The 72,089-nt window shown below is 33.0% G+C and overlaps 5 protein-coding genes and 1 long non-coding RNA gene across 10 annotated transcripts in view; 5 read left to right on the forward strand and 1 right to left on the reverse strand.

Moving 5' to 3' along the window:
- The window catches only part of LOC121206161 (uncharacterized), a 6,129-nt gene extending 875 nt beyond the window's left edge, over positions 1-5,254 (forward strand). Inside the window, exons 2-3 of the long non-coding RNA XR_005901149.1 lie at positions 1-20; positions 5,171-5,254. The exon at positions 1-20 is cut by the window's left edge and continues 92 nt beyond it. This is a non-coding gene — a long non-coding RNA (uncharacterized lncRNA). The remainder of the gene's footprint in view (positions 21-5,170) is intronic.
- Positions 5,255-9,580: 4,326 nt separating this feature from the next.
- On the forward strand, positions 9,581-12,255 carry LOC107889343 (AP2-like ethylene-responsive transcription factor PLT2). Its single transcript, XM_016813726.2, has 9 exons — positions 9,581-9,766; positions 9,861-10,236; positions 10,345-10,427; positions 10,572-10,580; positions 10,677-10,765; positions 10,860-10,933; positions 11,039-11,089; positions 11,175-11,251; positions 11,342-12,255. The coding sequence occupies exons 1-9, from the start codon at positions 9,631-9,633 to the stop codon at positions 12,016-12,018; spliced, it is 1,572 nt and encodes a 523-aa protein (XP_016669215.1). The 5' UTR covers positions 9,581-9,630; the 3' UTR covers positions 12,019-12,255.
- Positions 12,256-16,057: 3,802 nt separating this feature from the next.
- On the reverse strand, positions 16,058-20,485 carry LOC107889344 (uncharacterized). The gene is made up of 4 exons (XM_016813727.2): positions 19,750-20,485; positions 17,498-17,781; positions 17,019-17,246; positions 16,058-16,945 (listed from the first exon to the last, which is right to left on the reverse strand). Exons 1-4 carry the CDS (start codon positions 20,159-20,161, stop codon positions 16,436-16,438), a joined length of 1,434 nt encoding a protein of 477 aa, XP_016669216.2. The 5' UTR covers positions 20,162-20,485; the 3' UTR covers positions 16,058-16,435.
- Positions 20,486-21,851: 1,366 nt separating this feature from the next.
- Positions 21,852-36,601, forward strand: LOC107889345 (uncharacterized). Its single transcript, XM_016813728.2, has 18 exons — positions 21,852-22,039; positions 22,127-22,226; positions 22,326-22,379; positions 22,498-22,541; positions 23,426-23,459; positions 24,289-24,379; positions 26,114-26,205; positions 26,351-26,425; positions 27,824-27,915; positions 29,218-29,347; positions 29,574-29,663; positions 32,510-32,575; positions 32,977-33,068; positions 33,849-33,914; positions 34,045-34,111; positions 34,505-34,593; positions 35,103-35,229; positions 36,052-36,601. Exons 1-18 carry the CDS (start codon positions 21,981-21,983, stop codon positions 36,094-36,096), a joined length of 1,413 nt encoding a protein of 470 aa, XP_016669217.2. The 5' UTR covers positions 21,852-21,980; the 3' UTR covers positions 36,097-36,601.
- An 846-nt stretch (positions 36,602-37,447) lies between these two features.
- Positions 37,448-42,656, forward strand: LOC107889346 (probable E3 ubiquitin-protein ligase RHC1A). Of its 5 annotated transcripts, XM_041076545.1 has the most exons (4): positions 37,503-37,650; positions 37,966-38,000; positions 38,616-38,704; positions 41,325-42,656. In XM_041076545.1, the coding sequence occupies exon 4, from the start codon at positions 41,417-41,419 to the stop codon at positions 42,350-42,352; it is 936 nt and encodes a 311-aa protein (XP_040932479.1). In that variant the 5' UTR covers positions 37,503-37,650; positions 37,966-38,000; positions 38,616-38,704; positions 41,325-41,416; the 3' UTR covers positions 42,353-42,656. The 5 variants fall into 5 exon arrangements, with proteins under 5 accessions (XP_016669218.1, XP_040932479.1, XP_040932480.1 ...); XM_041076546.1 differs by lacking the exon at positions 38,616-38,704; XM_016813731.2 differs by lacking the exon at positions 37,966-38,000.
- Positions 42,657-46,389: 3,733 nt separating this feature from the next.
- On the forward strand, positions 46,390-47,612 carry LOC107889347 (uncharacterized). The gene has a single exon (XM_016813733.2). The coding sequence runs from the start codon at positions 46,719-46,721 to the stop codon at positions 47,406-47,408; it is 690 nt and encodes a 229-aa protein (XP_016669222.1). The 5' UTR covers positions 46,390-46,718; the 3' UTR covers positions 47,409-47,612.
- The last annotated feature ends 24,477 nt before the right edge of the window (positions 47,613-72,089 follow it).

Here is a 72,089-nt window from a genome sequence, read left to right on the forward strand (position 1 = left end):
GGCAAACCTTCCTCAAAAAGGTAAGTCATTTTACAGGAATATTGGTTTATTTTACCTTGATCTATAAGTCATTTTCCGTTGACCAAACTATTTTCAATGAAATAAACACAAGAAAATGCAGAAAACATTTTCTTTAAAACCTTTTACATGTAAACAAACGAACCTAAGTTGCAAATAGCATCCTAAGAACACCAATGAATTCCACGTTACGAGTTGTATTTCTACCACCAATATCGATAAAGAATAAACTCCAACTCCCTATAGAAAGAACTTGACAAAAGAAAGCAATACATAACATATGTTGGAATGGCTTGTAGAATATACTTGATAAAGATCTCTTTACCCCCTACGACAAGCACCTTGTACACCAACCATCAATTTGTCCCAGAACCTATTCCTTAATGTGGCGAAAGGCTAACTTTTTATTGCACCACACTGTAATTGGCATACCAAGATACCTTTTCGGGTCATTCGAACTTCGTACCCCTAATTCCAGCACAATCATTCCCTTGTATTAATACCATCATTCAGGCTGAAACAGATGAGATATTTGTCATAGTTAACAATTTGTCCCAAACATTCCTCATACTCATTGAGAAAAGCCTTAATATTCGCAGCGCCACCCAAAGTAGCCTCCCCAAAGATTAAACTGTCATTAACAAAGAACAAGTGGGAAATCACTAGACCAATTCTGGACACCCTAACACCTTATACCAAACTATCCTGAATAGCCAATTGTAACAAAAACGAGAGCCCTTCACTATAGAAAAAGAACAAAAAATGGCTCAAAGGATCATCTTGTCGAAGACCTTTCATCGAAACTATATGCCCTTGCACTGTTCCATTAATCAAAACTGAATAACTAATTGATCGTACACAACGAATAATAAGATCCATCGACTTGGAGGCAAATCCCAACTTTAAAATAAATGCTTTTATGAAATGTCACTCAACCCTATCTTATGCCTTACCAATATCCAACTTCAAAGCATACAAGCCCAATTGACCTCGTCGACATTTCTAAAAGGAGTGTAACACCTCAAAGGCCACCACAACATTATCGATTATCACTCGACCATGCATAAAAGCACTCTGAGCCTCATCGATTAATGGGGCATGACAACCTACAATCTATTTACAATGGTCTTTGAAATAATCTTAAATAATATGTTTCAAAGGCTTATAGGCTGAAAGTGGGACATAGTTGTAGGTTTGGCATGTTTTGGAGTCAACACTATATTGGCATGGTTATTGCCCGCCATAAACATCTCATCGTTCAAAATACCTGAGCAGAATTGACTAACCTCTTTACCAACAATATGTTAATAAGTTTGGTAAAACAAAGCAGGCATTCTATCTTCACTCGGTTCCTTGGTAGAACCCAAATCATTAAGGGGCAACTACAATTTCCTTTTCACAAAACCTCGAACAAAGAAAAGCATTCATATCCTAAAAAATGTGAGGGTGAATACCCGAGAGAATATGGATCAAATCCCTTCAACCTTGTGAAGTAAAAAGATCCGAGAAGTAACCACACGCCACCTATCTAACACCCTCATCCACATTAGTAATTCAACCAATCATATTTTCAAGCCGTTCAACATGTTTAAGTCTATGCCGAACTGAAGCAAATCAGTGAAAAAATTTCTTTTTGCGGTCCATGTTACAAAGCCAATTGATTCGTACCCTTTGTTCCCAATACATCACACCCTTATCAATTTCCATATTCATCAACAACCTAATAATGACCAAATCCCCTAGCACCCCATCTTTCGAATCTACCTTACTCAACTCTTCAAGACACCATAAAGACATTAGAGATAGTGGAAGTCGAAAACAAGTCACGCCATACTGAGGTAGCCATTCCTCAATCGAACCTTTCTCATATATGTTTGGCCCTACTCCCATGTATACCAACGACCCTCAAAACCCAAATTTGAGAGATTACAATCAGCAAGGATCAATCAAAAAGCCTTTATCCCTCATTCACCACGAAGATGACCACCCTATTTTCCATGAGAAAATGCAATTTCATTGAAATCCTCCATAACAAGCCACAGAGTAGGATCCTTAGAAGAAAGTCTGTGCAATAAATCCCAAGATTGACAGTGATGAGCCTCTTCAAGAAGACCGTAAAAGCTTGTGAATCTCTATCTATTACTGTTCGAATCATCCTCAAATGAAACATCAATATAATTTTTGGAAAAAGACTAAAGTGAAACTAGACTCCCTTATTTCCAACACAAGGATAAACCACCTCTTGAACCATCACTACCCACATCCAAACTATCAATATTCCCCCAACTCATTCGAAGTTTCTCCATACGCGAACTCTGTAAGTTTGTTTCCATGAAAAAAGCTACAGTGGTATTTTCCTCCCTCAGCACCAATCGAAGGCAACGCACAGCCCAGGGACTCCCCAACCCCCGAACGTTCCAAATAAGAATCATTATTACAGTCAGCTTCCCTACCCTACAGGGGTAGCCAAAAATTCTGTAAATTGAACATGAGTTTGCTCAGCAAAAACCCTCTCCAAATTTGTCACAGAAGAAACGAAAAAGAGCAGAGACATACGTGGTTGTTTTTTCCCTTCTCCTAACACCTAGGAAAATCTTCTACCATAACAGGGCCATGTGAATGTGCAACCTTCATCAGTGTCCCCTACTTCCTCGGTACAACCATCCAAATTAATCTTAAGAATTATGCCAACTCTATCATGCGTCCGCACTCCAGTGAAGAAACCCTAGATGACATCTTGTCTAATGGGTTCATCTTGAAGAAGTACCATTTTACTATTGGGAACCCACAAAGTATCCCCATCTTCCCGAAGCCAACAACTTGTAGCCACCCATGCCCGTCGAGGTATCGCCTTAATGGAAAGATCCCACTCAAACAGTATCTCTTTCTTGCCATATACGATCTGAACAGAGCAGAAGCCCTCACCGTGCCCCAAATAACCATATAATAAACAGAAGAGAGACAGTCGTTCATACTAGAATTTGACAAACATAATGATTATGTGACAAGGCAATCTTTTTATTCCTTTTCAAAGGCTCTCGAATGTCAATCTATACCCGAATCCGCCTATACCCTTCAAAACACTTACTAACTGACTTCGTATCATAATCCACAAAAGATCTCAACAAAGCTCCAAACTACCTCGTCATACTTTCAAACATCAACCCCGTCAGAAGATCATTAATCTAATACCAATAATCGACGTAGTACAATGGCACCCTCAATAGATCCTCCCTCGATTTAAGCGTATGAAAAACTAGGGGATGATTATTGAACGTCCATGGACTGCCATCTATCACCCTATCGATATTAATGTCATAGTAGAATTTGAATAGATATTGTTTCTCACCCATATCCGCTATTGGTATTCCCCCCACGAGGATGCCAAAGATTGGCCAAAGTCGTGCGCATAGCTTGAATTGAATAGCATTAGTAGTCAAGAAAGTTGTCAAAGTTTTAGGTTGTCAAATATTATTACTAAATAAATTATTTTTAGTACATATATTTTAGTATTTTATTATGCTTTTTAGATTTTTTAAATCATTTTTATCTTTTTCAACCAAAAATATATATTTTTTAATATTTTTAAAATTTTTTTATTTAAAATTAAATTATTAAATTTTATAAATGTTAAGGAATAAAATTATTGAATTTTTTATAATTAGAATTAATTAATAAAATTTGTACACATTAATAATTAAATTTATTATTAGAGTAATAAAAATAATAAAAATAACGAGCCTAAAATTTTAAAATCTAAAATGATAAATTAAAAAAAATTATATTAGGTCATCAAAATAAAATCTATCCGAAAGCTAAATGTAGCTTAAAAGATATTAGTAAAGATTGGTGACAGTTTGGGCGGTAGAGCATGTTTATTTGTGCAAGCCTGGAAAAACGAATAATTGGTTCATCTGAGACCTGCCTGCTGCCTCAGTCTGAACCTTTTGAAAACAAAAGGCTGCAAAAGCCTAAACAAATTACTCCTAAAAGTTAAAAATTGTCATACTGTTCACAATTTTAATATAATCTTTGTAGCTTTATTTTTTGAAATTTAGTATTTTATTTCTAAATTTTAAAATTTAATCTAATTATTATTGTTATTATTTTATTAAATTTATTGGTGTAATATTTTAAAATAAAAATATTTATTTCATAATCTTGCTATTAAAATTTATAAAATTAAAAATTTTAATTTTTAAAAATAAAAATACAGTAATCGAAAAAGTGGTACATAATTAATTAAAGCATAATAATTTATTTAGCCCTCTAATTTAAAAAAAAAGTTTTTTTAATTTTTTTATTTTTAATTCTTAAATTTGTGTAATTTATCAAATCACCCTAAAATTAATAAAAAAATTAAAATTTTTTAACTTTGCTGACATGGTATACGCGTGAATTGCTATGTGGATAATACGTCAACCTTTAATTAATTTTTTAAAAATTTAAAAAACATATAAGAACTATTTTTTGAATTTAAGAATCATTAAAATTATTAAAAAATTAAAAAAAATATTTTTAAAATTTTAAAAAATTAATTAATTATTAACATATCATCCACGTGACAATCTACGTATATGACACATTATTAATATTAACATTTGTTAACTTTCTTTTTGCTAATACTTATTTTCATCTATTTTTAAGTAATTTGTCAAAAAATATAAATTAAAATATTAAAAGAGGTAAAAAATTAAATCCACAACTAAAATAATTTTGGGTAAATAAGTAATTATACTTTAATTAGTGAGTGAATCAATAAAAAACAGAAACGTGTTGGTGAAATTGGACGCTAATATCTGAAACGACGTGACACTGTCTCCATTTAATTCATTTACCACATGTGGGCGGTGGCTGATCCCAATTCCAACAAATTAAATATCTTTTCGTTTTTTTAATTACAGACTAAATTTAATATTTTATCATATTTAAAATATAAGAAAATTTTGATGTATTAATAAATTTTAAAAAATATTTTTTGAGGATTTGTATTTTTTTTATATGTAAATCTTGATGTATAAATAATTTCATTTATATAAGTTTTTTTTGCTATAATCACTTAAATAATCATGAATCATCATCTTAATTTTCGTATTACATCATAATATTTACTATTTTTTTATTATATTCAAATAATATCTAATGTTATCAGAGACTAGATGAATTGCTGGTCGGCTGTTGTGCGTTGGGTTGACCGTCTTAAAATAGTTACAACATTTTGGCCTCTGGAATGGAATGACAGGTAATTCTTCTTATTTTATCAAGGGTGGAAATTAAATGTTTTTATTGTATTTCATATTAATTATATTAATTTTAGGGTTCACCATATCATACCTTTTAAGTCTACAATAAATAATTATATATATAGAATATAATGGATTAATGGTATGTTTAACGATAAATAATTAAGTATATAATTTAAAACTAATTAATAACAATATATATAATATGTATAATATTAGAGTAAAAAAATTAAATTGTGAGTAAAATAAAATTTAGACATATTAAGAATATTAAATGTACTACAATTGCTTCTTGTAGTGTTGTCATCAATATTGAATTGATGTCGAGTTAACTTGTGACACCAACTCAATTAATAACATTATAAATATATACAACTGATAGAGGTAATAAAGTATGCATAATAAAATTAAAATGTACAAAATATTTTAAGATAAAGTATTGGTTGAGTGATAAAATTAAAGTTATATTGATGTAAATGTCATGGATAAAGCTACCATAAAGGTAAAACATAAGCATGACGTACATCTGGCCTACCACATGTAACAATCTAGTAATTTTGTTAACCACACGAGTTTTTAATAGTAAAAGTAGATGGAAATTTTTAATATAAATGACTAGTTTGCTCTTTGATCTAACATATAGGCACTAACTATTCATTTTAGTAGAGGGGGAAAATACAATTTGACACCTAGTACAAGGGTCTCCATGACAATTTTACCATTAATATCAATGGTTCAAATTTCATCATATGCAACTTATTTATTGTTTCTTTAAATAAAAAGACTAACATGCCTTAGAATAATACAACTTATTTTATATACAAAACGATATTTTTTAATAATTTCTCTAATGAGTTGGTATCCAGTTGACTCGTTACACTAACTCAATCAATGGTTTAAATAATAGTATAGATGATTATTGTTGTTGTTGTTAGGATTAATGTCACAATTCATCCTTAAATTTTCAATCAATTTGCAATATGGTACTTGTACAAAGAAAATATATAATTTAGCACTTGTACTATTCTACCATGTATAATATACCCTAAAGCTTTAACCCCGTTTAATTACATGTTAGCTTAACAACAACGAATAAATGAATGCCACATGTTGTTATATGATTGATTTTGAGTTTTGAATATGATTTTTATAGGTTGATCAAATTGTTTGATATTTATCTTTTATTTCTATTTTTAAACAATAAATAAAAAAAACTAAAACTTTTTCTCTGAAAACTAAAAAAAAAATTATATTTAAAATTTAAAGTTAATCGTCTAATGGCAACCGGCATTCATTTATTCATTGTTGTCTAAGTTAGCATGTAAATTAAATGATATTAAAGCTGAAGGGAATAGAATTGTACTAATACTAAATTAGACATTTTTTCTGTATAAATATCATATTACATATTGAATAAAAGTTGAAGAATCAACTATGACATTAAGTATTATTATTATTTCAGCAATGCATAATTAATTAATTTAAGAAGTTTCTCTCCTCTTGGACACACTCAATAACTTTGATAATTTTTGAGTTTCCAAATGGTAGGGGCATAGATTTACTGACAAATAATTGCTGAACCAACTGACTAAGTATAATCACTTAAATAATGGATCAACCTTTTATAAAGTAATTCAACATGCAGATCATCCATGTGACAATATTATAAATTTCTTTAATATCATCTTTTACAACCTAATCTCCATATATGTATATAATGTAAGAAATATATCCATATGAAAATTATTTAATACATTTTCAAAAAAAATTAAAATTTAAAAATATATTTTACACATCTAATTTGATTATTAGTATAATAACATGAGGAAAAGACATAGATTATAATAATTAGATATAAAATGAAAAATAGTTAATACAAATTTAAATTTAGAATTAGGAATATAAGTAAAAACTATGGTAAAATAATTAAAAAATCCTTCTCTTTTTCAAACAAATCATGTGAGTGGCTAAAAATTATTAATTAATTTATTAGTAACTCATATATTAAAATATAGTGACCAAACATAAAAAGGCAAAGAACCTTTAAGGTGCAGTGAAAAAAAAATAAAAATATTACTTTAAAAAAGAAAATAAAACATGTAATTGAAGTCCATTTTTAACTTCATCAATAATGTATTTATATACCACTTATTGGGGGCAAAAGAAGATAAAATATATATAAATAAAATATTGAAGTCCATTGATATTTAAAAGGAATTTGACCAAAGGCAATTTGTCTTTACATAGTGTGTAAAGCCATCTTAGTTCATTTAAACTAAAATAATGAAATAGTTGATGGAATTGGATTACAGAAGGCAACTATACTCTAATCCACGTTATCATTTTGCTTTTTCACGGGATGCGATAACCAATTACAACATACTTTGATTTGGGAATCTAAACCAAATCTTTTAATTAAATCCTTCTTTATTTATCTTTAATTAATTTAAACCCATAATTTCCAATTTTATATATAAAAAAATCATTTTAACATTTCATTTATTTTTTAATCTTTTTAATTTTTGAATTTGTGTTTTTTCTCTAATCATATTAAAATAGATGGAAAAGTTAATATTGTTAACTTTACTGACACGGAATACACGTGAATGATATGTCAACATTTAATTTAATTTTTTTAAATTTTAAAAAATTGTACTTTTTTATATTTTTAAATGATTTTAAATTTTTAAAAATACTTTTTTGAATTTTTTTCTTTTAAAAATTTAAAAAATGAATTAAATACGGACGTGGCATCCATGTGTATGCCATGTTAGTAAAGTTAAAAAATATTAAATTTTTTTATCTATTTTGGGATGATCTAATAAAAAATAAAATTTAAAAACCAAAAAAACAAAGAAACAAAGAAAATGGAAGACTAAAATAAATTTTTTTTACAAAATTGAAGGGCAAAAAAAAATTCATTTACATTAATAAAAGTAAATTAATTTTAATACTTTCATAATATATTATACAATTAATATTTTAATAATTAAACCTTTAAATTTATTCATGTAATTATAGTTATTATATATGTAAATTTTTAATAAATTTAATATATCTATTATATTAATTTAAAGTATTGTTTATAATTTTTCTACTATAAAAATTTTAATTTTATGCGGATGAAAATAATATTTACTCATAGATCGCATAAATCAACCATATACTAACATATTCATAAACAATCCTTTGCACCTAATTTAAAAATCTTAAAATTAATAATTCAAAACAGCTTAAAATTTTAAAAAATTATTTATTCAGCGTATAAATTTATGCATTAATAGAATATATATGTTTAAATTTTGTAAGAGTATATATTTAAAAATATATATATTTTTTGAAACTTTTTAAATTTAAAAAATAATAATTAATTGCTAACGTGACATTCACCTATACGTCACCTTAGCAAAGTTAACAGACATTAACATTTTTATCTATTTTGGGGCGATTTAACAGACACCACAAATTTAAGAGCTAAAAGAGGCGAAAAACTAAATTGATGGTTAAATTTTTTTTGTAAAATTAGAAGGCCAAACAAGTTATTGTACCTTAAATATAAATCTATGTAATACATATAATTTTTTTATACGAATTAAAGTATTATCCACATTTTACTGTTGACATGAAAATTAATCTTTTCAGGGATAGTAACATAATTTTAATAATAAATAAATCAGATTTTTTGGCATTGATACACATATTTGAGAAAAGATTGATGAGTTTTGATCTCATCTCTTCAAATATTTAGTAGTGATTGTTATGAAAGCAAAGAGAAAGGAGTAGAGAGTAGTCAATGTATTGAAATTAGAGTAAGATCGAGATGATTTGCAGAGTGTGGGAATGCTGGGCTTTTGGGAGTCATGCATTCCTTAGAACGAGGTCCCCGAGAGTTCCAATAAACCCAAGTGGGGGCAATGCAAAGATTAATCTGCATACTTAAGCTTAAAGGGTAAGGGGATTTTCCCACTTGGAAATGTGGGTTTGTCTTGCTACACTAGTAACACTACAAAGACTCAATTATTTTGAATTTCTTATAAAATACCATTAAACAATTATTATTTCATGCTCAAGTGTTGGAAACCATTGTTTCTACACTTGAAATGACCCTTGCAAAACGGGTCTCTTTTAAAATGTGATGTATATAGCAAATACTACACTACATCTTCTATATGATTCTTTTTCTCCCTTCACTCATGTTTGCTTTCTTCTAAAATAGCCAATGCCACCAAGAAAGAGAGAGGGTCAAAGGCTAGTCAGTAATCACTTCGGGAGCCCTTCAATACTCATTCTCTTTGGTGTCTTTTACTTGCACTAGATTTTTGGAGGGGTGCAAAGCACAGTCTTTGATTTGGAACATGATATTGGCTCCATGAATTCCAACAACTGGCTTTCTTTTCCTCTTTCTCCCTCTAATTCTTCATTACACTCCTCTCAATCTCATGATCATCATCAATTCAATGTAGGGTTAGTGAATGATAATATGGAGAATCCATTCCAAACTCAAGGTATACATATCATATTCTATACCACTATTCTTTTATCTCCCTTGTTGTTTTTCAATCTAATTCCTCCTTCTGAAATATAAATATATATTCACAGAATGGAACCTGATAAACACCCACGATAATACAAGTGAAGTTCCAAAGGTTGCAGATTTCCTTGGAGTTTCAAAATCCCAAACTCCATCCTTAGATCTTGTGGCCTTCAACACAATTCATCAATCTAATCATCCTGCTGACTATTCATTTCAACACAACAATATCGTCCAAGTGCAAAACAGTACTACTGTAATAGCTTCCAACAACAACAATGAGTTGCTAGAGAATGCTACCAATTTGCAGTCACTAACATTATCTATGGGTAGTGGCAAGGGTTCAACCAGCGCTGAAAACAGTGCTAATATCGTCGAGGCTCCCCCTAGAAGAACCTTAGACACTTTTGGGCAAAGAACCTCCATATACCGTGGTGTCACAAGGCGAGTTTTTGGATTATTCCATCAACCAAGCAAAAAGAATACTTATATATGTTATTAATTTAGATTTTGAAAGGGATATATGTATATGTATACTTGTTGCAAGTGCAGGCATAGATGGACTGGAAGATATGAAGCTCATCTATGGGATAACAGTTGTAGGAGAGAAGGGCAATCGAGGAAAGGAAGACAAGGTAGAGCCCGGACTTCTTCTAGGGTTCCATTGACATCTTCAGCTATACTATAAGCACCAAGTTTAATGTTTCCTAACCCATTTCTCTATTCTAATTTTTTCATGGTTTACCTTTGATTGATGACTTGCATCATTGATATACCAGTATACTTGGGTGAGTACAGTACTCCTCTCTCTCTCTCTCTCTATATATATATATATTCTTCTTTAAATTTTGGTTTCAAAACTGTTTTAAATCCATGTTGAGCAGGTGGATATGACAAAGAAGAGAAAGCAGCTAGGGCTTATGACCTAGCTGCACTCAAGTATTGGGGAACATCCACCAGCACTAATTTCCCGGTATATAAATACCGCTGCATATATAATTAAGTGAAGTAGTGCAATTAAAGTTAAATCTCTAGTTTTAACAATGAAGTTTCTTGTGTTTTTCAAGATTAGTAATTATGAGAAGGAGATAGAAGAAATGAAGCACATGACTAGACAAGAATTTGTCGCTGCCATTAGAAGGTACATACATATGTTCAGTAAGAAATTTTGTTTCAAACTGAAGGTGAAATCGGTGTTAGACAATATAAATACACATGTTTAATATGTTTGTAATGTTATGATCAGGAAGAGCAGTGGTTTTTCAAGGGGTGCATCCATGTACCGTGGAGTAACGAGGTATATTATATATATACTATCAAAATGAACAGGTAGCGCCTATGCATGGCTCTCCCTCTCTAACAAACTTGGTATCTTTATACAGACATCATCAGCATGGCAGATGGCAAGCCAGGATAGGCAGAGTTGCAGGAAACAAAGATCTTTACCTAGGAACTTTCAGTAAGTATCATTTGCACATCATTATATATAAGTTGATAGGATATATATATATCATTTGCACAGCATTTTGTTACTAATTAAAACAAACAGGTGCCGAAGAGGAAGCAGCGGAAGCTTATGACATTGCAGCGATTAAATTCAGAGGACTTAATGCAGTCACTAACTTCGACATGAATCGGTATGATGTAAAAGCCATTCTAGAGAGCAATACATTGCCAATAGGGGGAGGAGCTGCAAAACGGCTAAAGGAAGCTCAAGCACTTGAATCATCAAGGAAGCGTGAAGAAATGATAGCTTTGGGTTCAAGTTTCCAATATGGAAGCTCAAGCACCAGTAGGTTACCACAAGCTTACCCTCTAATGCAATTTGATCATCAATCGCAACAACAACCATTGCTAACATTACAAAACCACGACATTAATTCTCAATACACTCAAGAAGACACCTCCTCCTCCACCTTTCACCAGAATTACATTCGAACACAGCTGCAATTGCACCAGCAGTTTTACAACAATACCTACATTCAAAACAACCCAGCTTTACTTCATGGTTTGATGAACCTGAGCTGTTCTTCACCATCTGTGGTGGATAATAATGGCGGCTCAGGCTCTAGTGGAAGTTACAGTGGAGGTTATGTGGGCAACTCGACGGAGGAGGAAGGATTGGTGAAGGTTGATTATGATATGCAGTCTGGGGGATATGGCGGCTGGTCTGTGGACTCAGTTCAGGGCTCAAATCCCGGAGTTTACCCAATGTGGAATGAGTGATAGTGACCATGTTTGGGAGGAAATGCGGCTGGAATTATATTATTACACAGATCCATCATTAGTTCTGTTTCAACTAATAACACTTAGAAAATTTTCAATGCAAAACTTGGATAAAAAGGCTTTTAATTTTTGTTTCTGTATTGCTTGTTGTTCTGTGCGTCTTACTAAAAATTTCTTATTCCAAATCCAATTCAATTGGATATATGTTTATGGGTTGAAGTTGGACCCAATTTTGTATTCGGATCTGGAAATATCAAATTAGTCAATTTGGAGAAGACTCACTTCTATTCAATCTAATTACTTATGTTGGATCATGCGTTATCTATTCAAACTTGTTGTCATTAGGTCATTTAATATCAATTTTACTATAAATCTTTTGATGGCAAAGTATTCAACAGCAACAATGGTTGGCGACCCTTGAACCGATTCCAGTCAGTGTGCCTTGCCGAGTTGAAGATTTTCCGTTACAGTTATGACATCCTACTGTGTTCCAATCTATTGGTGATGGATGAGGTGAAGTGATTAAAGTGGAGGATGACACACAGAGTAAATCTTAATAGACTTGTTGGTTGATTGTTTGAGTGCATGGTATTAAATTGAAGGGAGATCAAAACCATGAGGTGGAAGGTGGCAAGTACCTCCCTCCTCATTGGTGGAAAATACGTACTGAAGATGATAGGCAGGAAGAAGTGGGGCTCATTTCTGAAAACATTGCTGATTTTCAGCCCATTTCTTTCGCTTTTAACAATGAGGATAAGCAGTGCACTTTGGGTCCTTGTGTTTAGAAAGAAGAAGGGACGAGAGCTGGCAACTTTAAAGAAAGGCCCACGGTTTAGTAATTCTTTGTTAAATCCGTCTCCGATAGGAAAAGGGTGTGTTAAGAAACAAATGAGATCACATATTTTGAGTGGCATCAAAGGGGGAGTGAATTGGGAGTTTGAAAATTTTTTATCAAATTTTTTTAAATAAAAGAGAAAGGAATAAAGGATTTGGGTACACTATTATATCGGGTTAGGAAATAGTAGGAAATTTTCGAATTAGGCAAAGTAAAAATTTTGAGTGATAATTTAAGAAGTGATTAGAGGTAATAGAAATTAGAAAAATATTTCTTACATAAGGAAAAAAATATTTGAGACAATGATTAAATTGTAATATAATAGAAAAATTGAGACAAAAATAGGAAAATTAAAAGTTAGGAAATTTTATGGAATTAGTAAGAATCAAGGAAAGACCAAGAAGAAACTTTATCAAATAAAATCTGATTCATGCTTGGTATTGGAGGAAAGTTGAAGGATAAAATGGTTATTAATTAGATGAGATATTATGAGACATAATGATTAGGGTCAAAATGTAAAGATGTATAGATAGAGAACTTACTAGCAATTTGATCAATTCTTTTAAATAGTGAGATATTTTTGAGGAACTATGTAGAAATATGGAGAAAAGATTAATAGCTCTCATCCTTTACTTGAGATGCCAAACGTCACTCCCATTTCAACTTTCACTTTTATTCTAAAGAAGTCCTTCCACCATTTTTGAACCTTTTCAAACTTAAACCTTCAAGTTTTTTTAGAAGAACTAATAGAAAAGTCTACTAGTCAGCTTAACTTCACAGGAAGGGACTCCATAATTGCCATAGAGGAGAGAGAGAAATTTTAGTTTCAAGAGATTGAGATAAGAAATGGTGAAATCTCCACGACATACATGTTTATTTCAATAAATAGTATAGAAACGTTATTTAATTGTGATTTTAACATGTGAGTTTTATATGTTTTGATATGGATTGAAGAAAAAGAGAACAAAGTTGAGGACCAAATTGAAGGAAAAGGAACAGAATATGCCAAGGATTGAAAATAGAAGAAAGTATATTATATCAAGTTTTTGTTATAAGTACTACATGTATTTTACGTTATTCTCTTAAGATGTTTAATATAATTGGATATAATTGGATAATTAATTAGATTAATTATGAATTTATTATGTGAATAAGAATGGATTAAATTGTGATAAAATCATGGAATATGTTATGAACATACATGTAAAGAATTTTAAATAGACATAAATGGTGTATGTCTCAATCTTTTGTATTTTGTGTGGGAAAATTGTAGTAAAAATATGTTATTTATGTGTGTTTAACTTAAGGACTAAATTGTAAAGAGAAGAAAAGTGAGTATAATTCTTCACAAGTATATTATTGCCCAAGTAGGCAAAGTTAGAACTATTAGAATATTAGTGGCATGACATTAAGAAATTTTAGCGCGCTCTCTGATTTTAGCATGTTAGTGCTCTTCGTTTAGCACATTCTGCTCTCTGCTCCATTAGTGCATATCGATGCACCTCTATATTTGTTTCGTATATCCTGAATATTCTATATAGTCTACCATGGGTGATTACAATAATGATAGGAAGCAACGCTAAACGTATCATGGTAAGTAATAATATCTTCAATAAAAGATTTAGATTTAATGGGATGAAAGCTTATGTAAGGTTGAGTTCATAAGTGTAATTATGTTATGGTTAAGTTATTTGGATTATTATTTATTGAGTTTTGATTACTTCTACTGCTTACTAAGCCTTCACCGGCTTAACATATTTCTTTTATAGTGTAGGTAAAGTTATATCCGAAGGGATGGAATTGAAGTCAAGGGTTGCTCATCTCATCACATCACCAAGCCCAGGAAGAGTACGAACTAAATTTTGGACTTTAGTTATGACATGTACAACACGATGATGTTAGATCTATTTTGGATGCATGTTTTGAAAACATAGATGTCATGACTTTAAATTGTAAATTTGCATTTTGGATATCTTTGAAGTTTTTTATGGTGATTTGAGTAAGTTTTTATGTTGGTAATTGATATATTTGAATGTGATATTGGAAGGTTATATGGCATATGGAAGTAGTTTTAGGTGTTAAATAGCAAAAATATGCAAGATGTGAAATTGCAGGTTTGACATCGCGACAAGAAACTTTATGTAGTCGCAACGAGCACTAACGTTGTGACGATAGGATGTTGTAGTCACAACGAGCTCAAGACAGTAAATCATGTTGTGATGAGGGATATCTTGGACGTCATGACGAGGAGAAACTGACGTCGTGACGAGCTCTTGAATGCTTGACTTTTCATCATTTTGTTCCGATTTGAGTTTTGTTTTGCCCGAAAGTTTTCTAAAGCTCGTTTTAAGCTCAGCTAAGCTAGAAATCATATTTTTAATCAATATGAATGTTTTATTGATAAGATGTTAACGTAGTTGCTTCAGCAATAAATGTGACATCCTGGTACCTTATCCTGACAATCGGGTCGGATAAAAGATGTTACAAATGTATAATATAGCTTAATCTAATTTTCGTCTTATTTTTATCATAATTAAGGTGTCCGCCACCCGCAATGATTTCTTCAATTAACTATAAAAATTGTTAAGTAAAGAAAAAAATGTTTTAAGTAACAATCGAAGATAATACTAATCTACGAGAAGCTGACAAGTTACAAAGCTAAATTCACATTTAAGCCATTTATTTTTAATGATTTATAAAAATATTTTTATATTATCAATAACATATCACTATATGATGGCATAATGATAAATTTAACTCTTAACATTTATATTTTTTTGTCAATTTAGCCCTTTTTTAGCTAAATTTAACTATTAACCTTTCTAAAAAGTCAAAATTGACCATTAACCTTTAAAAAGTTGAATTGTTGTTATTTAACCAAAACACTAACTAAAGCCTTAAAATTTTTAAACATAACAATTTATATATACTTCGTGTTTTTTTTTATGAACATTTTATAGCTTTTTTTGGATTTTGGACTTTTTTATTTTTTGAATGTTTTTATAAATTTAAAATCATTTGTTGAAGTGTGGTATATACGATAAATAATGTCTTCTCAACATAAAATACATGTAAATTTTTATACAAGTTACCATGCCAATATTATTCAAAAATTAATGTGTAGTCAACATTTTTATTAAAGAAAAATAATTTTATTTATTTTTGAAAGGTTAATAGTCAAATTTAACTAAAAAAGAATAAATGTCATATTAACAAAAGATATGACCATTATGCCAAATATGATTCACCATCCACATATAAATCCATAGCGAGCTTCAAATATAAGAAAATGCTAACAAAAGAGGGGGGGGGGGGAAGGCACTTCAAAAGAACAAACCATACAAAAGACAGGCCATTCAACGCCCCAAAGCTCCTGTATGATGTACACACCGACAGTATAAAAATGCGTCATATACATGTAAAACATGTATCTGTTTCTAACTATGATGTGCGAACTATATCTACGAGTTTATTCGGGATTTTCTAGATCAAGCCTAAGCGTACGTAACTAGCTTCAATCAATGGACTCCTCTACTCCTTAAAACTTTTTGATATATACACACTGAAGCAGGAAATTTAAAATCATACCCAGTTGTTAGGAAGTGAAAAGTTATGAAATCTGAAGGAGACCTCGCCAGCAGTATCTCGCTGTAATCGGCGGTCCGGCTGCTCACTTGTGGTTATGCTTTCATTTGGTTCACCAGGTGGCAGAGGCAGTACTTGATTATCATTAGGTTGGTGGGCTAATCTAACTTCCTGGGGCAATGGTAACACTAATGGAGAGGGATCCCAATTCCTGGCACCGCTAGAACCTCGAGAAACCAACGATTGATCCCAAGAGAAGACGTGCATTAGAATCGGAATGCTGGCATGTCGGTGTAGTGAGAGCTTCTGACTTAGGGAGACAGTATCAAAGCATCGAATAGCTCCGGTTGAAGAAACCATCCATGGAAGCACCTTCTGATTTGATAATCTTGAGACAACCAGCAGCCTAGATGCACTCACTGATTCTTTGTAGAGTGTGCTGAGTCCTGATCTTGTCGAAGGCACGTTTTCATCATCATCGATTACAGATGATATATAGATGAATCCCTGTTATAACAGAGAAAACAATATATAAGCAAATTCTGTAATAGTCACAATTATTGAGAATCAGATGGCAGACCTCTTCTGTGCGGCTAATGGCAAAACCGAGCTTTGTGTCATCCTCTTTTAGTTTGATCTCAATTGCAACTTCTTCCACAAGGGGGGAGTACCATAGCCGAACTGCTCGAACAACTCCAATGTCGATTCCATGGTAGTCCTCAAAACCATATAGGCTTGCATTGGCTAGGTTGGATAAATCAGATAATGAGCCAGCATTTACAGTAGCTGAGGCTGTTTCGCCTGAGATCTGCTTAAAAAAATTAAAGAAAGATTAGTTCCCAATAATCAGATGAACATGAACCGGTTTGCCTAACCGATCAACCTGAGAATCTGCAGTCCTAGGAGTTCAGATAAGAGAATTGCATTGAAGGCTTGAACCTTAGCCTGTCCCTAAGGTCTAAAACCGTTGATTGCAAATGTCGGTGGTGAAACAATTCCAAAATACTTCAATTGAAGATATTTACTTGCTACTGAGGTTTTAAGTCTTTTGCATGGTACCTTAGTGAGCAAGGATTCAGTCTGGATATTCATGAAAACAATAGGGACCCCAGAGGCCTGAGATGCAGAAAGCCAAGCATTTGCTCGAGCAAGGGTATCCTCCAAGTCGTTGTATCGAGAGGCCACTCGGTCTGAAGCCTTTGGAAGGAGGAGAATAGAAAGAAAGCTGCTTGAGTTGGGAACTGCTAGCACCTCCTGCATCCTCCTCTCCCATGCATATGAGACATATCCATCCTGAAGCCTCGTCCTCGATAGTTCACTGACCATCCTGGAGCTCCTTGAAGCTGCAATGTTATTTTGTTTAACATTGAATTAGAAACTAGAAAAAACTAAAGACAAAGATTCAAACATCCGGTTTCAACAAGTTATGGCCCAGTGCATAACATTTATTGATGCTTATAGAGAACCTCTTTGCAGTAATTAAAGATTATCAATTACCATGGGCCAAATGGAGTTAAAAAGAAGGGATCATCAACACTCCGTTCATCTACTCAAATAGACTTACTGAGTTAATTATTCTATTCAAAAGTATACATCCAGCAACGCATATTATTGGATAATCTGAGAACAGTGACCTTTAAGTGGCAATAGGCAAGGACAATGTATGTCTGCTCATTTAAAACTTATAGAAGCATATTTTGTAGATTAACTCGTGTTAGTATACTAGAATTTCGAATATCTTTTTACCCATTGATGCCGTAGAAGTAAGGAATAGTAAAAAAATCAGTAAGGGGGCAAAATGTAGGCTGTTTCTACTGCATAAGTATTGCAGGATATTTAAATAGCCAGACGATTAAACTAACTTGTACAATGGCATCCTGTCCCCTATATCAAGGAATAAGGACAATAAAATGTTAAAAGGAGAGAAAAATATCTTGAAAATAATAACAAATCCTACTGGTGCCATCTAAACCACAACAGTTTGCAGCTTTGCATCAGGAAAAAGAACCATCTAGATGGAAAAGACAAAGGAGCTCTTTACCCTTACAAAAGGTGCTTTTAAATTAAGAATCATAGTATTTGTGGGCTATGTTGCTCTAACTCTTTATTTTTCTTGAATTACATATATCTTCGAACATGATACAAGAACATAACCCTACAAATACACAGATAAGGCTTAGAAAAAAAATTGAGCATACCCGAATTGAACACATATGCATCTGACACTCAAACCCAAGTCCAGTTAACATAGTTTGTGCATACCAATCGTCAGCTTGAGGACATAAGCCATCTTTCAGGTAACATGAACTAAAATGGTCACCAAGGCTGTCCCTACTCACATCCAAAAGGATTTTTCTTTTCAGTTGCGAAGTTAGTCTTTCATTATTTCAAGTTACGAAATTCTAAGCCAAAAAGAGACTAAAAAGATATTGATAAATTCCGTTTTCGAATAAGTCCCAAGAGAGAAAAGATCCAACTAATTATTTGGTGGTGGGAGCAAGCTTTTTCTCAAGTTGCTATACTTTCTAGTCTGAACTCTAAAGCCCACCAATCTAACTCGGGTACGAATAAATAAAAGCTAGGCTTGTCAGTAGTTGAGCATTAACGGGTAGAAATCAAACAAAAACAAAGACTTTTGGTCAATTAACGTAAAAAATATATATAAATATCCTACTTGAGGAAAAACATATCTTTGGGATTACATTATAGACAGATACACCACACCAAAAAATTTAGAATCTTTTTACAATTCTAAAGTTGATTTCTAATATAAAATGATTTTGTTATTTTCAGACATTTCAACTTATATAATTTTATGCATATTCTTTTTCACATTTTAATTTAAAATAACATATGAAACTGCTTTCCCATTATCACCCACAACAAAGCATGGACTTTGAAATATTTCAATTTAACAAGTAGATTCCAAACCTTAATATATATAAAATAAAATAATATATCAACTAATATATCAACTAATTTTATAATATATCAACTAATTTTCTTTAAAATAAAATAAAAAAACATTTTATTTGTAATATATAAATAATGAATATTCTAAAGATTTTGAAAGAAAATAAATTACTATTACACGTGTCCTAAGACAGCATTTGTACGGAACAGGAATCTAAACAGCAAAATCGAAAAATCTAGTCTAAACAGAAATTTTCAGAATTTCTTTTTGATTCTTTTTGATTTTTTAATATAATAAGGAAAGAATAAAGAAAAAAGGAAAACAGAAATCAAGAATCGGGTCGACGGGCCAACTCGGTTGTCGAACAAAATAGTAGTAAAAAGAAAAAAGAACTCACCTTGCAACTCGAAGCACTCGGACTCGGTGCGATCCAAGAATCCAACAGCGTAATTGGGATCCGCTATAGACCTCAACATATATTGCTTTTTCCCGCCAGACTCGTTCGGCACGATACAGGCTTGCAGCTGAGCGAACTCGTCGTTGCCTCGCCGGACTCGGACGAGAATCGAGGTCTCTTTGTTCTTATAGGAGCTATGAAGAACCCTCTGAACTCCGCTCCTGCCGCCTTTAAAAGGTGCCTTATGGGCAAGTCCTGAACCGGATCCAATACGAATCTCTTCAACAATATCGCCAGTCTGGAGCATGTCTGCGGTCCATTCGTCAGCTTTTGAGCTCCCTTTTAGACATTCGATTGAGAGTACAGTCGGCGATCTCATGCTCTCCGATTGTAGGGTTCGGTCCATGGGCATTTTCCGGGTCGGGCAAAACGCTATATAATCCTTACAGAAATCCTGTGGAAGGTCAACACCTCATATTAAAGAGTCAAAGAGAGAGAATTTTGGGAGAGAGAAATGGGAATATGACGATGGAGAGGGGATATTCAATTAGAATTGTTTTAATTTTAAAAGGGTAGATATGGTGCTCGAGAAGTTGAAACCAAAGACGACTAAAAGGGAAAAATGGAAGGGATGGGACAGAGGAAGGCAAAGTCAAGGAGGAGAATGGAGGATTGAAAATGGAATTCAATAATATTAAGCTATCGAACATTGAATAATGCTAAGCACGGAATAGTAATTTCGACGAATTTGTGCAGTGGTTTTTCTATAATTAACCAATTCTTTTATTACTATAATTTTTTTAATTTGTTATTTTAAATAATTTTGAAGTCATAATTGAAGCTTTTATACCTTACTAACAATTGATATACCTTAGTAAGGTTTTCGGGTCAAAAAAGAAATTAGTAAAAACTAAAAAATTAATTTAACCCTAAAAAAATTATATATCCTTAATGACAAAAAAATATAATTAATTAAATTCTTCCGGTTAATTGATCGATTTGATTATTAAATAAATTGACGTGATTAACGATTTGATCATTAAAGAAGTTGATGTTTTAATGATAATCATCAAAAAATGACACGTGATATGTTATATTGAAAGAATTAAAAAAATATTTTTAAAAAATTTATAATAAATAATTAATAAATTTTATATATGTAATATACATGAATATAAAATTGTCTATCTTCATTTGAATTTGGACACTCTTTTATCCATATTTATTTCTAAATGAATTCAAAAGTGTAAAAAGTTTAAAAATTATAAAAAAATTATTAATAATTACTTAAAGGATAAACAATTAAAATGGTCACTTTTATTTATCTCATATTATATTTTAGTCACTTATGTTTGAAATGTTACATTTTAGTCACTTATGTTATATGTTATAATATTTTAATCACTGAGCATTAATTGTTATTAACGGTATAACGGCAAGCTAACGTAGCACGTTAAATCATCATTTCAAATGAAAAATTTAGGTTAAATTATATAATTGGTCAAAACGAAAATGGAAAATAAGAAGAAAAAAGAACATAAAAGAATAAAAAATAAATTACTCAAAACGAAAAAAATACGGGGACCAATTGTATAATTTAACCTAAATTTTTTGTTTGAAATGATGATTTAACATGCCACGCTTACCGTTAATAAAAATTAACTGCTCGGTGACTAATATGTTACAAAACATGAATGTAAGTGACTAAAACTTAACATTTCAAACATAAGTGACTAAAATGTAATCCAAGGTAAACAAAAGTGATCATTTTGATAGTTTACCCTTTATAGAGTATATAAACATATATTTGAATTTGTAATAATTATTTTTTAACACTATATGATTTAAACCTAGAAGAAAATTTTTACAAAGAATTCATAAAAATTGTTTAAAAAATATTTAAAATTTATATTTTATATATGGGCTGACTTATTTTTTATAAACCAAAATTTATTCGGTTAAAGATATTAATATTTAGAATTAATTAATTAATGGGCTGACTTATTTTATAATTGTGTTAGTTTTTATAGGAATCATTGAGCATTGAGTTTGATATTAATATTAGTATTTATTCCATTTATTTAAATTGAATACTCAGAACCGACCATTTATTTATGAAAAAAAAGGTTTTGCTTTAAGCGGTAAACCCCAATGGCGGGAAAAAGAAAATGCAACATAAGTAGCAAATCCTCATTGATTGATTGTTCACAATCATTCATTTGTTCATTGTAATGGATAATTATTTGGTTACTTCCAAACCCTCATCTGAAAACCCTAAATTCAAACCAAGGTAACCAACTCTTTCTTATTTTCTCTTTTCTATTTCTCTGATGCTTTTATAGTGGGTGAATCTCAAAATGTTCTTTCCAATACATAGGCCGCGTCCATGGCGGAGAAGCAATCTCGAATTGAACGGAAAATTCGATCCCAAATACCGCCACAGTATCTCTGATCTCCTCATGCACTCTTATTCTGAGGTCTTTCAAGTCTTCTTCTTCTTCTGCGTTTTTCTATTTTTACTTCTTCTTGACGGTTAGTTTTGTTGAATTACTGAGCTTTGCTTTGCGATGACTTAGATTGGGGCGTTTTCGCATTTTTATCACATTGATGGAAAGCCATGTCAAACTCATGTATGCATCAAATTATTTTGGGTCATTAACAATTTGTTCTTTTGCAATCTATTTTGTTCTCTTTTCTTCCTTTGTTTAATCCGTTGGTTTATGACTCTAAATATCTGTTTTGAATCAGATTAACAATGCTGTGAATTCAGATCGCCAGCTTCAGTTCCGAATGTTTGTGCTTCTTACCTTTTTTTTTTTTTCGTATTTATCTAATGAAGATGTACATATATTTATGATTTTTATATTTGGTATCAAATGTTTACAAAATTTTCATTTAAGATCATTTGTTTTGCTTTCATATTTTACTTTTTCTTTATACTAATTCTTCAAAAAGCGAAATGCATAATGATTATTAATCTTTATTCAAAATCATAATTTCTTGTAGAATCACTCATGGAACATAACCCATCTGCTAGACAGAAGTACAACTAAGAAAAATATTCATCCGGGAAAAATCAGTAATAATGATGCCTATAAATTAAGTCTCAAGCTTTCTTTTTCACCTAATGTTGGTAGAGTTCTAGTGTTATCCATTGTTAGAAAAAGCCAATGTTTCAAGTTGCATTAGGGATAGTTAGGCACAGTGCTGAAGTTTTGAGAAGATATCATTAAGATAGTTAGAAACTCAAATTTGAGAGAATAAAGTTTTAGATATACGAACTTACAACATAGTATTTCAAGTCCCAATGTTTGCTTGGGCTGAGTTTTAAAGTGCAGTTTTTTTTCTCTTTAGATCAGAGGTGCTTGTTAGACATTTTAATTTAATTCCGAATTTATTTTGGTTTAGAATTAAGAACCAGTGATAATTTGATTTGGCCTTTCTTTACTAGGTTTATTTCCATCTACAATTTCTAGTTACTACAAGTCATACTCTAGAGAATTCAATTCATATAATCAATTATTCATCCTTTTGTTTTAACATTCAAAAGTGCATTTTCAAGTTCCTTTAAAAATGAAATATGTTAGTGAAACCTTTTAATATTCTCTCTCAGATTTTAATTTATTCATCCTTCTTGTTTCATTTCAAAAGTTAGCTTACTAAGCTTCTTTTTCAGGCAAGGAATATCTGCAATTGACTTAGACAATAAGGTGAAGCCTACCATTCTAGTCATAAAATTACAGCTTCCAATGTGTATTCATGATAATTTTCCTGCTAATTGTGTTTCTTGATGGTCTTTTGGTTTATACACATTTCTCATGTTCTTGTATAGCTTGCATTTTAAGAATGACATATAAGTCGATTTAGATAGTTAAGAATATTTGGACATAAAATCAAATTTGAAACAGCATATATAGACCTAGTTATATTGTTTAAAGTTTGGCTTGAATACATATTTAGAACTTATCAAGCCATGTTTTGAAGCAGAACTTTGAGTTTAAGGGAAGCCAACATTTCAAGGTAATAATACCTCCCCTCCAAGATTCGAACTTGAGGTTTCCAATTTGGAAATTCAAGTTCTAACTATGGTGGTGTCCAATTGAGGACAAATAGGCATGACCAAATTATAACACGTTTTGAAATAATGTCAATCTGGATCCTGTTGTTTAGGGTCTTGGGGCATGTAGAATCATTATGGATTGTTGTGTCCATTAGTTCAGGTGATATCTTTTTCTGTATTATAAAGTCGCTCTAAGCCTTTATACTGATTAAGGCTTGAAAACTTTGGTTGTGGCTTTTAGAGTCTTGTGTTATGTGTATGAAATGCCTATGCACCCCCTACTGAATAACTCCTCTAATTTTACATGCTATGTTGCACTTTTTGTGACAAATAGTTAATCAAATTAACAAGAGATACTTCTATTTCTTAATTTTATTATCCTATCTACCTTTTTCCTTTTCACTGCATTTTTAGTCTTCCTTTTTTTCTCTTCTTTCTTTTCTGCTCACTCTAATACTTTAATCAATAATTGTATACAGGGAATATACATAGTTTCTGTGACAAAATCAGGGTGCTTAACCATTCATGACTTTGAGACTCTATATTGCCAGAGTACTGGTTCGTTGCCACGTAAGTTTAATAAACTTGCTTTCCACTTTCCCCTTGCACTAACATGTTTGCATAAACGTCTAATGTACATTATATCATGAGTTGTGTACATTAGTCTAATTGAAAATTGAAATCATTAAAATGATTTTGTGGCAATGTACTTAAATTTGTGGGTACAAGGAAGTCATGCATGTAGAAAATGTAAAAGAAATTCTGGTATTTAAAATTGTGGTTTTGCACAAGGAGAGAGACATCTCACTAAGATTGTTCATTTGGTATGCCTCTTTAAACATGGTGCCCATATTCCTAGGTAATTGATGCTGATGATTCAAATTATATATCCAAAAACATAGTTTGAACTTTGACGTCTCCCTTTTTGCATATTGTTGTGTTAGGTACATAAAACATGCCTAGTTTGCAATGTTTAGTGGTTGTTTATTTGTAGTTACACGCCATCAATGGATTGGTTTAGGAGTTAATTCGACGGCCTGTTTTACACTCGTTTTTCGTGGCCCTTCCACGTGGTTACTTTATGCATAAATAATAAATATTTATATCCTTCTAATAGTGTTCTTGACTGCAAAAAAGGCCATATTTCAGGTGTATTGTAGTTTGCATTAAGCATCCAATGTATAACTAATTGATTATGTGCGTGCGCATGTACGTGTGTGTTGGGGGGGGGGGTCCAATAATATAAGACCACAAAAAATCTAATAATTAACAGATGTGGGATAACACCACTTAACACTCCCTACTAGTTCAACAATTACAAAATAAAAAAGAATTTCAGAAAATTTTAAAAAATTCATAAAAATCAGAAAAAGGAAAAAAAGGAAAAAAAATACTGAACACAAATAAATAATAATAATAACATAAACATTTATTTTATAATTTATAATAACAAAATTAATATTTAAACTAACACAAATTTGGTCAAACAGTCATTTAACCCTTTTTTTTTGTTTTGCTAATTTGACCAGTTTTAATATTATGTTAAGCAGCCACCTAAAATCAATTGGTATGAAGGGATTCAACTTTAATACAAGCCCACAAGAAATTTAATAAAATCATGTTAAGCATTCAGTCTAAAATCAGTTGGTTATAGGTTGAAGTGTCCCACTTTAATATAAGATTATACAAAATCTAATATTTAACAGATGCTGGATGACACTGGTTAATACTCCCCTCACATTTAGCTCAAAGAGGCTACTCCTGGACAACCTCATTAGGGCTCACCGATCTCACTTGGATTAGGAAGAACAACATGACAAAATTTGAGCTCTGATATCATATTAAAAGTTCAACCTAAAACCAATTGGTAATAATCGGAAGGGGTTCAACTTCAATATAAGACCACCAGACATTTAATGCTTAATAGGTGTGTGATAAAACCACTTAACAGTTTGCATAATATTCTCAACATCTACAATGGTCATGCGTAGTTGATTAATGGTTTTTGTTTTACAAGGATAACTTTCACTTCCTCTTATTATTCAATAACCTTGAACCAAGGATGACGATAAACTTGGTCGGATTGAAGAATTCTTATTAATTACTCCAAACTCCTTATTTCTTCAATTGCAAGTAAACTGTGCATCGTCTCAGTTCTTTTTGAAGCGTGTAAACATGTTTTACATTTTTTTGCTTGTTTCAAATTTAATTACGATTTCCTATATAAATTCATACTTATGTTTAGTTATGATAATTTATTATGCTTGCACCTTACTTTTGTTTTTAGTTATTTCTTTGGAATAGGCTTACTTGAAGATGAAAGTAAGCATTTAATGCACCTCAATTTGCAACGACAACTTGATGATGTTCGGTGGAATCATGCTAACCAAGATGAGGTTCTATTCACTTACATATCTTCAAACTTTTATGTAGTTAGATGTTGCATATGGTCATCAGACATTTTACTTTTTTTCTTTCTTTTTTGCACTTGCCATATGCAAAAGGTAGTGGCTAGCATAATGTTCTTGTTTACTTTGCTAGGTTGCATGTACTTCTGTGAAAAGTAATGAAGTGCTTATCTTTGATATTGGTTACATCTCTTCTAAACCGGTTGAGGTAAGTTTCTCTCTCATGTTTGATAACTCTCATTATTGGAAGTGATAATTATCAATGTACCATGTGGATTAGCTCCCTGTAGGTTCATCATGTCTGTGTGATTGTTGGCATTTAAATGTAATGGTTGGGTTATTTCCTGAACTTTTTTTATTTTCCCCAGCAAATTGATAATCCAATTTAACATGCAATCAAAGCTTTCAAGTTTGAACTCTGACAATTATTTCCCCCCTTTATACATTTTTACTTTGTGTCTCACCCATCAATCTATGCATTTCTGTTCTAGTTCTTCAGGTTGCACTTTCTCTTTCTACTTGGTTTCACATTTAAACCCATTAATCATTCATCAAGTATGTGAGCGATAAATAAACTAATTGTTTCTTTTTCTTTTTATCAACTTAAAGCTTTTGGAATAAATAATCATTCATGTAACATTGATATGGTTCAAGATAGTTAGAGTATGTCAATTTATTGTTGATGATCAGAATATTATGAAAAATAAAAAGAAATATATGTGAGAAATAATTCACTTGTGCATTGAACTTAACATTTACATTGGTATTTATACAAGTTGTATAAACCTAACTAAGGAAATTGTAAAGATGTAAATCTGGAGAAATCCATTAAAATCAGTGATCTAAGCCCTATGATTCAGACTATAATCATGTTAAGCTTTAAATTTAGTTTGCTGTAATTTCCATCACAAGCTTTCAGTGTTAATTTGGTCAGTTGTAAATTAAGTTGTCAATCCCCCTCTAGTTGTCCTATGGATATCATAAATGCTCAACTTGCAAACCAAATTATGATAGGAAAAATAAAGCATGAAAAAAAAAAAATACAACAAGCAAATTTCCAGGAACAGAAACAAAGCCAATGGTGATCATCAGAAGGCAAAATCTGGTGAGGTGAGCTTTGGAGAAGTACACAGATGCTGTTGTTAACACAGAAGACACACATGCAGGCTGGATTGCTGCTGGACTTGCAGGGTTGTCCAGCAATGGGGCTGTGAGTCCTATGGCGTGGGCAGTGAGACAAGAGAAAAGGCTTAAGTGGATGAGTACCAAATTTCGAATTCTAGGGTTTTGAGAGATTTCGAAAAATTAGAAAAGAAATCCCTAGTTTTGGAATTTCAGCTTTGATACCATGTTAAATGCAAAGGAATGGTGACTGAAAAATGGAGGAATTTTACTATCGTAGATGATTTCATGAGAAAAATATACATAGGTATTTAGATAGAAAAATAGGAAGAAAAAGGGAAATTGAATCCTTAAACATAAGGTAATTGAATCAATTAAATCCCTAGAAGTCAGCTATATACACTGTCAAGGGATTCTTACCGTTTGCTTATCTCTGATTATACCTTTCAATGTATCATGACAATTTTCTTCTTTGTTAACCCAGGTATTAAGAACAAGACGCACTCTGTCTGTTCTTGGTTCTGAAGTCTATAAGGGTCTATGTGAGATAGCCTTTACAACAACTGATAATTCAAGGTTAGTGAAAGGCTTAGAAAACTATAGTAATTGTTCAGGCTTATCTTTAATAAATATGAGCTTGGTTTTTGAAGTTATACTATTGAATTAGTTAAATTGATCCTTTCATATTTGAGAAACCACCTTTGGTTGTAAAGTACAAAAGACATAAAAGCATTATCATTTTGGGAAGCAAATTTGAGTGCCCTGTTATCAATGGATATTATGTTTTATTTATATATACTTTTTCTATGCCATAAATAGTTCATTAGAGGTTTACATGGAACATTCTGTATGCCTTTCCTTTGCAGGTTCCTTCGTATTAAACTTAAGCTTTAATCTTGGGCTAAAAAGAAACTTGATGTTTTTGTTCTCAACAAGAATAACTGAATTTCATCTTTAGGATAAGAACATGAAGGTCAAGACAACATAGTCTAGTTTCCACTAGACTAGAAACATGGAGAGCTATTATTTTGAATAATCTTATTTAGGTCATTTTAAAATTTTCATATTGTTTATATTTTTCTAACAAAAAATCTAAAAAAAAGTTGGCCTTTCTTTTCATATTTGAACTAGGACTAGAATTTTAGGTACAAATACATGTTGGTAACAAATTTCAGGAACTTGTTTAGCCAGCTTTGCTGTGGAAGAGAGTCAAAAGGCTTTGTTGGTGAGAAACAAGCTAGTTACTGCCCCTTTGTTATTAACTTCTTCATCTTTTTGGTGACATGTACACTCATAAATATTTAGAGCTGTGTTGCTTGGGCTCCGATTTTCTTGAAATATCCATTTTCGAAACTCATGTTGGCCTTCAAGGATCCTCTAGATACATGGAAAACTTAGAAAAATCTAACCATATTCATGTTAGATACATATGCATATCCGACACACGCTCAAGTTTGAGCAACATAGCTTTAGATTGCTGAGATCTATAATTCCCTGGGATTCGGGATCCTAACTGACCTAGCAACAAACTAATTTATAATTCAGCTGCTTTGTGACCTGGCATAACTTTGGAATTAGTATCATCAAGGAATTGAACCCACTTTTTGTGTTCTAAAGTCTAGTTAACTAATATATTATTGATTCAAGCAGCACTTATTTTACTTGACACGGTATTTGATTTTTCTGATGATTCATGGATCTGTAATGTTTTAGTTTCACTGCTGATGTTTTTTCTGTTTCCCTTTTTTTTCTTTTAGTTTCCGAAAATGTTTATGAAACACATAATGGCTGTCATCTTTTCAATATGCCAATTTTTGTGTCGAATTGATTTAATTTTTTGTTTCCCTCGTTTTCTTTCCCGATGGCTGGTTGCTATAGGTTAATTGCCTCTGACACGCATGGTGTAGTCAATGTATGGGATAAAAGAAAGAGCCCTCTTCCTTCTCTTGAACTCATTACTGGTTCTCGTAGCACACTCAATACTATCCAACTACATGTGGATAATCAGGTTAATAAAATGAAGAGCTCTCAATCTAGTTTTGTTAAGAAATCTATGTTTGGTTTTGGTTTATTTAAGTTTTATACTATATTTTGTAAATTTCTTCCCATAATGCAGTGCTGGCAATAAATAATGTGGAATTAGCAGAATAGAATAATTTGTGAAGTTATTAAATTACTATACTTTATTTTTTAGCTTTTAAATTATCCTTACGGTTATTAAATGATTTAAGCAGACCATTTTGGGGGCTAGTAAGGATGGAAATATCTATATATGGGATCTTCGTGGAGGAAGAACATCTGCTGCTTTTCAGTGTCATAATGAGGTAAGACAATTGAAGTTCTAACTTTGTTGCATAAGGGAATAGTTTCTTTAGATATTTGAAATTCAGATGACCTAATTGGAAATGCCACAACATGGTTGCACCATATCCTTATTGATACTAGATAGTGAAGTCACACAAATAGTAATGAATTAAGGGTTATATCCTTGTAGATAATAACTGAACCTATATTAGCCACCTTAGTGACCCATCAAAAGTACTTACCATTAGATTATCATGATATGGACTATATTTATGAAACCTAGTAGCATCTCCTTTCATACGATTAGATGCCCTTAAATCCACAATCCGCATGCTGGTTTTCTTGTGTCTTTCTAGTTTTGGAATGGGAATATTTACGGAATCCCCATGAATAGGATCAAACCTTATTCCATGGTATTTACACGAGATTCCTCTTCCTTATTCTTAAGCAAGTCCCCGAGAGGGCTTAGTTGATCCATGATTTATGTTTCAGCTTTCGTTTCCTTTTCGTTTGTTTCGAGAAATATATCGATCAATTCCGATTCTTTATTTTTCTATTGATTCTTTTCCGATCGAGATGTATGGATCTATGAATCTATGTGTCTATATTGATCCTGTTCATGGATTAACGAAAATGTGCAAAAGCTCTATTTGCCTCTGCCATTTTATGAGTCTCTTCCTTTTTGCGTATGACATCGCCACTCCCTTTGGCAGCATCCACTAATTCGGAACTTAATTTGAAAGCCATATTTTGACCCCACTTTAGATTACTCGGATAATTACCTTTTCTTAAGTAGGATGTTACCTTCAAAATTGAGTTTTCTCTACCGCTTGCCATGGCTGATTTGGGAGGTTTCGTATCTCCTTTTTCTCTTTTAGAAATGGTTTAGAACCTGCTGCTTTGATGCCATGTTGGGAAAGATATTCTAGGAGACAGATTCATTGAGAACGAGAATAAAACAAAATTTTTGAGAGAGAAAATCTTTATGCTTTTCTATGCTTCTTGTTAGTTACAACAGCCTCTATTTATACATGATAAAATTCTAAAAATAGAAAGGTATCACAAAGCATGACATTAGGCCCCAATAATGGGCATTATTACAGAATGCAACAATTACACCTAAATTCTCTGTGCCAACCACTATTCAATAAATTATTGCCAAAGTATCTCTACCAAACCTCAATCAACACTGTTACTCCTAAAATATTTGTACCAAATACTAAATCCAGCCCTTTGATAAATATTCATTTAAATAAACCTAGATTTCAAACTTAGAGAAAAGGTTTGGGTTGTACTTTTAGGGTGCATTTGTTTCATGGAAAATGACTTACAGAAAATATCTTCTGCATTTTTTTATGGTGTTTTGTGGAAAACAGTTTGGTCAACAGAAAATAACTTAGTCAACGGAAAGTAAACTCTTTTCCTGACTTATCATTTTGAAAAGTGTAAGTTATTTTCTGGAAAAGAATTTCTTTATGAACATTTTTATTTTTATATAAAAAAACTTAAAATAAGGCCTAAAATTATTATATTAATAATAAATTTTTATTTTAATTTTTAAAATTTTAAATATTTAAACATATTAAAATAATTAATATAAAATGTTATAATGTTTAATATTATTAAACATTCATATTTAATTATTTATATTTAATAATATAATGAATTATTAATATAACTTAATTTTTAATAAATTATTTAATTTTACATTTTGATTTTAATAATAAATTTTAACAATAATAATCTTACATTTTAAATAGTATTCTTAATGTATTATTGAAAATTAATTATATTAATATTTTAATGATAAATATATATTACAATTTATAAATTTTTTATAATAAATTTGTTATAGTATAAAATATGAATATTTTAATTATATAAATATGAGTATTTATTTAAATAATGCTTAGCTTTATTTACCTCTTCCAACTCTAATGTGTCACTATGCATTCTCATATATTTAATATATGTAATTTAAACTTACTAATTAGACATTATTTATTTTTAGGTTTATATATGATATAGTTGGCCAAAAAAGTTTACATATGATATTAAATAATATAAAATATTATTTTATTATAAAATAAATTTTTATTATCAAAAGGAGATGTTACTATAATTTTTTGTAGTAAATATATTTATGTTGTGTTTATTTCACTAGGAACAACTTTTAGAAAATGATTACATGAAAATTTGTCAAACAACGGAAAATATTTTATGTAAAATTATCCAAACACCAAAAAATATCAGCTTTTCCAAAAAATTAGTCCATTTTCCAGAAATCATTTTCCGGAAGTTATTTTTAGTGAAACAATCGCAGCTTTAAAGTTTTCCAAATCAATGTTCCTACTTTTGTAAGTTGTCAGATCTTTTACCTTTTATATGATGTAGTTCAATATAAGTCGAAACCAAACCATGCTATTAGCATGGATGATTGAAATAATACTGAATTCAGAATATTGAACAATTTTAAAACTTAATTATAATAAAGCTCCACAATAGATATTAGTCAGCTTTTAATTTTGCATTTACCTTATGCCAGATCTCCATGATTTTATATATGGAGTAGCTGTTTGTACTTCATCAGCCACCCCTCTATGATTGAATCTTTGTTTGTCACCTGCTTTTAATATGTGGCATATTGGAAAAAGTCTTCCAGACTGTTGCTGGCACTAAGACCCAATCTCAAGAAAAACAGCTCAAGCATACAAAAGCCATCCTAAGCCACCTTTTCTTCACTGCCAGGACCCAGTTATTGATGACATATCTTTATGCATATGGTTAATATAGCTTTGGAAGTTGACAAATTTGTAGTATCTTATTTATTCTTGTAGTGACATTAACAATGTTTTCCATTGTTCAGGCTGGCCTCCCACCTCTAATATCTTTCAAGTTGGCCTCAAAGCTGGCAAAGATTGGATCTTTAAAGGTATGCTGTGATAAATTTCCAGGCCATGTTCTTTTTCGTCAGGAAACACATTTGCTTCTGTTAGATTTTTCTTTCAAAGGCCCCTTAGATAATGCAATCGCCTATGAAGGACCATTTTTATGAATGTCCAATAGCCTGACATGTACCTTGACGGAACACTGAACTGCATTTAACATCTCTAATGAATTGGGATTGCCCTTTTTGATCAGGAACTGCTAGAAATATCAGTAGTTATATGATGTGAAATAAGTTGTTCATGTAACAATTTGTTGACTGAAGAGTTAATAGGTTACATGGAAGCAAACTATCATGTTAAAGTAAAATCAGAATAAACCCAGCTCCTTGTTCCTTTTCATAATGTGAAACAAGTTTTTGAATGATATATTCCCTTGAATTTTCAGGCACAATCAGATATTGTCCCAAAAGAAATACACTCTATTGATCTTGATCCTTCTTGCCCGTACCAACTGGCATTCCATCTAGATGATGGTTGGTAAGTTGTGGAAAGAATGCATAATTAGTTTCCTTAATTAATAATTTAGTTTGTATTGTTGATTATGCTTATGACATTTATTCTTGTGATCTATCAGTTCTGAATAAGCAAATAAAACAAAGTTTTTAGGGTTAATTACATGTGGTACCCGAACTATATTGAAATTTCTGATTTGGTGTCTAAAGAAAAAAAAAACCACAACTAAGTACTCAAACTTTCATTCCTTAAACAAATTGCACCTCTTGCATCCTCTGTTGTCAAATGACAATGATCTGTCTCGGGCCAGCCTCCCCTGCTTTCTCATTCCTTCTCTTTCCTTTCTTTCCTTGATTATTTCTTTATTTTTCTAATCCAGAAATAAAATGTAAAAAAATGACATGGCATTCGTAGACTCATGGAAGATGATTCCGCATACCTATACATCGGTGTTGATCTTGAATCTACTGATTGTGCTCATAACTGGCCAAAGATTTTATTCTCGAGAAAGAAACATTTCTAGGAGTGACTTCTGTTTTAGGTTGAAATACCAAGAAAGCATGAAGAGTTTCTTAAGGTCCTTGCTAGAGTTTCTGTAGGGAACTAAACATGTTCAGAATCCATTGCGTAAACAGCTAAATTGGAAAGTCATAACTAAATTACTGTCGGCCTCAGGAGACAACCTACTCTGTGTTTATGCATAATTCAAATGTCCTTTTGCTTCTATCATGATGCATTGGAGGCAAAGAAAATTCGAAACCCAACTTTGACGTTTTCTTCTTTTCAATTCCTCATGTCATGCAGGTCTGGTGTTTTGGATATTTACAATTTAAGAGTTACGCATGTTCATTGCCCTCCTCCAGCTTGGTTGTAAGTAAAGCTGTATAAACTTACAATTTTGTCCTATTTTTGTGACATGATATTGGGATGGGAACTTGTATATGATTACTGGACGTTTATTTCTTGTTCTTTACTTTGCTTTTTTAATTTGATTTGTTAGGAATGGAGCCAGCATATCAACTGATCTACTGTACTTGAGAAAACCATCATGGCTACCAACATCTTCTGTAAGGATGTTTTATCACTGGTCCAGTTAGCTATTACCACTATGCATAACTGTTCACTGAACTCAAGATAATCATCAAGTTCCTTTAAGGGGAAACAATTTACCTGGCTCATTAAAGGACACCCAACTTTTGAGCATTGTGCAATAATCAGCTAAATCATCTTCATATAAGCTTCAATTTTTTTGATTATTTGTAATAATACTTTCGTACTTTTGGCGACTTATTATGATTGTTTCCTCACATACAGTTTTAAGTAATGCAGTACTATTTTGATTAACAGCATCCTTCAATACTTAGCAGCATATGCATCAAATAGCCTTTTTCTGGATTTCTTAACAATAGGGACCCAAACGATTATATATATTATCTCACACCATTATTTGTTTACTGCAGATTTATGCGGTAGGATCATCATATGATTGTGGCATACATATTTTAGATTTCTATCCTGATACAAGCTCTCCTAGCCATGTGGACTACAGGTAAGGGGCTCCTTAAGGCTTTCTTGCGTGAGTCATCTGATACTCTGGAGGATGGACAATTCATATTTGCTTGTTCAGTCAATGCATGTCAAATCTTTAGTATTGTTCTTGTATAAGATTGAATCAAAACAAGCTGTTCTGCATGTAGTCATAAAATTTTTCTAATATTTTGCGGGTGTACTCCCTGCTGTATTCAATGGTGTTCTTGTTAGGCAATATGTTGTTTTCTCACCATGGTCCAGAGGAAAGGTGCGGGGTGCAATAGGCCTCGCTTTTTTATGCTACATTAGATATTTAATATTAACAGCACTACTTTCATGTAGAAGGCACCACTCATGCAAGGGTGCATATTCATGCTTGTTTTGATGTATGTACTAACATATACACACAAGTCCTTGTATGCCATATTATGTATGTAGTCAAAGAAATAATCTGACTGCTGTCCATGTTGCTTTCAGGAGTTGATTTTCTTTTTCAACATTTTTTTTGTTTATCTTTTCTCGTTCTAGGGAGGATGTGGAGAGTTTGTCTAAGATGAACCACCAAAGAAAGAAAAATATTTTTGTTCCATTGTCTGAAGGTGTTACCACATGTGCAAGTCATCCTCTTAATGGTACCATCATAGCTGGGACAAAGGTTAGTCTTTTATTTTGATCCCCATACCGTAATTATAAGGTGATTGATTTAGCTTCTTTTAACTCTTAGCCTACCTCCTTTCTCTCGTATAAGTTACTGAAAGTAGAGCATATATGCATGAGTTTGATGGGACTAAAATTAGATATTCCCACAATGACATGAACAAGGTCATCCGTTTAAAAAAAAAAAAGGAAAAGATAACTTTTAGGAACTAAAACTTTAAGAGAGAATGGCCTTATGCCGAAATTCTAATCAGAGAGCAAGGTAGACCCTTTAACCTTATGGACTCTTGTTTTGTTATTGATCATGGTTGGTTGTTAGAAAATAAATTAACATTGCATCTTCTTTCTAGTAAGCAAAGCTCTATTCTTTCCATCACCGACTATTGATTTATAAAAACCAAATCATTATATGATCATTTATTCTGTCTGTCGGTACCAGGTCAATTGATCATTTAGATGTTGCATGTAATAAAAACAAACCTTACAAACTCTGATACTAACGAGAACGCAACCTTCAGTTGTTTGAGTTTGTTTCTGAAGCCGTTTTACTCCATGCTTGGGAATTGGGATGCAATATAGTTGGTAACACTTTGTGTGGCAAAAACAAAACATTCAATTTAACGAAATGATTTGTATATGAAGTCCGCTCAAAGCGGTAACATAGTTTACGCCATTTATTATTTGTTGTATTGAAATCTTTGTAGGCTTATATCATCGACTTTAGAGTTTCAATTTCAAAATTCTTATTGAATGTTATCACTCAACCTTCCTGATTTTATCGAAACACGCAAACTGATTTTGGTTGAATGACTGGTTTCAGCATTCATCTTTGCTCGTCGTATCTCAACCACGCTGGGCATTTTGAGGCAAAATTTTGTGTAAGTGACAAAGAAAGCCCTTAAAGTTAGGTAACTGGTCCCTGTTAGATACAGATTTACAGCACATCAAAGGTGGTGAGAAAGCAGAAAAACATTGAAGCGGGTAACTTACAACCGTTAAATGGATAGATCCAAATTTGGATACACATCATCTACCTGCTTGATTGAAATGCATACTAGTTTCATAGACAGAAGTCTTGAATTCGAAGTCCAAAGGAATAATTGGGCCGGGCACTAGTCTCTTCATAAACACTAGTTTTTCTTAAACACAAGCACTACTGTATTATGTGTAAATACTAAATACTCTTTATCAACCATTTCTTTCTTCTCTAGCATTTGATTGGTATAATTATATGGAAACTAAATGAACATGTTGATGCAAGTACCTATTGCTTGGTTGTAGAATATGTTAGATTAACTAAACATTCCTTTATGCTCAGTAATTGTGCCAATATATTGTAAATTAGTTTGGGATTGTCCCATTTTTTTTTATTCCTTTTGCTCGAGTGACTAGTCTTCTACATGTCACTTTTCTCAATTTCTTTCAAAGTAGTTATCTCTTAACCAAAAGGTTAAATTTTGTTAAATGTTGTGGAAATTTCATGATTTTTAGTTTTTATACTTTGAGTTTTAAAATTTTAATCATTTTAATTTTTATTTTTTTTGAATTTTAAAATTTCAATCTCAATCAAATGATAACTATTAAATTTATAAAGCTAAAGTTTTATTGTTTTTAAAATTTAGTACATCAAACATATTAGTGTATATGTAATCTTGCATTGACTTGTTATTATCACATTTTATTTATATTAAAAAAAAAAGCTAGCTAAAACATTTAACGATTGTAACTTACATCAAGATTAAAATTTTGAAATAAAAAATATAGTGATTAAAAATGATTCAATTAGAGAACATGAATAATTTTACATATATTAAAAGATTAATAGTAAAATTTAATCAAATGGATTTAATTATTATTTGGTTTGAATTAAAATTTTAAAATTAAAAAAGTATAGTTTAAAATTGATGAAATTAAAATATAGATGTTGAAAGAGTGTAAGAAAAAAAATTATGAATTGGGAAAGTTAAAAGAATATAGGTAGGTATTCATACCACCACTTGAAATCCTTTGATTTATATCCATATAACATATTTTTAAATTTGTTTTTAAAAATTAAAACAATATTTTGGGGAATTCTAAGTTATTGATTGGGTGTTTATTTATAAAAAATTATATTTTTAAGTAAAATAGAGAATTTACGACCAAATATGCTCGGCTGGACTCCTTTCTCGTATGTCCGGAAACTGTTATATTTTCAACCTTTTTCTAAATAGAATATTAGAATGTAGAATCTAAGATATGACAAGAATTTTAAGTACCAATTTGAGAGAGATGTCAAGTTCAAGGGCTAAATATGCATTTGAGCCCAAATAACAAATGCTATCTTTGTGGAAAAATATTTAGAAGTTAAAAGCACCTCAAATCCCATATCTCAATTTTTATTTATCTCTTGGAAAAATTCATCTCTGATCTCCTCGAGGTATCTGCATATTTCTCTAATGTCTCATCTCTGATCGATTACTCTCATGTTTTCCTTCCTTTATTCTCTCTAATTTTTGTTTCATTTAATACAGATTTTTTTAAATAATAAAAAAGAAAAATCGAGGCCCTTCGTTTTTCAACTTTGTCTTAACCGATCAATTTGAGCTACGGTTTTGTGTTATGATGTGGATATTAAGTGTTGGGTTTAAATGATTGCTTGATCTTAGCTTGGACTCACACTAACTTAGTAACTGTTAGTATTTAAGATGAATTTTTTCCTTAATTTTTCTTTCATTTGCTTTCTTGATCGTAGTTAACCCTTGAAGAAATTATTGCTGAATAAACAAGGTTGGTTTAATTCTAAAGCAAAAAAATAAAAGCAATCCTTTTCTTCGCCTTTATTTACTTTTGTTAGGATTGAGCTCTGATTAGAGATTTTGTTTTGGGTTTAATTGTTGATTCATCTTTTTTCTATTATTTCTTCTTCGCCTTTATTTACTTTGTTAGGATTGAGCTCTGATTAGAGGTTTTGTTTTGGGTTTAATTGTTGATTCATCTTTTTTCTATTATTTCCTGGCAGCTCCTTTGTTAGTGAATCTTGTTTCCATGTCTATTTATTGTACGTTTTAGAAAGATCAGAAATCAGGGAGCATGCGTTGTGTTATTTAATCAAGAATTGAGAAGAGAGGCTAGAAAATAAGAGAAGAAAAGAAGGGAATATGAGTTTGTTCATGTACAGTATCTGATAATAATTCCTTAGCTAACAGCTGAAAGTAATGGCCAATAAGAAATTAAGACTTGGCCAATATATGATCTGTGTGGTTACAAAAAAGAATTTAAGCTAACTTTCATCTCAGCAGGTTGCTATGCCTGATTCTCTCTCCCTTTAGCTCCTTTTGTCAATTTCCTTCTTGTTTATCCAACTCCTAATGGTTCTAATTTCTTTCTATGCTTGACCTCCAGCTATACATTTCTTGCTGTAGCTCCTTTCCTAGCCTCTGCCTCAGCATTCTTACTCCTGTTAGTGGCCTTGGTTGATATTTTCATAAGAGGTTGGTGTTGAGCGTCTTTGGAATGTCTTCTTTCTTGATTCTGGTCTGCCAATAGCTAGATCTTAAATCTGTTTTTGCGAAAAATGTATTACCCTTTAGCTGATCTAGCAAGTATTCCACCTTGGGAATTGGGAATTTATCCTAAATGGTTTTGGGTTGTCTATAATCAATGCATAATCTTCATGTCTCATCTTTTTTCTTCCCCAGCAAGTAAAGATTAGCAAACGGAGCTCTTTTTGGTTTGTATTTTTGAGGACGACATCATGTCTGCAACTTGTTTCTGCTCTTCGACCTTATGGTAGTAAGGAAATCTGTAAGGTCTGAGGTTTACAGGTTTAGGGGTTAGGTAAATAGTAAGGTCATGTGACCGTGCAGGTGGTAATTCTGAAGGTTCCTTGAACTCATCTGAAGATTCCTTGAACTCATCTAAGTAGGAAGGCAAGTACTGGCAGTAGCTCTGCTGGTATTTCTGCTGCATTACATTTAGATGTTAACATATACAATCCTGCCGTTGATTGTGGTTCTTTTCCCATCAGCTTTTGTAATTTCTCCCCAAAAATCAATTTGAAGCAACTCTGACGCTTTTCTCCTCAAAGCTGTGTCTGTTTTCCCTCCTTTTGAAAAGCTAACGAAAGAGATAAAAGATTTATTATCTATACATTTAATCCTTACAAATCTACTCTTTTTATGCTCCTATAAATATGTTAACATTTATGGAAATACAACTATACACAACAAATACTTTCAAGTAGGAGCATAGATATTGATCATACCCAGCATGTTACACAGATAGTCAACTTGATTTCCATCCTATGCTTTTGTAAACAAATTAACAAGTTCTTCTCTTTCTTCACATAGACAATGGAGCTTAAATTTTCTAGAATCTTCTCACGAATGAAGTGACAATTAATCTTGATGTGTTTGGTTCCTTCATAACAGATTGGATTCGAGGTGATATGAAGAACAGTTTGATTTTCACACTATAGTTTTACTTATGATGTTTCCACATGATATCACACGTAGAATGTGTCATTCTTGTACTCAGATTCTACATCATATCAAGATACAACATTTTGCTTTTACATTATACGAACTTTTCACCAGCAAAGACACAATAAACAGTAGTAGTCCTCATATCAATCTTGGATCCAGCCCAAGCAACAGCGCCAGAACTCTCAATGCGATTTTGTCAATGATTGTTTTACAATGTGCCAAGCTTAGGATCCTTTCAAGTAATATAGGATCTGTTATAGAGCTACCCGCTGTTTGACTGTCGGTGTGGACATGGACTAGCTAACAACACACAATAAAATCAATATCCGAATGAGTCACAATGATATAGTTTAGTCTCCCAACTATCCTCTCTTAAGATCATTGAATGGCTCACCATTATCCCTTGTAAGATGTGCATCTGACTGAATCATGATATATTGGTCTCATTGTTCTATAAGCTGGTTTACTGGTTTCAGGTAAAGCATGGTTGTCTAGTAAACCAGAATCATGATGCTTATAGGTATATTTAACTTGTGCATCAGTGACTGTAACTTCTACAGATTTCTTGCCTTCACCTTGACTGAGTAGTTACAGTGGAATCTAAATCAACATAGGTACTGTGCTCCCAGGATTCTGCTTTGCTAGTAGTCCTTTTTTATCCATTAGCTCCAAAATTCTACTGATATGCTCTTGATTTTCTACAAAGTTAGCATCTTTCTGGTTGTTAGATGCGTTAAGTGTGTCCAGTTGAATCTAGAAGGGGTATTGAGTCTAGTTCCTTCTGCCATTTCTTTGTATTTCTTGTGTTTTTCCAGCTTCTATGGCTGAATCTGGACTAGCTCTGAACCAAATTTTTACTTAATCAAGAATTGAGTAGAGAGGCCAGAGAAGAAAAAGGAAAGTTGAGTCTGTTCAGTCATAATCTCTTAATACAGAAACTATACATATATAATATCTAACAATAATTCCTTGCTAAGAGTTGAAAACAATAGCCAATAAGAATTTAGTACTTGAACAGTATATGATTAGTGTGTTTTGAAAACAGAATTTAAGCTGACCATTAAGATCTTTCTGGCTCAGCAGGTTGTTGTACATGATTTTTGCTCCATCCATCTACTTTTGTCAACTTTCTCCTGAGTTCATCCATCTCTATCAGTTCTCCTTTCTTGCAATGCTTGACCACCAGCTGTACATTTCTTGCTGTAGTTCCTTTCCTTACATCCATCTCATCACTCTTGCTTCTGCTAGTAGCCTCAGCTGATACTTTCATGACAGTTTAGTACCGACTGCTGACACTGAAAACTTTTGTCAAAAATAAATAATCAATTTACTTTTTCTGCGTCATTTTTTTTTTTGGTAAGAGTAATTATGTATTATTTAGGAAAGAGAAAGAAAGAATTTTTATTCCATTTTGCATCCAAATCAATGTCGTCTAATTTTGCCAGAATGCTTTGTTTGTACCTGTTGTAGCATGAATCAGATGAAGGGTGTAATGCTAATTCTCTGGAATCTGTGTATCTTCATTTTTGTGGTGAAATAGAAGTAAAGCAAATGCTATTGTTCTTTTTATTCTTTGAAGTGGACATAAGTCAATATGATAATTTCATATTGGTACATCACTTTGCAGGTTGTACTAGGTTATGCTGAAGAAACAGATAAACTGAATGTGTAAGGACATTTGAGGGATTTTCTCTTTCAGACTTTCTCAAAGAGAGGAAAATGTCAACTGGAAGAAATACCCATTGGTGTTATAGATGCAGGCGCCCAGTTATCCTTCAGGGGCATGATTCAGTTTGCTGCTATTGTGGTGGGGGGTTTGTTCAAGAACTGGATGAAATGGTGCCTATCAGTCCCATGGATTTTTTCGGAGTTCCTGGTGATGAAGATCGTGGTCAGAGATTTGGTCTCATGGATGCTTTTTCAGCCTTCATGAGGCAGAGATTGGCTGATAGAAGTTTTAACCATAATATCAGGGGAGGAACAGATTCAATTCTTGAGCATAATCCACCATTTGGTCCTTTGTTGGTGTTTGGTGGCCAAATTCCTTTTAGGTTGTCAGGGAATGGTGGGTTTGAAGCTCTGTTTAATGGGGCTCCTGGAATTGGCTTTACAAGAGGTAATGCTGGAAATTATTTCATAGGTCCAGGATTAGAAGAATTGTTTGAACAGCTGTCAGCTAATGATCGTAGAGGCCCTCCCCCAGCAACTCGATCTTCAATTGATGCAATGCCCACTGTTAAGATTACTCGGAGGCATCTTCATTCCGACTCGCACTGCCCTGTATGCAAAGATAAATTTGAATTGGGGTCTGAAGCAAGACAAATGCCATGTAATCATTTATATCATTCGGATTGCATTATCCCATGGCTGGTGCAGCACAACTCGTGCCCTGTTTGCCGTCAAGAATTGCCACCACAAGGATCAGGTAGCAGCCAGAGTTATAACCCCAGGGGTCAAAGTAGGAGCAGCAATTTTGGAAGTAGTTCCAGTGGAAGGGAGAGCCAAAGCAGCAGACGTAATCCATTTTCATATTTCTGGCCATTCCGTTCATCAAATTCAAGCTCTAGCCATAATGGAGCTGCGGGAAGTAGTTCCCCACGGCATGTGCATGAGAACAATCATTCGATGGGGTATAATGGATGGCCTTTTGACTGAGGTCTGTAGTTGTGTGTACCTGTAGTGTTTGGGCAAAAATTAGTTGCACTGAATGTGGATTGAGGGATCTTAAAAGAGTCTGTCTCTGTAAAAGTGAATGAGGTCAATTTCGTCCTGCAAACTGTGTTTCACTCTTTAGCCAGTACTTGTGGGTTTTCAATCTACTATGAGGACTATAACTCAATAACTGCAGTCTTGATGGCATGCTATGCTATGCTATGCTTCCATGTTTCAATAAACTAAGCATCATGTATGATATGGGTTTACAAGTTTGGTTGAGTTAATACTAACCAAGATTACATCATGAGCTTTATACTCTTTGCTTTAATCTATGAAAACACACTCTCTATCCCACCAATTTATTTAGGGTTTAAACTTGGAATTATAAATTTGAGGGAGTCTGTGGGTGATAGTTGTAATTGGATTGTTCTACTGAATTATTATTATTTTTTTATAATTTTTGATAATTTATTTAATTAAATTTACTGAAAGGCTGTCCAAAATAGTAATATAAGCCCCTAAAAATATAATCCATCTAGAATTTGGTTTAAAAAAGATCCATCTAGAATTTTGACAGGTGAACGATGCGGCATGCATTTAACTTTTAAAATATTTTATATAAATTCTTTTATATATTTGTTTAATTTCACATTTTAATTGGTTTACTTTCTAAAATACAAGCATTCAACCCCTTGATTTAATTATCATTTTAACGGATTCACCTTTAAGTTGGTAATAGTTTAAAATTATGGATTAATTAACGTAATATAGATAAATTGAAAAATTAAATGTTAAAAAAAAATTCAAGGGTTGAATTTAAGTTATAAATTTTGTTAAGTATATTAATTAAAACTAAATACTAAATATAATTAGATTATTTGATAAGATAATATAATCTCAAATGAAATATAATAAAATAAAAAAAAAGAATGGAATTTACTCTCTATTAAATGATAAATAGGTCATTATCTACTTATTATTTTCTACATTTTTAAAAAGAAAATTTTATCTAATAATTTTCATTATAGGTTATCAAACATATTTAAAAATTTAAATTGATGAAAATATTAATTTTTAAAAAAAATTTCAAACACTCTATCATCAAACAAGGCTTTAGTAAAAAAACATTACCTGAAAAGAGTTTTTTTTTTCTTAAGGACTTAAAAATAAAATAAAATAAAATAATACTACAATGTAGACTTACAAGTTACAAATGGTGTGCGAGAAAGTAAGCAGTGGGAGGGGAAATTGTAATATAAATCCCTTTCCCTTTAAAATTATTTCAATAGCATTCAGCTAAGTTATATTTTCACAATAAGTCATTCCAATTTTCTTATATTCAACAAACTTACAATTTTACTTAATAAAGTAGTATAAATTATAAAACCGTTTAAAAAAGGTGTTCTTAAATTTATCACTACTTTTAAAAGTTAAATCCATTATTTAAATTGAAATAGAAATTAAAAAAAGTATAAATAATGATACAATAAGTTAATTATTGGTCATATTATTTAAATTTAATTAACAATTCGTAAATTAGTGAATATATATAAAAATAGAATTTCACACAATTTATTATTATAATTATTGTATTTTAAAAATAATTTCAAAATATTAGTTTTAATTCATTTTAATATCAGTTATATGTTTTTAAAATTAAATTTATATATGTATTATTTTGTTTTAATTTTATAACCATACTATTAATGAAATGTTGTAATTTTTAAAAAAAATAATTAAATATAATTTAATTAATACATACAATTAACCTTGCATAAAACTACCGTTTAATATTATAATATAATATTATAAGATACATATGCGTTTTTTTTTTAACTTTGTGATGTTGAGGCTTTAATTTTTTTTTTTGACAAGTGGCATTTCTTTATAATTTGGGAGTATTACATGATAAGGCATTTTCACTTTTTGAATTACATAAATAAGCGTTTTTATTGTATGATATATTTTATTTTTAGGTTATTGCTATTTAATTTCATTTTTAAGCTTATTTTTATTACATATATCTTTTGTAATTCAATTCTAAAATATTAAATGATTTATTTAAATTTTAAATCTATTTATTTTTAAGTCCTACATAGTTTTCATTTCTTTCAATTTTATCTCTAATTTGAAGTTTTAAATTTTTTGATTTAATACTGAAGTTTAATTTTGATTTTTATAATTAGGTCATTATGATTTAGGTTTTAATTTCTACATGTTGCTTACTAATATTTATTAATATATTTTACATGTTTACTTTTTTTTAAATGATTCATTCGTATTAAATTATAAAGTGTGAAACAATGCTAAAATAAAATGATTTAATTTTTAAATATATTATTTTTCAAATGTTACAATTTTTTAAATATATTTTAAAGAAATATTTTAATGGATAAATACATCTCATCTGTATGCAAATTAGTTATCTATAAATCTGACTAAATCAATATAATGAGATTTCAAAAAAATTTAAGGTTATTATAGTTTTTGAAGAGTGCTTTAGAAAATATTATGAAAAATGTTTTTGAAAATTTTAATTTAAATACTTTTTTAAAATTTTAGTATTACTGTTTGTTTTTATATAATGTCTAGATTAATCATTGAGCTCACTCTAGTGGATATTTTGAGAAAATAAAAAAATATTTAAAAAATAAAATAAAAATTTTATTTTAGGTGTGATGTTGTAATGTAAAAAGCATGCATTTAAAAGATATTTAAATTCGTTATTATTATGATATTTCAATAAAGATATAAAAAAATTTGTAACTCATTATGAGTCAAATCTTGAAATTACACATTAATTTTGATTTAGTGTGCAATTTGATGCATGAAATTTGATTTGATACAATTATACACATGAAACTTTTATTTGAATCAAATATACACATTTAAAGGAATAAATACATCAAACTATATTTATATTGGATAAATATAATTATTTGTGCACGCAATAGATAAGCAAAAAATGATGCTATATTAATAATTGTATTAATAATTTGTCAAAATTTGATCAAATCAAAATTCCATATATAAAATTGCACAAAACCAAAGTTCATGTATAGAATTACACATTAAATCAAAATTTATGTAAGTGTCACGGGTCTAAACTTTAGTGTAGCAAACCATGTGGCCTTACGTAACTTCAAATTGCCTAAGTTAGCATGAACCCTCAAAGTTTAAGAGTACTAAGAATTCTTTAAGGCATTAATGACAAAAGACAACTAAGTGAAACAAGCAGAAATCTCAAGGAAGGAAGCACAAAAAAGCTCTAAGTAAACGATTTCAATTGTATTACTAAGTAATGAATGATACAGGACGCATGATCATAAATGAGGTAGGGAAAGTTCTATTTATAATTGAGCTTCCTTATATCTAACAGTGCAAATTAAATTAGATCAACAATTCAAATTCAAGTCTATTTCAATAATAGTCTTAAGAAATTTAAACTCTCATTAATATTGTTTTAAGATTACAAATTAACCTTACAACTACAATTTATTAGAGTGTTTATTGAGTCAACAGGCTTTAGGTAGATAGATTTTTCACAATTTTCCAAAAATTGAGGCAATCTTAATGGAAAATAAGCCCAATTTACTCAAATGATTGCCTTGAGTTGTTCTGCGCACCATGGTCATGATCCTTTGTACATGGATTATGCCATTTTCGCCCACCTATTCTAGCATCTCCTCATCATCTAAGAAATACCACAATGCCTCTTTCGATTTCCAACTAGCTTTTATGTCAAATAATCTCTTTCATCAGACAAATAGTCTCAACTTATAATTTTGTCGTCATTTAATTCAATTTAGTTTATCACATTGTACATCTTTGATAGTAAAAAGCTTTCACTCTAATTTATCTTTTGAAAGACTTAATAATTACGATGATTACTCAAAGATATCACATATTTATAATTACATCTAAAAATAGGTTGTTTTCGAAAGTCACATGTTAGGAAAGGTTGAAAATTAAAGGAATTAGGTGGAGAATTAGTGATGATGGGTAATTATGTGATGCAAAGTAGCAATCGTAAAACGAAAGTTTGAGAAGATCCTTTTATTGGAGGGCCTTTCGGTGCTAATTGAAGAACCTTCATTGTTTTTTATTATTTTCATATTTCTTTCCGTTAAACATTGAACAGTGGAATCAATTGGTTCTCCGCCTTAATCTGAATAATTGATCTCCCAGTTTCCTACATAGACAGAAAAAGAAAAAGTTAAAGCCTGCAATTGCTGGCTTTGTATGCCCCATCTCTCTCTTTCTCTGTCTTTTCATTTTATTAGCACCGAAACCGCATTTACTCCATTTGATTTCATGACAAATAGTCAGGTGTTTGTCTAAGGTGCAGGTAACAGTACTATTCACTATGGCAATTGAAGTAATCAGCCCAAGAATCTCGTTTTCTTACTATCTCAATGCAGAAGCCATTGAAGAACATCATCATCATCATCATCACCAGAGTTCCGATTTCGTTTTCAATTTTGGCGATAGTTTTGTCCAAGAATTGTCTTCAGCTGATGAGCTCTTCTCTAATGGCAAGATTCTACCCATGGAAATCAAGAAAAAGCCTGTTGTCGCAAAGCCTGTTCCTGTTCCTTCTCCTCCCAAGAAAAGATTGAAGGAATTTTTATCAATGAGTATTGATGATGCAGATGACAAGCCTGCATTCAAATCTTTGTGGCAGTTCAAGAGAAGCATTAGCCTCAACTCTGGAACCAAAACCCTAATCCGCTCTCTTCACTTTCTTTCCCGGAGCAATTCAACTGGTTCAGCTTCAAATCCAAAACCAACAATGCTTTCGAAAGAAACCGAGAAGCAGCATTTGCAGAAGCAACCATCTTTGTCAACAAAATCATCGCACTCACATTCTTCTGGTGCATTTTATGCTTACACTAATTCTACTACACACAAGTCTCCATTAAAGAGCAGCAATTGTGGATCATATGGAAATGGAGTTGGAGTCAATTCTGTTTTGATTTCTAATGTATCGGTGGTGAGTTTTTTTGGGTTTGGTTCACTCTTCTGTAACCCGAAGGGTAAAAAGAAGAAAAAATGAATACATTACTTCTTAGTTGAGTTTAGCTGTGCATGAACTAGCATATCTGTAAATTGAAGAGAGCAAGAATCCTAATATTCAAGGTACCATGGGTATCCATCTACTTTTCTGAGGGTGAAAACAACAGTAAAACAATTGATCAGATGGATGGTGTTTGTCATTTTTCATGCATACCATAATGATAATGGTTATGGATCTAGCAGACAGGTAAACATGGTATTTCTCTTTCATGGCTGTCAATTCTTTCTTTTCTTATTTATCTATTTATGTTTCGATGAATAAGTTATTAGTGGCTATCTTTAATTCTCATTGTTGTTTCCTTTGATTTAAAATACGTAAAAGTAAATAGATTAGGCAACTGGGTCGAGGAGGGACCATGTTTTTGTGTCTGTTATGTTGTATCTGGGTTAAAGACAAACGAGTTCCTAATTGATTGGCTTTAGAAAGTAAAAGGTGATGATGACTCATGGTTTGGCTTTAGAAAATTAAGAAAAAGGTGATGATTAAGTGGTCCTCTCAGCTTCCAATCTGCTTATCTATAAAAGGATTTGCTAATGAAGGACAACATCCTTGTTGCTGGCTAGTAGCAGAGTTCTGTTTCAACCCACTTAACTCGATCTGTGTTATTTGCTTTAGTTGGTTTCCTCATATATATAGCCATTGGTTTTGTTGCCTACTGTAGCTGCTATTGGTTGTTATTTCCTCGTTCTCCTCCCGGTTGCCTCTTCTTACTATGATGCTGCCTACTACAGTCTGCTGCTGCTTCATTCTCCTCTTGGTTGCCTCATCCTCCTGCAATCTTGCTGGCTACAGTTGCCTCATTCTACTCTTGTTGTTGTGTTGCCTTATGCTAGTTGATGTTGTTGCCATGTTCGCCTCTCTATTGTCTCCTCTTACTGCAGTACTACCTGGTACGCTGATAGTTGTCTCCATGCCTCTGTTGAAAAGGAAATGGCGGATACAGGAAAAATGTACTTCAGAAGGCAGGGTGTTTTGGAGAAGCTGTCCTTAAAATAGCTTATTTCCCGCTCTCTCTAGTGCATGACAACCAGGAAATGATATTTCTAAAATACAATGCATTAATTTCGAGTTAGATAAATATCGGTTGCACTCAAAATTTTTAAAATATTAGAGTAAAATCAAACTATAGAGAGAGCAAAACCAAGAAATGTTTCGTTATTGGACCAAGAAATGTTAGCAGTGTATGAACAACTTAAATACACTTACTGCACTCCACCAATTCCAAAGGCATGTGGTTCCAAAACCCTAAAAAATCTCCATTTAGACTTGGACTCAACTTCAACCCTAATTTGGATCTAAGAAAATGACTGATTTTGGACCCAAAATAAACCAAGCCTTAAAATTGGGCCTTGACCCTTTGTTTTAGATTCGAACTTGATGCCTGATTCATGCTTGGACCTAATTCTTGACCTAGGCTTGGACTTGATTTTTTAACATGGGCTTACATATTGAGCCACAATAATAATTAAATCAAAATTTAATTTTGTTTTAAAATTACATTAAAATTTCGATTTTACTCAAGAAATCCAAATAAGTCCATTTCTAATAAACTTAAAGCCCAATTAGCTCAAGATTGAAATGCTCAGATAAAATTAGGTGTTTACACTTGTCGCACAAGCAAGTAAGGTGGACATCGTAAGGAGTCATTGTTGGACTCGGTTTGTCGTCCATATGGTTGTTTCAGCCCAGAGCTCTTCATTTTATTTGTAGTTCTAAATAATAGGACTTTTAATCAACTCTCTATCAATATCTTATATTGGTTGAAGAGAAAAAGATTGATGAATATTAATGAATTGATGAGAATTACAAAATCTTAGTTGTCAATTCACTTATTTGGCTAAATATAGTCGGCTCAGAATCACTTTTCTTTAAGAAATTCTAATTTAATACATGTGTTTGTGTTTGGAATTAAGCTAAATTCATCATACGATCTGCGAGTTAGAGGGTTGAAAGTAAAAATTGAAGTCATGTGAGAATTTGAAATCAATCTCATAGGATTCTATAGGGTTGAATTCAATTGGACTTTTAAAAAATTTTCGAATAGATTTTGGAGTGATTTTAATGTCTAATTGTTGATCTTTGAGTTATCTTTGAAATATTTTTGAATCACCTAATTTCATGGATTCTAGCTTGAAATATGTTCATTTTTGCAAAGCAATGCACTTCTCTGCAAAAAGTTTAAGACTAATTGTTGGGCTTCATAAGGGTATCTTCGACTAGACTTTTTTAGACCTTTTGATCACCTTTTGGGAAAACTCTTGCTCCCAAATTATAGATCTTCAAGTCTTTTTCGCAAAAGTTTTTGTATAATTGAATTTACAATTTTGTAACTCAAGATATGGTTATTTCTGTAGAAGGGTGTAGTTCCCCGCAAATAATTTGAGTTAAATCATGAAACAACTTCTCCAACTTGTCAAAGTGGACAAAAATACATCTACGTACTAGATTATCAATGATCTATTGTTCTTAACTATTTGAGTTGGTTATGAATGTTTCAAAATTTCGATGCACACACCTTTCATGTTTTACCAACTTTTTACTTCCTTTCTTAGGGAATGGACTATCTTCTTGAGTTTGATTTCTAGATTAAACTTGAGTGTACACGTGCCTTCAAATATGGTCATCAAAAGAAATTAAAACTAATTACTACCAATCCCTAACAATGACGTTAAATTTTTATGTGTCAAATCCATCAATTTTAATTTTCTATGCCTAAAATTTAAATAAATTTGTAAATAGGGAAGTACGGTCGAATCCCAGATATACTAAATAAAAAGCATTAAAGTCTACTGTGATTAAAACTTAATCTTGGGCACGACTAAGTGATCTATGAGAAAAAAAATAAAGAAAAGTTTTTTAAAATATTCCAAAAAATAAAATAAAAGAAAACAAGATGTAAATAATAGCAATTCAAAATAATAAATAATAAGTCAATATGTTGAAAATTTCAATCTCAGGTGTGATGATAGTCTTGGGTGTTGAATTAATCACAAGTTATAGATATTTTCTTATTGAATGATAAGTTGGTTATAGTGATAAAAAAATAATTTCAAACCACCAACCATTCATTGGATTGTAAATTAACTAGGAGAACATCTCTTTAATTAACCCTTTTCAATTGAATAATCTTAAGAAACATTTTTAAGATTTAGTTTCCCAATAGCTTTATAGATTCGAAAGACTTGACTCAAATTAACAAACTCAACTATATAGTTCATAATCTGATTGCTCGATTCAATTATTAGAATAAAAAAATTAAAAAATTAATTACTCTAATTAAATGTTTATTATTTTAAATATTGAACAAAAGATCCTACCTGAAATTACACTAAAAATAATAATAAGAGACCATACAACCTATTCTATAAAATAGAGAATGAGAAAATATCAATTGAATATGGAAATATGTCTAGAAAATGAAAATGAGATGGGTATGAAAATATATATGAAAATAATTGAGAGAATAAAACAACATTTTAAAAGTAAAGAAAAGGAAAAAGTGAAAAACAACCGAAAGTAAAATATCAAGTAATTAGATAAAATAATCAATGGTAAACAACATAATATTATTAAAATCACAATACATTTATATTATGTAATATTATTAAAATCAAATAATAGTAAAATTATCAAATATTAAATTATAATAATAATAGTTAAGTATCTCAATTAATAATGAAAATTTTTTGTGATCAAAATAAAACCTATTAAATAATGCTAAAATATGATTTTTTTTAATAAATTTTTAGATGTCATTTGAACGAAAATGCTTTGCTAATGTATTTATTTATAATGCTAAATATTAATTTTAATTGGTATGTAATTGTAACAGCAATTTAAGGATATTTAATCTAAAATAATAAGTGTAATTTAATATAGATCCAAAGTTTAACGAAGTAATAACAATCATCCGTTGATAATAAAAATATTGTTAATAAAATAATTATAATTATAATTTTTAAATTAGTAATTTGTTATCAATGTAATTTTATATTCAAGATTTAATAGAAACATAGATTTATAATTTTATTATACAAAGTATTATGATATTATGCATGAGAGAGGAGATTTAAGGTGTGTTTGATAAACTGAAAATTTAAGTACTGGATTTTACTGTTAAATATTATAAGAGCTAAATTTATATTAAAAAAATTGTTTGACAATTTAGTAAATATAAGTCTTTGATAAGAGTAAATATTGATTTTTAAAAGATTATTTATTTTTTAATTTTAATCTTATTCATATAATATTTTATAGGGTAAACTATAAAAATAGTCACTTTTAACTACAAAAATGTTTGGCAATTAGGTATCTGAGATTGTTGTTGCATTTAATAGTTAAAAATTAAATCTTTTTATTTTTATTTAAAAAATATCAATCTAATCATTAAAATTGTAAATATTTTCTGTAAAGCCCAAAATCTGCCCGGGCCCATACCAGCAAAATAGACCCAAATAATAAAAACAAAAGCAGCCCATTTTCAGCCAATTTAAACCCAAAAACTACAAGCCCAAATGCCCAATATTAATAAAAACCCTAGAGGCCCGAATGGCCCAAAACTACACCAACTTTCAAACACAAAAAGAAACCCCAGCCGCATGTTGTTGCTGCCACCTCCTGCGCACGCCCACCACCGCTACTCGCCAATCGCTGGCTTCGCGTGTCCACGCGTCTGACACCATCTGCCGCTGCATGCTCCTCCTCCACTACCAGCACCTCCATGCCCTGCAAGATCAAGACAAAAAAACAGGATAGAATAATAGAAAAAGGATGTAAAAAGGGGTTATAAAACCCGAAATGAAGGACTGAACGGGGGGGGGGAACCTTTGAATATACAAAAATCGTATCAAACGAACATTGGAAATAAAAGAAAAAACACAAAAGGTTGATCTCTTATTCTACTTTCTTTATTTCCATTTCGTTTTTCATCTCTCTAATATTTCCTTTTTATTTTAACACGAATCTATTAAATAAGAGTAGCCATAAAATAAAAAGAAAAGGAAGAGAAGAACCTTACCGGAACCGCCTGTGGTTGCTTCGCGGGAGGTCTCTCCTCCATCGTCGGGGCTAAAAGAGGGGTGAGGGCCCTTTCTTTCGGTTCTTTTCGACTCAAGAAGGCTAGGCCTTCAAACTCTTTTGGAACAAGGCCGAATGGCCTATTCTTGTGCATTGCCGGCCACCGAGTATGGTGGTGGTGCGGCGGTCAGACGATGGCAGCGAGGATGGGTCTCGAAACCCTATCTGCAAGGGAGGAAAAATAGAGAAGGGAGAGAGAGAGTAGGAAGACTCTCTGTCTTTTTTTTTGAAAGAAAATGAAGTTAAAAATGAAAAATTTGGGGCTTTAATGGCCATGCAAAACACTGCCGTTTTGCACCCTCACACACACACCCCCACGCCCTAAAACGGCGCAGTCTAGGGGGAACCTGTGTGTTTTGAACCTATGGGCTATTCGCTCCCATGGTCCCTTCAATTTTGGGCTTGTTTACCTCGGGCCCCTTTTATTATTTTATCTTTTCATAGATTTAACTGTTTAATTTTCTTTTGTTTTTTGATTAAGCCCTCGGTTCTCTGGTGCTTCGAAATTCGACATACATCTTCAGAGTTGGGGAATAATTGCATGTTTAACCCCTGTTCTTTCACGTGTGCCTTATTTTAGGCCCTGCGTCCCTTTTTATTTTTTTAGATAGGACCCTTGATTTTAATCTTTTCTAATTCGATACTTAATCTTATAACATTAATATTTTTATATTTATTGATTTTTCATATACATATACTTTTATTTATTCATTTATCTCAAACAGTTTCACATGTTATTTATTTTAGATTTTTATTAATTCTTTAAGCTGACTTATGTATTATGCATTTAAGATTGCTTTACAAATTCGTTTTACCTTAAACTTAGCCCTTTTTTTAAGGAACTTGTCTCATTTCTATTTTAATGCTTTCATGTGTTGTTTGTTAACTTTCTACACGTTGTTTACTTTATATGTTTTTATATAAATTATTTATATTAAACTATTACATATTTTATATTCATATATACTTTTAATTCTAGCTATTCTGTAGGTTATTCATTTTAAATTTTCTTTTATTTTTTGTAATACTTATTTTAAGCCATTTATTTATATATATGTATATATGTATATATATATTCTTTTTCTTTTATACATCATTCATTTGAAATTATTTTTACCGTAACTACCTTAAGTCGTGTTATTTATCATCCATTTTAAATCCTTTTTATTTATTTAAATGATTCTATTATTATTTATTTTAGGTTTGTTTGCATATGGTTTTTTTTACACTTTTGCATATATATATATATATATTTTTTTGAAGGACAGAAATTATTCATATATATCATCTTTTTAATTTGCCTCGTGTATTACGGATTTTAAAATTCTTTTCTACATTATTTATTTTAAATTCATTTATTATCATTCTAAAGTTTGTTTACATTTTTATTTGTTTTAATTTACTTTATATCTTCCTTATTTTTAAAGATTGTTATATATGATTAAATTCATTGGTTATTTGTCGATGTTATTATTTAAATGATGTATTGTCGTGATGTTTATTTTAATTTGTTTACTTGATAAATCCATGTATATTTGTTTCATGCTCATTGTTATCTTTTTTCATATCATCGCCTCACGAATCAAGCCTCGGTGCATTTATCCAATAAATCGTTTTTTTAAATCCAAAAAATAATCAACGTTGTTTAAATATCAGATTCGCTATTATTCCAAAGCAAAAGTTTCTAAATAAGGCAATATTTCGCGTTTGGAAACTCGAGAAAACGTGCCCTAACGTGCTGGGTTTCGATTTCTCGTTTGACTAAATAGCCAAATATCCTCTTAAAGCTTCAAAGTATGGTTTCATTAAACTATAAGGTGATCTTGGTTCGATGGTTTAGAGTATCGGGTCCTAACGTGCTGGATGTGATATTCCTTAAGAACAAGAGAATCTTATATTTCAATTCACGTTATCAGAGTTTCTTTTAAGGATCGTATTTTTAAATTCTTTTCGAGTTTTTATTTTCGACATCAAGACATTAAGTAATCAACTAGGTACCAATTTTGGGCGTATCGAGGGTGCTAATCCTTCCTCGTGCGTAACCGACTCCCGAACTCATTTTTCTAAATTTCGTAGACCAAACTCATTGTTTTAATAAAATTAAATTGTTTATTAAAAAAAGCTGCTTTTAAAGGTGACCCGATCACACCTCATCAAAAAAGATTGGTGGCGACTCCCGTTTTCATTCTTTTTTTCAAAATCCAAGTCGACCCCGTTTTCATCCAAAAAATGGTGTCAACAGCTTGGCGACTCCGCTGGGGAAAATAAGAGAGTCAAGCCACGTGTTGATTATTTCTTGTCTTTTTGTTGAAAGTGGAAAATTCGATTTAAATTTACGATCCTCTCATTGCATCTCTTTTGTTTTGAGTTATATTTTTTTATCGTGTTCTGTATTTTATTTTATACCCCTGCACATTGCATTGCATGACCGCTGGTCATACCCTTTTAAGTGGGAGAGAGAAACTACGCCTTCGTGAGGTTTTCACCTCCGCATGGGATAGTGAATCGCTTCCGGGATACATCCGTACCTATGTCTTCGTGAGATTCTCATCTCCGCATGGCCATATGGAAATGTATTCCCCTGAACTGAACTCGGTCCATATGAGCCTATAATGGGTGAGGATCGAGGAATCTGCTGGTTCAGGTACCCTTACTTTAGAACCAAACCACATATAGCGAGCCGTAAGAACCCACCGAGATAAAGCTATTCCAAACCCTAGTACTTACCGAATAGATGCTTTATTTATTATTGTTTACTTTAAATCCTAGCTCTAATTTGCTTTGTTTGTGATTGCATGGCATTTTCATTTCAAAAGAGGTGTCGATTCACGTTCAGTATAGATAGAAAGCTTATCATGGAAAAGAGGTTTCTTGATAAAGTAGAAGACAATGCAGCTGTACGAGTGTGGGCTGAAACGATGTAGAGAGAAAAAGGCGATAGTCTTGCAGAAGGGTACGTATCAGAGTTATGGGACTTCACCCGTATCAGCATAATCCAAAATGATCTTCGAGAAATGAAGGAAATATGGGATCAATGGGACGACGGGACCAAGCAGATGTTTTACTGTGACTACGGGGACTTGCCTTACCTACTTGGTGTCAAAGTGGACAAGCATTTATTCCGAGCCCTAGCCCAGTTTTGGAATCCTGCTTACAGTTGTTTCACTTTTGGAAAAGTGGACTTGGTGCCCACCGTGGAAGAATATACGACCTTGCTTCGGTTTCCAAAGATTCAAATTGACAAGGCCTATTCTAGAGCTGCTAGTGTCCCGACATTATTAAAAAAATTGATGAGCATTACAGGGATGAGCGAACAGTGGGTCGCTGGCCGGATCCAACAGAAAGGAGACAGTAAATGCGTTCCTTGGAAAAGCTTGCGAGATTTAGTATTAGCACACCCTGATGTGAAGAAAAGAGTGGATGTCTTCGCTCTAGGTATCTATGGATTGGTAATTTTCCCTAGAGCTTTAGGGCACGTAGATGAGGCCGTCTCTAATTTGTTCGATCGGCTTAGTAAAGGAGTCACGCCCATCCCGGCAATCTTAGCAGAAACCTTTAGATCTCTAAGTGCATGTCGAAGAGCAGGGGAGGGAAGGTTCATCGGATGTGCACAGCTACTATTGGTGTGGTTCCATAGTCACTTTTGGAAGGTGGAAAATGTCTTCTATCGAGTCTTCTCAGAAGACTATTCCCCATTGAAGGAACAAGTTGCTACACCAAGACGAGACGACATCACGGAAGAGAAGTGGATGACGATTCTCCAAAATCTTCAGGAGGATGACGTTGAATGGAAAGCCCCTTGGATGGTACCCGACGAGATCCTGTATCGATGTGGGGATTTCGACTGGGTCCCTTTACTCGGAATTTGGGGAGCTGTCGGTTATGCCCCTTTACTCGTATTAAGACAATATAGATCAAGACAGTTCATACCAGCAACACAAGAGCTGGCTCAATGTGAGTTTTCTTATAAGGATGAAAACTACAAGAGAAAAACTCAAAAAATATCTAACGCTTGGAAACAGGTTCACCGAATGAAAAGATTTACCGTAGGAGCGATGACAACTCCCGAATATTATGGGTGGTGGAGTAAAAGAGTCAATGACAACATCCCTAAGCCGAGGGAAGATTGTGTTCAGTCTATAGAGGAGCATCTACAAGTAGCTCCGTCAGAATTAGAGATCATCAAACGAGACTTTGAGAAAAGAAATTCTGAGTTGGAAAAGAGGATAGAACAGCTAGAAGAAGAAAGAATGCATTTGGGATTAGACATCGATATCCACAAGCTAGAAGCCGAGAAATTAAGGAAGGGAAAGAACAAGGCTGAAGAGGATTTGGATAGTCTAAAAACAGATTACAAGAAGCTGCGATTGTCAATGAGAACTGTAGGTTTGGGTAAAACGTCAGAGCAGTGGCGACAAGAGATCAATGAGGAAAAGAATAGGGCCGATCAGTGGGAAAAGAAATTTCAAGATGCTCGAGCTCGAGAAAACGCTTTGGAAAGGAGTTTCTTAGAGTGCCGAAATGAAAAGGCAAGATTAAAGGCTAAGGTGGCAGAGCTAGAAAAGTCACTTCACTCGTACCGTAGTCGCAACTCCATGATCGAATTAAGAGCGAGCTTAAATAAGATCGAAGAACTGAAAGGAAAGATAGGGGAGCTTGAGGACGCATTACCCAATTCTGAGCTACGAATGGAGCTTCTTGAGAGGAGTAATGATCAGTGGCAAGAGCAATTCCACCATTCTCAAAGTCAGGTTAGAGATAGAGATTACGTTATGGGCGAAGCTATGACTCAGGTGCGGGAAGTGGCTGATCATCTGCAAACATTAGCAGTTCAGGCCGATGTATTGAGTTTAAAATATGAGTCAGAATCAAGCCGAGGTCGAGATTTAGCTTGTCTTCTTAGGAAGGTTAAGGCTTTGGGTATAAAGGCGAAGTCGTATATGTAATTTATTTTATGTAAAGAAATTTGCTTTTTAGTTGAGTTTTCTAATGAAATTGAATTCGAATCAATGCCTCTTTTTGCATTCATCTCATACATTTGCATTACATCATATGCAGTAAGTTTCATAAAATGACCCTAATAAAATTAAATTATGACAGTTACCCTGGAAAGCAACAAAAATCTAATCAAATATCACTACGGTACTCGTTGCCAAACAAAAGTAATGGATCAAAGGTTGGAAAGATTAGAACAGTTGCAACGAGAGATGCAAGATCAGATGCATGAACGACTGGAAAAAATCCAGCAGGACATGTTAGAATCCCAGAGCACTGTGATGAACCAATTAAAGCAGTTATTGGCTGGAGAGAATAACAAAGGAAAAGACCCCGTAGTTGATGCTGGGGAGGATCACGATGACCCTGTTTATCCTCCAGGTTTCACCCCAATTAACATCCAAGCACAACCAGAGGTGTACCCACAGAGGGTACCGGTTACCATTAGACCTCAATATCTGGCTGGTGCCTCGGTACCATTACATTTTCAAATGGGCTCGGGTTCTAATCCCGGGGATAATCCCACTAATCCTGTGGTCCCAGACCTCGATGACGTGGCAGAAACAGAAAAAACAAGAATGAACCTGCCAAAACAACTGGAGGACCGATGTAGATGGTTAGAGGAAAAATTTAGAGTCATGGAGAACATCGACCATCATCGCGGGGTTGACGCCAAGGATCTGAGTTTGATCCCTGATTTAGTACTCCCACCTAAGTTCAAAATGCCGAAATTCGAAAAATATAATGGGACTAGTTGTCCTGAAGCTCATATAACTATGTTCTGTCGAAGAATGACAGGATACGTCAACAATGATCAGCTGTTAATCCACTGCTTCCAGGACAGTTTGATCGGATCTGCAGCCAAATGGTACAACCAACTGAGTCGTGCTAAAGTTAGTTTATGGAGAGACTTGGCGCAAGCTTTTATGAAGCAATACAGTCATGTAACGGATATAACACCCGATCGAATTACGTTACAGAACATGGAAAAAAAGCCTAGCGAGAATTTCAGGCAATACGCCCAACGATGGAGAGAAGTGGCAACACAAGTCCAGCCACCCCTTTTGGAAAAAGAGGTCACCATGTTGTTTATCAACACTTTGAAAGCCCCGTTCATCAACCACATGTTGGGGAGTGCTACCAAGAGCTTCTCGGATATGGTAATGTCCGGTGAAATGATTGAGAACGCGGTAAGGAGCGGTAAAATTGACACGGGGGAAAACTTCAAAAGACCAGCCCCAAGGAAAAAAGAGGGCGAAGTAAACAACGTAAGCACATATAGCAAGAGCCATTCAAAACCGATTACTGTTGGCCCTCCAAAAATGATAACCACTAGTCACCAAGCCCCCTCAAGGCAGGAACCCAACACAAGGCCCAACACAAGGACTAACACAGAGAGACTTCAATTCACGCCCATTCCAATAACATACGGGGAACTGTATCAGAAGTTATTTGATGCACACATAGTATCTCCATTTTATCTAGAGCCCATGCAACCTCCATATCCCAAATGGTATGACGCGAATGCCCAATGTGAATACCATGCAGGGATACCAGGGTACTCAATTGAGAACTGCACTGGGTTTAAAAAGGCGGTGGAAAGGTTCATTAAGATGGGGATTGTGAAGTTTGACAACCCATTAGGACCAAACGTAGCAGCGAATCCGTTACCCAATCATACTGATAAAGGGGTAAACGCAATAATCGAAGGTGGGAGAAGGAGAATCAAAGCTGACATTGCAGAGATAAAAACCCCATTGAGTTGGGTTTGGAGACAAATGATAGAAGGAGGTCTCATCAAACAAGATTCAAAGGAAAGGCCCGAAGGAACAAAGACGTACTGCGAATTTCATGCTGAAGAAAACCATGACATTCAAAACTGCACTGAATTCAAGGCCATGGTACAAAATCTGATGAACAACAAAGAGTTAGAATTTTATGAAGAGATCAAAGGACTTGAAAAAGGAGAAGTTTATGCCTCGGAGGAGGGGCTTACGAGAAAGGCCCAAAATCACCCGGTGGTGATTATTTCAAGGCCAACAAGCACAGGATCTGGAATACAACTGGCGCCAAGGGTCATAATCCAAAAACCTGTAGCCTTTCCTTACAAGGATAGCAAAAAGGTTCCTTGGAATTATGACTGTAATGTGATGATCACGGGAGAGGAGAACCCGATAAATGCTTCAGAAGAGGGTAATGACGCAGGCTTCTACACGCGTAGTGGGAAATGTTACGACCCGGGAAATACAAAAAGGGAGCCTATAAAAGGAAAAGCCTTGGCGGTTGAACAAGATAAAACGAAGACGATCGGAATTGAATTGCATATTAACACACCGGTGACTGAAAATGAGGCTAGAGAATTCCTAAAATTCTTGAAGCATAGCGAGTATAGCGTGGTGGAATAATTGCATAAGCAACCGGCTCGCATCTCAGTGCTCGAGTTACTTCTAAGTTCAGAGATACATCGTAATACGTTAGTAAAAGTGCTAAATGAGACTTATGTTGCTAAAGATATCTCAGTGGACAAATTGGATCGCCTGGTTAACAATATAAATGCCGATAACTTCATATTCTTCAACGATGATGAGATCCCGCCAGGCGGTATGGGATCTACCAAGGCCTTGCACATCACTGCCCGTTGCAAGGGGTGTATACTACCGGCGGTACTCGTCGACAATGGATTGGCCCTGAATGTTTTACCCCTGTCCACATTAAACAGGCTACCTGTGGATAATTCTCACATGAAATCGTGCCAAAATATAGTGAAAGCATTTGATGGCACTGAGAGAAAAGTGATGGGGAGAATCGAGATACCTCTATTGATTGGTCCAAATACATACGAGGTGGACTTTTTGGTAATGGATATTAAACCATCTTACAATTGCATATTGGAGAGGCCTTGGATCCATTCTGCAGGAGCTGTACCATCGTCACTTCACCAAAAGTTAAAATTGGTGATAGAGGGTCGATTGGTGACTATAGGTGCAGAAGAAGACATCATTGCATCAGTCACCGATGATATGCCATACATAGAGGCTGATAGTGAAGCGATAGAATGTTCATTTCGATCATTGGAATTCGTAAATGCCATATTTGTCATCGAGATGAGCAAAATCCCAGAGCCTAAGATATCCAAAGCTACGTCAATGAGCTTACAGCTAACGATGGGAAAGGGAGCATTGCCTGGAAGAGGATTGGGAAAATACCTCCAGGGAAGGGTCGGAGTACCGATCCTAGTTAACAAACAGGACCGTTATGGTTTGGGATATAAGCCTAATGCGAGGGAAAGGAGGAAGGAGATGGAGAAAAAGCAAGAAAGGAGAAGAGCACATTTGGGCGGGATAGAAGCCAAGTGGGGACCGATAACCTTTCCCCATATATCTAAGACTTTTGTTTCAGGGGGAATTGCCCACCCTGAAGAGAATGATGAGGTTACAGAAGGAAGGATTGAGAGGTTGGACATCAATGCCATATCCGCGGAAGAAAGGGTGGAAAGGAATTTATCGGGCATTCGTCATTACGAACCTGGAAGTGTTCTGAATAACTGGACTGCAGAAGAGATCCCTGTAACATTTAGAACTAATTCAGAGTAATATTCAGAACACTTGTTGCCCTAAGCCTGGGGGTGATAAGAATCTTTTGTAAAAGGCACATGTCCAAAATCTAATTTCAGTGAAAACTTATCATTCAGTTTCATCTTGAGCAAATATTCTTTCATTCTTTTCATTCCCTTTATAATCATAATATGCATACAAGTATTCTTAGATCCTTTTATTTGGGCTTCCATTTGTTCCAATAACAGGTCTTCAGATATCAACGAGATGAGCGACTCTGTTACTAATTCAGAGTCTCTATTTGAGCAAGACATGAGTATAGATGATCCTCAAGATTTTGAAGGTGACCAAGACAACATTTTATCTCCGGATTTGTTAAGAATGATGGAAGAAGAAGAAAAACAAATTCTACCCTATAAGGAATCAGTAGAAGTTGTGATCTTAGAAGAGGGCAGAGAGGTAAAAATTGGCGCTTGCATTGCCAAGGAAACAAGGCAAGACCTTGTTGAGTTGCTTCAAGAGTTTAAAGATGTCTTCGCGTGGTCCTACCAAGATATGCCAGGGTTAAGTACTGATATCGTGGTACACCGATTGCCTATAAAGGAAGAATGCAAACCAGTCCAGCAAAAGCTCCGAAGGATGAGGCCTAATGTCTTGCTAAAAATAAAGGAAGAAGTTAAGAAGCAATTTGATGCTGGTTTCTTACAGGTGGTCAAGTACTCAGAATGGGTAGCCAATATAGTCCCTGTTCCTAAGAAAGATGGGAAGGTGCGAATGTGTGTGGACTACAGAGACTTGAACAAAGCCAGCCCAAAAGATAATTTCCCACTGCCTCATATCGATACCTTGGTAGACAACACGGCCGGATACTCACTGTTCTCTTTCATGGATGGTTTCTCCGGGTACAACCAAATTAAAATGCTTTCTGAAGACAAGGAGAAGACCACATTCATAACGATGTGGGGGACGTTTTGTTATAAAGTGATGCCTTTTGGATTGAAAAATGCGGGAGCAACGTATCAGAGAGCCATGGTAGCATTATTCCATGATATGATGCATAAAGAGATAGAAGTTTATGTTGATGACATGATCGCAAAATCCAGAACAGAAAGGGAACACGTGCAAGTTCTGAGAAAACTGTTTCTGAGGTTAAGGAAGTTCCAGCTAAAACTTAACCCAGCCAAGTGTACTTTCGGGGCTAAATCAGGAAAATTGCTAGGATTCTTAGTCAGCGAAAAGGGAATTGAAATTGACCCAGACAAAGTTAAGGCCATACAAGAATTACCTCCGCCAAGTACTCAAAAAGAAGTTCGGGGTTTCCTAGGAAGACTAAATTACATCGCTCGATTCATTTCACAATTAACCGAGAAATGTGACCCCATATTCCGTCTTCTTAGGAAACACAATCCAGGTGTATGGGATGAGGAGTGCCAGAAAACTTTCGAAAGAGTTAAACATTACTTGTCCAACGCCCCAGTACTGATGCCACCTTGCCCTGACAAACCACTGATACTATACTTGGCAGTATTTGAGAATTCCATGGGGTGCGTGCTCGGCCAACATGATGAGTCAGGACGAAAGGAAAGAGCGATCTACTATCTCAGTAAGAAGCGAGATATTCGCCAATTGAAAAATTATGTTGCGCATTGGTTTGGACTACTCGAAGATTGAGACAATACATGTTGTACCATACGACTTGGTTAATCTCAAAGTTAGACCCTCTGAAATACATGATGGAGTCAACGGCTCTAAATGGAAGGATGGCCCGATGGCAAATTCTACTATCTGAATTTGACATAACCTATGTGAATCAAAAGGCTGTAAAAGGGAGCGCGATAGCAGATTTTCTAGCAAGTAGAGCCCTGGACGATTATGAGCCTTTGAACTTTGATTTCCCAAATGAGGATCTGATGTATGTGGCAACTACTGAAGCAAGCACACAAGAAGGCAATACTTGGAAATTAAATTTTGACGGAGCCTCAAATGCCATGGGCAACGGGATTGGGGCAGTCTTGGTATCTCCAAACGGTGATCATTATCCTTTCACCAGTAAACTAGATTTTGATTGCACAAATAACATGGCGGAATATGAAGCATGTATCATGGGAATCCGCGCGGCTATGGAACACAAAATCAAGGTACTTGAGGTATATGGGGATTCGGCATTGGTAATTTATCAGCTCAAAGGCGAATGGGAAACAAGAGACCCTAAGTTAATTAGTTACCGAAGGATAGTCCTAGAATTGATTGAGGAGTTTGACGACATCACTTTTTGTTATCTCCCACGAGACGAGAATCAGATGGCCGACGCTTTAGCTACATTGGCTTCCATGATCAAAGTAAATAGACCAGAGGATGTGAAGCCTATCCAAATGAGCATTTATGATGCTCCAGCCCACTGTTGTAACATTGACGAAGAAGAAGAAAAGGACGACAACCCTTGGTATCAGGATATATTGCGATACGTGAAAAATCGTGAATACCCAAACCAAGCAACTGAGAATGACAAGAGAATGTTGAGGAGGCTAGCCAGCGATTACGTCTTAGATGGAGAGATCCTGTACAAAAGAGGAAAAGATCAGGTGCTGTTAAGATGTGTGGACGCTGTGGAGGCCAAGCAGATCTTGGAAGAAGTCCATGATGGTATTTGTGGAACACACGCTAACGGTTTCACAATGGCCAGACAGATCATGAGATTTGGATATTATTGGTCTACCATGGAAGGAGACTACATCAAATATGCTAAGAAGTGCCATAAATGCCAGATTTACGGAGACAAAATTCATGTGCCTCCATCACCTCTTCATGTCATGACTTCCCCATGGCCTTTCTCCATGTGGGGCATGGACGTCATTGGGCCGATATCGCCAAAGGCTTCAAACGGACATCGTTTCATTTTTGTAGTGATTGACTACTTTACTAAGTGGGTAGAGGCTACTTCTTACGCCAACGTCACAAAGGCAGCTGTCAGCAAGTTTTTAAAGAAGGAAATCATATGTCGGTATGGAATGCCCGAAAGGATTATATCTGACAACGCATTAAATTTGAATAATAGCACGATAGTAGAGGTTTGTAGTCAATTCAATATCAAGCACCATAACTCATCGCCATACCGTCGAAAGATGAATGGTGTGGTGGAGGCAGCCAATAAAAATATCAAAAGGATTGTGGGGAAAATGACTGAGACCTATAGAGATTGGCACGAGAAGTTGCCATTCGCCCTCTATGCTTATCGAACGTCCGTCAGGACTTCTACCGGGGCAACACCATTCTCTTTGGTTTATGGAATGGAGGCAGTGCTACCAATTGAGGTTGAAATTCCCTCTCTCCGAGTTTTTTCAGAACTAAAGTTAGACGAAGCAGAATGGGTCCAATCCCGATATGATCAGCTGAATTAATTGAAGAAAGGAGGTTAAGAGCTATCCGTCATGGTCAAATGTACCAGAAACGAATGATGCGAGCTTACAATAAGAAAGTTCGTCCTAGAAACTTCCATGAAGGGGACTTGGTACTGAAGAAGATCCTTCCCATACAAAAGGACTTCAGAGGAAAGTGGATGCCAAACTGGGAGGGACCTTATGTAGTAAAAAAGGCCTTTTCAAGAGGGGCATTAATTTTAACTGGGATGGATGGCAAAAGCTTGCCCAATCCTGTGAATTCGGATTCAGTGAAGAGGTACTTTGCCTAAAAAAAATAAAAAATAAAAAATAAAAAGGGAGAGGCCAAGGCGAAAACCCGCAAAGGGCACCTTGAGACCAAAGGGGGTTTTGAATTGAAAACCCAGGAATGGGCAATTCAAATTTTCGATCAAAGATGAGGCATAGAGTAGTTTTGTCTTCTCCGAATTAACAAGAAGGAGAGATACTACAGCTTGGGGCATCAACAAAGTCTTTTAGGACTTCTAAACACAGAGTTTGTACGGAGAAGCTCATGCTGCGATATCTGGGGCACCTGTTTTTATCTTATTTACATCTTAGCAAAATTTACTATCTATTCATTTAGAGCTTTGCTCTCAGCAAATTTTCATCTTATCCGTTGTGATAATCTTTTTCATCTTATTCCTCTCGTATCTCAGCAAAATTTGCTATCTTGATTTGTTTGTTTAGAGCTTTGCTCTCAACAAAATTTCATTTTGTCCATTTGATAATCTTTTTCAAGCATTTTCATTGAAACAACGATTAATGGACTGACAATACACATGCAGAAGGAGTTCTGCATATTACTCTGAAAGTTTCTAAATAATACGAGGACCTGGAACAGGACTATTGTTTAGAACTAACCAAACCTAAGGGTTGGAAACATTTGAGAAATGATAGTCTAAATAGCATCTATTTCTTTAGGTTTTCTGTCAAAGGTACTGGCTGAACAAGAAGGCATCAGTGATAGAACCTTGATGAACAATGAGGAATGACAACCTAAGCATTAAAAATAGACCATTCTCATGACATTCTACAAATATGATACATACACATCTAGTTAGGAGCATTTGATTCATTCTGATCATGTCATCCTAAACACTAGGCGTAAATAGGTCCTATCTTCCTATATTGGTAGGAAGTGGATCAAAGATGCAGATCTTGTCTTCCCATATTGGTGGCGAAGTAGATCGCAGAAAGCAGATCTTGTCTTCATGTATTGGCGTGAAGTAGATCGAAGGTAGCAGATCCTATCTTCCTATATTGGTAGGAAGTGGATCGAAGATGCAGATCTTGTCTTCCCATATTGGTGGCGAAGTAGATCGCAGAAAGCAGATCTTGTCTTCCCATATTGGTGGCGAAGTAGATCGCAGAAAGCATATCTTATCTTCATGTATTGGCGTGAAGTAGATCGAATGTAGCAGATCCTATCTTCCTATATTGATAGGAAGTGGATCCAAGATGCAGATCTTGTCTTTCCATATTGGTGGCGAAGTAGATCAAAGAAAGAAGATCTTATCTTCACGTATTGGCGTGAAGTAGATCGAAGATGGCTGGTCCTGTCTTCCTATATTGATAGGAAGTGGATCCAAGATGCAGATCTTGTCTTCATGTATTGGCGTGAAGTAGATCGAAGATAACAGGCCTGTTTCCCTATATTGGTAGGGAGTGGATCGAAGAAAGCAAATCTTGTCTTCATGTACTGGCAGTAGAATAGAGCAAAAAATAAGTCTTATCTCCCTAAGCAGTAGTGGAGCAGACTAAAAACACAAATCTCATCCCCATGGAGTCGTAGCAGAGTAGATTGAAGCTACAAGGCGTATCTGAAGTTGCCGTAGAGTGGATCGAAGCAACAAGACGTAGCAGGCTGGAATGAGGCTACTTGAAGAAGAAAAGCACCAAAAGAAGCCAAGGCTCGGCAAGCCCGGGCAAATTTGGTCTTTCTTGGTCTTTTTTTTGTTTTCGTTACACGACAACGAGCAAAGAGGGGCAGCTGTAAAGCCCAAAATCTGCCCGGGCCCATACCAGCAAAATAGACCCAAATAATAAAAACAAAAGCAGCCCATTTTCAGCCAATTTAAACCCAAAAACTACAAGCCCAAATCCCAATATTAATAAAAACCCTAGAGGCCCGAATGGCCCAAAACTACACCAACTTTCAAACACAAAAAGAAACCCCAGCCTCATGTTGTTGCTGCCACCTCCTGCGCACGCCCACCGCCGCTACTCGCCAATCGCTGGCTTCGCGTGTCCACGCGTCTGACACCATCTGCCGCTGCATGCTCCTCCTCCACTACCAGCACCTCCATGCCGTGCAAGATCAAGACAAAAAAACAGGATAGAATAATAGAAAAAGGATGTAAAAAAGGGTTATAAAACCCGAAATGAAGGACTGAACGCGGGGGGGGAACCTTTGAATATACAAAAATCGTATCAAACGAACATTGGAAATAAAAGAAAAAACACAAAAGGTTGATCTCTTATTCTACTTTCTTTATTTCCATTTCGTTTTTCATCTCTCTAATATTTCCTTTTTATTTTAACACGAATCTATTAAATAAGAGTAGCCATAAAATAAAAAGAAAAGGAAGAGAAGAACCTTACCGGAACCGCCTGTGGTTGCTTCGCGGGAGGTCTCTCCTCCATCGTCGGGGCTAAAAGAGGGGTGAGGGCCCTTTCTTTCGGTTCTTTTCGACTCAAGAAGGCTAGGCCTTCAAACTCTTTGGAACAAGGCCGAATGGCCTATTCTTGTGCATTGCCGGCCACCGAGTATGGTGGTGGTGCGGCGGTCAGACGATGGCAGCGAGGATGGGTCTCGAAACCCTATCTGCAAGGGAGGAAAAATAGAGAAGGGAGAGAGAGAGTAGGAAGACTCACTGTCTTTTTTTTTGAAAGAAAATGAAGTTAAAAATGAAAAATTTGGGGCTTTAATGGCCATGCAAAACACTGCCGTTTTGCACCCTCACACACACACCCCCACGCCCCAAAACGGCGCAGTCTAGGGGGAACCTGTGTGTTTTGAACCTATGGGCTATTCGCTCCCATGGTCCCTTCAATTTTGGGCTTGTTTACCTCGGGCCCCTTTTATTATTTTATCTTTTCATAGATTTAACTATTTAATTTTCTTTTGTTTTTTGATTAAGCCCCGGTTCTCTGGTGCTTCGAAATTCGACATACATCTTCAGAGTTGGGGAATAATTGCATGTTTAACCCCTGTTCTTTCACGTGTGCCTTATTTTAGGCCCTGCGTCCCTTTTATTTTTTTTAGATAGGACCCTTGATTTTAATCTTTTCTAATTCGATACTTAATCTTATAACATTAATCTTTTTATATTTTATTGATTTTTCATATACATATACTTTTATTTATTCATTTATCTCAAACAATTTCACATGTTATTTATTTTAGATTTTATTAATTCTTTAAGCTGACTTATGTATTATGCATTTAAGATTGCTTTACAAATTCGTTTTACCTTAAACTTAGCCCTTTTTTAAGGAACTTGTCTCATTTCTATTTTAATGCTTTCATGTGTTGTTTGTTAACTTTCTACACGTTGTTTACTTTATATGTTTTTATATAAATTATTTATATTAAACTATTACATATTTTATATTCATATATACTTTTAATTCAAGCTATTCTGTAGGTTATTCATTTTAAATTTTCTTTTATTTTTTGTAATACTTATTTTAAGCCATTTATTTATATATATATGTATATATGTATATATATATTCTTTTTTCTTTTATACATCATTCATTTGAAATTATTTTTACCGTAACTACCTTAAGTCGTGTTATTTATCATCCATTTTAAATCCTTTTTATTTATTTAAATGATTCTATTATTATTTATTTTAGGTTTGTTTGCATATGGTTTTTTTTACACTTTTGCATATATATATATATATATTTTTTGAAGGACAGAAATTATTCATATATATCATCTTTTTAATTTGCCTCGTGTATTACGGATTTTAAAATTCTTTTCTACATTATTTATTTTAAATTCATTTATTATCATTCTAAAGTTTGTTTACATTTTTATTTGTTTTAATTTACTTTATATCTTCCTTATTTTTAAAGATTGTTATATATGATTAAATTCATTGGTTATTTGTCGATGTTATTATTTAAATGATGTATTGTCGTGATGTTTATTTTAATTTGTTTACTTGATAAATCCATGTATATTTGTTTCATGCTCATTGTTATCTTTTTTCATATCATCGCCTCACGAATCAAGCCTCGGTGCATTTATCCAATAAATCGTTTTTTTAAATCCAAAAAAATAATCAACGTTGTTTAAATATCAGATTCGCTATTATTCCAAAGCAAAAGTTTCTAAATAAGGCAATATTTCGCGTTTGGAAACTCGAGAAAACGTGCCCTAACGTGCTGGGTTTCGATTTCTCGTTTGACTAAATAGCCAAATATCCTCTTAAAGCTTCAAAGTATGGTTTCATTAAACTATAAGGTGATCTTGGTTCGATGGTTTAGAGTATCGGGTCCTAACGTGCTGGATGTGATATTCCTTAAGAACAAGAGAATCTTATATTTCAATTCACGTTATCAGAGTTTCTTTTAAGGATCGTATTTTTAAATTCTTTTCGAGTTTTTATTTTCGACATCAAGACATTAAGTAATCAACTAGGTACCAATTTTGGGTGTATCGAGGGTGCTAATCCTTCCTCGTGCGTAACCGACTCCCGAACTAATTTTTCTAAATTTCGTAGACCAAACTCATTGTTTTAATAAAATTAAATTGTTTATTAAAAAAAGCTGCTTTTAAAGGTGACCCGATCACACCTCATCAAAAAAGATTGGTGGCGACTCCCGTTTTCATTCTTTTTTTCAAAATCCAAGTCGACCCCGTTTTCATCCAAAAAATGGTGTCAACATTTTCTGTCAAATTTTTTTTACTTAAAATTTTAATTAGTTTGCCCTCATATGACATGATATATGATTGACAGAAAATAAACATGTTAAATTGACAAATTCTGACAGAAATTACCAACGATGATAATGATTAGACTAAAATTTTTAAATTAAAAAAAAATAGAAAGATTGAATCAAATTTTATACGAGTACACATGTTAATGGTAAGAACAATATGGAATCTAGATTAATATATCCAATTATTTTGTTAAAATAATATTCCATAAGTTTGAATTTTAAATTTTCTTTATCAGTTGGCAAATTACAATCTATTTTATAGTGATAAAAAAAAAAGTTGTAGGGTTTAAGAAAATAAAATAAAATAAAAATTGATTCCATAACTTGAGGCTTAACCAAAACTAAAATAAAAAGCAAAGGAGGGTGATTATCCATAGCATTATTATGAAATGGGTTTTAACAAACATTTGACCAAATTGCTTCTATTTAAACATCTGTCCCCCATGTTCTTCCATGTTAACTTATGATTCTGCCTAGTGTTTTTTTTATTAAAATAAAAACAAAAGGAATTTCATTGCCTTAACATTACAAATATATATAATATCTCTAACAAAGCATCAACTTTATTCTATCACAAAAGAAGGGGTGGAGAAGAGGGTATCAAAGAATAAGAATAATTTCTCTCTTTTTTTATCTACCACACTGCTTAAAGGAGAAGCATCCATTCTCTAACTTGCCCTCTGTTTTCGGTGTTACCTGCACCTCTACTATAATAAAACTCTTCACCACTATCATACAACAAGTATTGATAATAAACTCCAAGGGCCTAATATGTATTGTTTTTCATACTTTTTCTTTTCACTTGTATCATGGATGTCATATAATTTATATATTACATGAAAAATATTTTAAAAAATAGTTTCGTTCTAATTGTTGTTAGAACAAAAACGAATAGAAAAGTTAAATACAGAGTAACGCAAGCAGTAAAGTTGTAAGAACGTAATTAACATACAATATTTGTCAATGCAATTCAGACACAATAGTTCTACATCTATAAAGCCTCGCCAGTAGACAATTTTATTTAGCAATTTGCTGAATCACCTATCGACTTATGCTCAATCTACCTTTTTACAAAAAAGTAATTGCAACTCCAATACAAACCCCAATTATCACAAATCACTCACTCAAATACATCGCAGTATAATCCATCCAATAGAATTTTGATAAGCTTTAAACTTCAATTTAAAAGTTAAATTATCCCAAGTATTTACAAAAAAAAAGAAAAAGAAAGAAGAGTATTCATAAACCGGTTTTCTAACTGCTCAAAAACTAGATAAAAATAAAAATAAAAATAAATATTGTTCACTTTAAACTTTTCAATATGATCAATTAAAGAGCTAAAGAGTCCTAACTGGAAACCAATTATTGTTTTGTCGAACATGTCCCCTTAATAGACAAACAAAAATTTCAAACACCCATAAGTCAAAACTACCTATTGCCCGAGGAGAAATGATTGTATGAAACAGTGACGCCACGTCATTTGTATCCCTTTCCAATAGTTTTATGCTACATCAGTATTCTTATCCTGAATTTCAAGATTTTAATTTAAATTTGATTTTTTTCAGGATAAAATCTTTAACATTACATTTTATTTATGGTATAATAGAATATAACTTCATAATATATTTTTCATGTACTAATTTAATTCTTAAAAAATTGAAATTTAAAAGTAAATCACTAAAATAAATTATACAAAATATAGGATTGATTGCAGCACGTCACAAATATAACATGACAAAATAATTTATACATAACATAAAAACAATGAAAATGCATTATAAATACACAAATGTGTTGGTATTTACATAAAACAAATTATTGATGTGTAAAATTTGTAATGAATTAAGACGCAAAATTTATTTTAAGTTGAATCATAATGACAAGATATGCAAATACAGAATAAATTAACATATGACAGAAACATAATCTAAAAAAATAACATAAATATACAAAAACATATTAAAGAATACTCAAAATAGATTGCTGATGCATACAAATTTATACGGCATGAAAAGATACCATCTACATGAATACGCATTTTTTTTAATCTTTTAACTAAGGTTTAAATAGTAAGAAAAAAGTCATATAAATGAATAATCAATTGAACCAACTTATCACTAGAGATAAAAGAATATATATATATATATATATATTTCTTTTTATTTATAAGAGATAAAAATAACAAATAAAATAACTGTCAATTCATTTTTAGCTCAATTGGCATGAGATTTGTTGCCAATACAAAAGAATATAGACTCGAATGTGATGAAGCATATTATCTTCTTATTTATGTATTGAGAGGGGTTACGGATAAAATTCAAAATTTTAGAGATAATTATCTAAATATCGCATTTAATTTGAATACAATTATTCTCGGACAATAAAATGATTAAAACCATATCAAAACAATTTCTTGGTCATTATTTAATGGTGGCTTTTTTAACAATGTATCCCTCAAATTTTAGTTAATTTAAAGGTTGTTTAACTATTAAAATTTTGACCGTGTATCAATTCATGTGTATTTAATAAGAAATTTAAAGAATAATAAAAAATATTTTAAAAAATCATTAATTTTTTTTTAAAATTATCTATGTCAATAATGAAGTACACTTAAATTGTCACACATATATTACCATATCAATGTGATTAAAATTTAATAG

This window comes from Gossypium hirsutum, chromosome A09 (assembly GCF_007990345.1).
Source record: "Gossypium hirsutum isolate 1008001.06 chromosome A09, Gossypium_hirsutum_v2.1, whole genome shotgun sequence".
NCBI classification, from domain to species: Eukaryota; Viridiplantae; Streptophyta; class Magnoliopsida; order Malvales; family Malvaceae; genus Gossypium; species Gossypium hirsutum.

Excerpts from the sequence above, each read along its gene's own strand:
- LOC107889343 (XM_016813726.2), top strand. The coding sequence starts at position 9,631 with ATGAATTCCAACAACTGGCTTTCTTTTCCTCTTTCTCCCTCTAATTCT. Across the intron at positions 10,766-10,859 it reads CCACCAGCACTAATTTCCCG|ATTAGTAATTATGAGAAGGA; the intron begins GTATATAAATAC and ends GTGTTTTTCAAG. Across the intron at positions 11,252-11,341 it reads TCTTTACCTAGGAACTTTCA|GTGCCGAAGAGGAAGCAGCG; the intron begins GTAAGTATCATT and ends TAAAACAAACAG.
- LOC107889344 (XM_016813727.2), bottom strand. The coding sequence starts at position 20,161 with ATGCCCATGGACCGAACCCTACAATCGGAGAGCATGAGATCGCCGACT. Across the intron at positions 17,782-19,749 it reads CGAGTGCTTCGAGTTGCAAG|CTTCAAGGAGCTCCAGGATG; the intron begins GTGAGTTCTTTT and ends ATAACATTGCAG. Across the intron at positions 16,946-17,018 it reads CCATTAGCCGCACAGAAGAG|GGATTCATCTATATATCATC; the intron begins GTCTGCCATCTG and ends CTGTTATAACAG.
- LOC107889345 (XM_016813728.2), top strand. The coding sequence starts at position 21,981 with ATGGATAATTATTTGGTTACTTCCAAACCCTCATCTGAAAACCCTAAA. Across the intron at positions 29,664-32,509 it reads CTTTTCAGTGTCATAATGAG|GCTGGCCTCCCACCTCTAAT; the intron begins GTAAGACAATTG and ends TCCATTGTTCAG. Across the intron at positions 35,230-36,051 it reads CCATCATAGCTGGGACAAAG|CATTCATCTTTGCTCGTCGT; the intron begins GTTAGTCTTTTA and ends GACTGGTTTCAG.
- LOC107889346 (XM_016813729.2), top strand. The coding sequence starts at position 41,417 with ATGTCAACTGGAAGAAATACCCATTGGTGTTATAGATGCAGGCGCCCA.
- LOC107889347 (XM_016813733.2), top strand. The coding sequence starts at position 46,719 with ATGGCAATTGAAGTAATCAGCCCAAGAATCTCGTTTTCTTACTATCTC.